At 33.6% G+C, this 72,089-nt stretch overlaps 2 long non-coding RNA genes and 1 pseudogene across 2 annotated transcripts; 1 reads left to right on the top strand and 2 right to left on the bottom strand.

The window, feature by feature from the left end:
* The first annotated feature begins 17,801 nt into the window (after positions 1–17,801).
* LOC108479530 (ABC transporter C family member 12-like) lies at positions 17,802–44,873 on the top strand (annotated as a pseudogene).
* LOC128285314 (uncharacterized) lies at positions 27,490–29,244 on the bottom strand. Its single transcript, XR_008275812.1, has 2 exons — positions 28,064–29,244; positions 27,490–27,750 (listed from the first exon to the last, which is right to left on the bottom strand). It is a non-coding gene; the product is annotated as an uncharacterized LOC128285314 (long non-coding RNA).
* On the bottom strand, positions 43,850–45,222 carry LOC128285313 (uncharacterized). The gene is made up of 3 exons (XR_008275811.1): positions 44,968–45,222; positions 44,330–44,658; positions 43,850–44,064 (listed from the first exon to the last, which is right to left on the bottom strand). It is a non-coding gene; the product is annotated as an uncharacterized LOC128285313 (long non-coding RNA).
* Between the last annotated feature and the right edge of the window lie 26,867 nt (positions 45,223–72,089).

The raw sequence follows: 72,089 nt of genomic DNA, 5'->3' as shown, positions 1-72,089 counted from the left end.
AATCTTAAACCGAGGCTACTAGTGCAAACTGACTTAGCCAAACTATCTGCAATTGAGTTCTCTTCTCTATGCAAATGCTGAATCTTCCACTGCTTAAACATATTCAAGACTTGAAGTATTCTCTTGATTAGGGTAGAATTAGAGTTTCTAGAAAAGTCATCTTGAATAATGTTAGCGGCCTCAATACTGTCAGTTTGGATTGAGACCCTATCGAATCGTCTTTCCAAAAGAAAAATTAACCCATCCAAGATCCCCTAAAGCTTAGCCTCCTTCATTGTGCAATTGCCCAAAAATCGGCAGAACCCAATGATCCACCCACCATTATGATCACATATATAACCTCCAACTACTGCAAAATCTTCATCACGACTAATGGAACCATCTATTCTCAAACAAACCCAACTACTAGCAAAAGGTGAAGAGTGGAGATAACTGTAAGGCTTATGAAGTGCAGTTTTGGAGATTAAAATGTATTGTTTTTCCCAACTAAATGAAAATTTAATAATCTCATAATTACTCCAAGAAATGCCTTGAAAGGTAAGCAAGTTTCGGTTCTTCCAAATACACTAAGCAATCTCCACCCTATCCAAAGAAATGTTGAGATGATTCTAAAGGTTTTCTGTCATCCAAATAGAAAGGGAACTTGTAACACCCCTAACCCGAATCTGTCGTTGGAACAGGGTTACAAAACATTATCAGAGTTTACAGAAAAATAGATAAAAATTTCAAACATTTCACATCATATAATATTCATATCATAAACCAACCGAAAACAAACATATTGTCCCTTATATAAGCCTTCGAGGCCCAAAATAGGCATTAGAAACAAGTCGGGACTAAATCGGATACTAAATTTTTTTTTTTTTGGAAAACATTGAAATTTTTCAAAGTTGCAGGAGACACATGGCCAAGAGATACGCCTGTGTCTCAGGCCATGTGGGCATTTGAAATAGGGACACACGGCCGTGTCCCAGCCCATGTCCATGCTCGTGTAACTCTTTTACTTGGGTCACACGGCCAAGTCACACGCCCATGTGCTAGGCGATGTTAAGCATACTGACTTGCGCAATTTTAAAGATACAGGGGATACACGGGCCATGTCACCTAGCCATGTGTCACACACGGCTAAGACACACGCTCGTGTCTCTGCCAGTGTAGACAAAAATAGGCTATTTCTAGGCCACATTTCTCACCCAATTTTGTACCAACCTAAGCACAAAAATTTGCATATCAACAAGCCATAACAAGGCATTCAAATCAAGCTAAAATCAAGTCTTAAACATGTATTATCATAATATACAACCAATATGCCCTTAGGCACCTCAAATGACAAATTAATAACATGTCAACCAAATATCCATATTTACCTAGATAACCAAATGCATATATGCATAATTATGCCAAATATACCATTTCAAACCAATAATCAATATACCTATAATTTTTCCATCATTCAACCATCTCAAACACACATTAAATATGTTAAGGCCACATATATAAAAACATCAAACACAAGCCATTCAAATGGCTTGTCTTAACAAAACATTTATATACAACATTGGCCAAAATATCTTAAACATGCCATTGTAACCAAAATTAATTTACTGAAAGTACCAAAAGAGCCAATGGATCTGACCAGCTTCCAACCCAAATGAGCTTCTGAATTACAATAAAACATGGAAAATAACACAGAGTAAGCACTTAAGCTTAGTAAGTTCGTATAATACAGAATTTAACTTACCATATGTCCACAAAATAGGTAAGTAAACATATCATATCTCAATCAATTTGGCCAAAAGCCTAAACACATGATCACCAACATATTAGCCATGAAAATCACATATAAAATCCAACACATATGGTTGAATTCATCAAATAATCATATTTCATGTATATACCGGTAATAGTTCATATCAAACTCATATGATTTCATAACAGAATTGTACCGTTGAACCATTTAGAATATCGTTAGATACATGGGTAGTACACACGAGGTGTACTGAACTATAATCTGTCAATTCATATTCATATATGCTCATACGAGCTGTAAACATGAAGCTCCTCTGAGTTGAATAACAGGAAGCTCATACGTGCTAAATAACTGGAAGCTCATGGAGCTATATAACGGGAAGCTCATACGAGCTGTGGTGTGTCCTCAACACATGCAAGACCCTAGCCAAATCGATAACCCTAATGACATGTCATTTGTATCCTATGAATTTCATAATGTTTATACGAGACTCGATAATGGTCGAATATACAACCGATATTTATTCATGGCAATTGTACAGTTCAAAAACAATAATTCAATTTAACACATATTAATGTACAATTTAATTATATGAACATACCTCGACGAGTTTATGTAGATATGGAGGTGACTAATCCGATATTTTTCCTTTGGCTTGATCTAACTCCATACTAGGTCTAACCGAATCTATACGAATGAATTTAACTCAATTCAATATAGTTCATATTCAATTTAGTCCAACGCATATTTTTGGCAAAATTACTATTTTCCTCTATACTTTTAATTTATTACAATTTAGTCCCTAGTCTCGAAAAATGACTTTCATGCAATTTAATCCTTACTCAACCCTAGTCAATTTATATATATTAATAGTAACCCACATAACTCACAATTTCTCAAATTTACCATAAATTTATCATCTTTTTCAATTTAATCCCTAATTAATAATTTCATCAAAATTCTCTTTACAAAAGTTGTTTATCTAACAACAACCTTTCATTTTCTATCATAAAGCTTCAAAATTCAAGCATACTCATCAATGAAAAAACCCTAATACTTTATCAATTTTACAAATTAATCCCCGAGCTAGCTAGATTAAGCTATTGCGATCTTAGAAACATAGAAATCATCAAAAACGGGACAAGAATACATACCTAATTAAGCAAAACAAGCTCGCTAATATCTCAAGCTTCCATGGCTAGGTTTTCTCTTCTTCTTCTTTTTTTTTTTTTTTAATTTGGTGGTAGATGATGATAATAGATTTTTATTTTATTTTATTTTATTTAATATCACTTTAATTGATAATTTCTAAAATTAACCTTAATGTTTCATGAAATTTCCAATAATGACTATTCATGCTTAACCCCTAAGCATTTTAATGGTCTATTTACTATATAAGGACCTCCAATTTAAAATTCTATAGCTATTTAATATCTTTAGCTATTAAAACTCAACTTTTGAACTTAATGCAATTTAGTCATTTTCATCAAATTAGGTATGTAAATGGTAAAATTTCTAAACGAAATTTTTATATTGTATTTCTATCATATTGTAGAACATAAAATAATAATAATAAAAATAAAATTTTCCAACTTCAGATTTGTGGTCCCAAAACCACTGTTCGGATTTTACAGAACTGGTGTAAAACCTAGAGAGTCTATCTTCTAGAATGAGTTTATCCCAAATAGTTCTAGCAACAAAGCAATATCTAAGTACATGCAACACATCTTTATAATCCTACCCACAAAACCCACAAGCGCAGCTACTCTCAATGCCTCGCCTTACCCTTTCAGCATTCGTAAGTAGGTGTTGCTTAAAGGTGAGCCATAAAAAGAAACGAATCCATTGAGGGCCTTTAAATTTCCAAGGTATCTCCCAAATATGATCTTTCGAATTCAATTTATCTTCTCAAATATTCCCATAAACACTTTTAAGAGAAAAAGAACCAGTCGAAGTAGCTCCCTAAGTTATTTTATCAAGACTCGAAGAGGGGTGTGGTGGTGGAACACCTGTAATTTTGTTAATGATCTCTTCTGAGACCCACAAGCTGAAAAGGTCCAAATTCCATGATCTGTCACCTGCAACCATACTACTAAGAGGACAATCCATATTAAGGTTAGAAAGAGATGGAACCTATACAAATAAGAGACCATAGTTTGAAATCCAAGGGTCGCGCCAACATTGAATACTATTTCCATCTCTGATAGACCGTAAAATGTTTTTGCGAATAAGGGGCCATACCTTAGAAATGAATTTCCATAAAAAAAAGTAGCTTCCCTGTGCTAAATTCTTAGGCAATCTGCTAGAAGCCTTGTACTTTGACCGAAGGACCCGAACCCAAAGGGCATCACCGTTTAATACAACATTGAAACCAACCTTCATCATAAAAGAGGTATTGTGATCTTTCAAATACCTTAGGCCAGGACCACCATGAGTTTTCGGTTAACACACCAAATCCCAACTTACCAGTGCAATCTTTGCACTCCCACTAGAATATCCCCAAATGAATATTTGTACAATGCGCTCAATCTCTTCATATAGGCCTTTGGGGTCGATCATCATCTGCATAAAATAGCTTGTAATTGAAAGCAAAATCGATTGAGCTAAGGTCACCCTTCCTGCTAAAAAGAGTTGTTTTACATCCTAGCTAGATAATTTACTATACACCTTATCAACCAAAAAGCGTAACGTATTTTTGGTAACCTTCTTATGGAAAAAGCATACCCAGATATGTTCTCAAGTTACTCACCTCCTGAAAACCAAAAAATCTACTGATACTCCTTCCTACTGCCATCAACCCCTCTAGAGAAAGAAATATTCGTTTTCCTCATATTAATCTTGTGTCATGAGTAACCACAGAACTAATCAAGAATGTCTTTTATTAACCGAGCTTGATGTTCCTCAGCTTGGCTAAAAAGAATCAAGTCATTTGTGAAAAATAGGTATGATAGCGGTGGACCATTACGAGCCAATCGAATAGGGGACCAGTTACCGACATCAATAGTAGCACAGATTCTATGGCCCAACCACTCCATGCACAAGTTAAACAAATAATGAGATAAAAGACATCCCTGGCGAACGTCCCTAACTGGCCAAAATTTAGGAGTTGGAATCCCATTCCACAAAACCTGCATAGTAGAGCTAGAAATTGTAGACATAATAACATTCTGAATGAAATTAGGAATATTTGCAGCTTGAAGTGACGTATCAATAAAATCCCATTGTACCCGATCATAAGCTTTCTCTAGATTAATTTTTATGGCCATCCATCTCTTATTCCTCTGCGTGCTCCTCATAGAGTGTATAACCTCTTGTACAATGATGATGTTATCTGTGATGTCCCGTCCTGCTACAAAACCAGTTTGTTCGGGAGCTATAATTCTCGAAAAGATCACCTTAAACTGATTTGCAATGACCTTCATAACAAGTTTGTAAAAGACAGAACATAAACTAATAGGTCGAAAGTGAGCAAAGCCCTCCGGATTTTGAATTTTAGGGATAAGCACGATAAATGAGTTATTCAATTTCGAATCAATGCTTTCGCAATCAAAGACAACAATAAGAGTTGTACTTTATTCCTTAAATAAATGTTATAAATGTGGTAACTTTTTTTAAGGTAATGTAAATGAATAAATATTATGAATGTGGATTTTATTCATAACAGAATTTTTAAAATTTTTTGTTGCACTGTCATAGTCAAAGTAAATTAATTAATTATCAGATGTATCTCGATATGCAATGGCTTGAGATGTTAAATAATTGATTTAAAACCAATAGGAAGTGAAGATACAACATGTCAACAAGAAAGGTAATAGGGTTGCAATTACTTTGGCTAAACAAGCCCTTATATAGGAGCTAGGTTTTTACAAATTCTTGCAGTCACCTAGTCATGTTTTGAAGTTGATTCATAATGATTTAGAGGGATTGACTAGGACTGAATGAGATGTTTGTAATAGTTTCTACTACCTTTATTTACCCCTAAAAAAAGTAAATTGATTAAAATATTTTCGCAGAATGTAATAATGGCGTAACATTTCACAATAAAAAATGATATTAAATCTTGATAATTTTCTTTAATATCGAGTAAAAAAGGGTAAACTACAAAAATAGTCACTTTTGTTTGCCTCAGATTACATTTTAGTCATTTATGTTTAAAATCTTACATTTTAGTCACTTACGTTATCATTTTGTTACAAAGTGGTCACTCTACCGTTAAGCTCCATTACCTAACGGTGGTCCTACATGGCAATCCAAATAGGTTTTAACTACCAACTTGGATGTCCTATGTGGTAGTCCAGATTAAATTTATTTAATTAAAAACCTATTTTCATCCCAACAATTGGACATCCAAGTTGGCATTTAAAACTTATTTGGACTGCCACGTAGGACTATCATTAGGGAGGTAACAGAGTTTAAAGGTAGAGTGACCATTTCGTAACAAAATAATAACATAAGTGACTAAAACGTAACATTTCAAACATAATTGACTAAAATGTAATATGAGGCAAAAAGTGACTTTTTTAATAATTTACCCAGTAAAGAATGTATAACTTTTTGGACTTACTAAAGTTGCTTAAATTTCTATGAGTTAAAAAAAAAGCATTTACAAGTATAATTTATGAGTTTATTAAAATTGATTTATTAGAAAACTACCTAAGTAATTAATAAGGTTTTTTAAAGAATAATCAAAATGGAAATATAATTTCTTTAAAAAATTAATAGGAACATTAGTTGTAACATATTTAAAAGAAACTAATCAACAAAATATATTGGTTAATATCTCTTTTATTCCTATAGGATTGGTTAACATTTATTTTTTGTATTGTAGTTGTAATTTTTCACTTTTATCTTCTTCTTCTTTTTCTTCTTTTGTAAATAAATAAGCTAATTACAACTAGCCATGATTAAACTTGTAGTGGTCACCAATGCTTTCTTGTAACACACCCCTAGCAATCTGATTAGGAGGATACTAATAAATTTTCAGACCAACAGAATCATTCTTTCTTAACTCTACCAAAGAATCTGCAATCATATTCACTGGTCGTGGAGTGTATGATGCCTTTATGTGCCAATCCCTTGTTAGTTGTTCTCTGATAATTCGCACTAAGTTTGATCCAACCTCCTCAAATTGACCACAAATTGTACTCACTGCAACTAAATTGCCACTCTCCACTAACAATTGTTTTATTCCTCTCCTCCATGCTATATCCAATCCATCCATAATAGCACAAAGTTCTGCTTCAACTACAGAACAAATGTAATAATCCGTTTTTAGTCAAATCGGAACAATGGTTTCGAGACTATAAATATGAGGTCAAAATATTTATTTTATTATTATTTTAATGTCTACAGCATGATAGTATGATTGTGTGAAAATTTCGTTAAGAAATTTTATCGTTTAAATGCTTAATTTGATAAAAAGGACTAAATCGCGTAAAGTGTAAAACTTATGTTCTATTAGCTAAAGGTGTCTAATAGCTATAGAACTTTAAAATGAAGGTCCTTATATGGTAAATAGCCCAATAACATGAAAATGGATGATAGTGGCTTGGTAATTTTGAAATTTGTGATGTTTTTAAAGGTTAATTTTGGTATTTAGTAATTAAAACTAAAATAAATAAAACAAAATCACATTTTAGTGTTCATCTTCTTCCTTAGCTGAATTTAAAAAGAGGAGTATCCATTCTTAGGGTTTTTCATTCGGGCAGGCTTCTATTGCTCATTTAGGTATGGTTTTTGTCTCTTTTTAATGATTTTTATATTTTTAAGATCGTTGCAGCTTAATCTAACTAGCCCAAGGACTAATTTACAAATTTTTTAAAGGTTTAGGGTTTTTCCATTGATGAATATAGGTGTATTTTGACGTTTGATGATAGAAAATGTATGCTTATTGTTAGATAAACAACATTTGTAAAGTGATTTTTAGTAAAATTGTCAATTAGGGATTAAATTATGAAAGGTGTAAATTTTGTGGTTAAATTGTGAAATAAATAAAAAAAATATGGGCTGCTATGGTAATAAGTGAAATTCGGCTAGCATGGGTAGGGACCTAATTGTATGAATTTGTGTTTTTATAAGATAAGGACTAAATTGTAAAAATGTTGAAATATTAGGGGCAAAAGTGTAAAGTTGCCATAATACGCATTTTGGGCTAAATTGAATAGAATGATAATTAAATAAGCTAATTTTGATTACATATAGATCAAGAAAAGCGAAGTTCGGATTTAGATCGGGGGGAAAACAAAGTTCTAGATTAATCGACTCATTTCATCGTTTTTGCATTTGAGGTAAGTTCGTATGTTAATAAGCATTAATATAATTGTGTTTTAAATGCTTTATTATTGAATTATTTGTGAATACGAACTTGCGATATGTTCGACGATGATTCAACTATGAGAAATCCCGGTTGAACCTTAGGAATAGATTAGGATACAAATGACATGTCATTAGGGCTTATGTGATTCTGGTGGTTGAGTTATCTGGCATGTGTTGCGGATTCTCGTCAGCTTGTGTGAGCAGCACCGTATAACTACGTTATGACCGTCAGCTTGTGTGAGTAGACCCGTTGATAGCTCAAGAGTGAGCATTATATGTGATATGAGATTGAGATAACTTCGACTATGTATTGACACTTAGGGAGCGAGATTCTCGAGTATCCGATAGTATTTCGAATGGTTCAACGGGTATATCAAAGATATGGATGAGTATGAGATTAGTACGAGATCGTATAGGTATGTACATGAACCGTGTAAGCTTTGAATCGAAGAAAATTGTGAATTTCAAATCTAACCTTATAAATGATCATGTGATAGGTTTGTGGATTAATATGAGTTGTATATTGTTATAGGTTTGTGGATTAATATGAGTTGTATATTATTATATTCAATTGTTTGAATTGTGTATTTATGGAAAATTGAGTTTATTATTATACGAACTTACTAAGCTTTATAGCTTACTCTATTTATTTTTTCGTGTTTTATAGTGAATATTGAAGCTAGCTCGGATTTGGGAGTCGTCGGATATTTCATCACACTATCAAGCTATCACTTTGGTACTTTTGAACTTATGTTTTGGTTCTATGGCATGTATAGGAATTATGGTCATTTTGGTTTATGGTTTGGTAATGAATTTAGCCATTTGAATTGGCTTGTAAATGTTAAACTGTATATATATTTGGTGATGTATATATATGTGCAAATGGCCTTTGTTATGCATTTGGTAATTGATATATAAATGCTTGTGGTGAATGGTTGTTTGTGAATTGGTAATTTGAGTATTGTCGTAACCATTTTTTTATCGAGTTTTGGAAAATGGGAATCGATGTTAAAAAATAAAAACGGGAGTCGCCACCAATCTTTTTAACAAAAACGGGAATCGATGTTAAAAAACAAAAACGAGAGTCGCCACCAATCTTTTTAGGTGTGATTGGATCACCTTTAAAACATTTTGTTTTAAAATCATTAGTTTTGGTCCACAAAATAAAAGAACGGGTTCGGGAGTCGGTTACGTACGAGGAAGGATTAGCACCCTCGTAACGCCCAAAAATTGGTACCTAATTGATTATCAAATGTCTTTAATGTCGGAAATTTAAAAATTTAAGATGTAATCCTCTTTAAAATATTTTAAGTTTGAAAATTGGGATTCACTCGCGTCAAAGTATTGACATTAAGTTAAACCTTTTTTGAAATTCCTATATCGAAACAGCAAAACGCTATATCTAATAAGTTAGGACATATTGCTTCGAAATTCCAAGATAGTGGCTCGCATTTAGAAAAACCTTTAAAAAAAACTTAGAAGGGTACTTAATTATTCGAATTCGACGAGAAAAGTGGCAACCCAATAAGTTAGGGCACTACTTTCTCGAAATTTCCAAACACCAAGTATTGCCTTTATATTTTTTGAAATCCTTGAAGTCCCATTTTTAAAACCGATGCATGAAGGAGTTCATTAACATGATAAAACATAACATACAAGATAGTGCCGTAACCATTTTTTTGAAAACGGGATCGACTTTGGTTTTGAAAGTGAAAATTAAAACGGGAACGGATTTGAAATACGATCATTTCTATTAATATCGATTTTAAAATTTTTGAATTAGCTCAAAACAATTTGTTTAAAGATTTCCTTATCTCGAGATATCGGAGTATCATATCCCATAAGTTAGGATATAATACCATGAATTCCCGAGCACAAGGTCGTCTTTTAATTTAAATGAGAGTTTCGTGTGTTTTAAAACTCGAAAAGGATATTTAGCTTTTTAGGTTTCAAGAAAATCGAAACCCAGTAAGTCAGGGCACGATTCCTCGAATTTCCTAAAATACGAAATACTGCTTCATTTAAAAAATATATTTTTTAGTAATGGCGGATACAACATTTGAAGGCATACACTTATTTTGTTTGAAATACAATAAAGGCGATCTGAATTGGATAAATATGTTAGGGTTTACTGCACAATATGATTTGAGCCAAGTAAAACAAAAGTGTGAAATAGAGCATGGGATAATCGAACACGAATTAGATACAATGAATGTCACGATATGAAGATAAATAATTTCTAGTACATGTAATGGCCATATTCACACAAGGTACATCATTTTAGATATTAACACTAACAATTAAAGACAAATGAATTTAATAATAATTTAAAAGGTGCAAAGCAAATAAAAATGAATAAGATGTACAACAATTCTAAAATGGTAATGAGGTTAAAATAATGTGAAAAAGGAGATTTGAGATTAATAATATGTAAAATAATTTAAAATAGAGGATATATATCTATATATAAAGTATTAAAATAGGTAACATACATATATAATAATATTATATAAAAAACTGAAATGAACAATAATAAAACAATTTAAAACAAATAAGAGAGTTTAAAATAAGTTGTGTGAGTTTAAAATAAGTTGTGTAAGACAAATTTAAATAAGAATAAGACAAGTTCAAAATAATATATAAAGAAATTTAAAATAAATATTAAGAGGCTCAAAATAATAATATGTAAAAGAAATTTAAAATAAATAATGTATAAGAAATTTTAAAGTAAATAACATATAAAATAATTTAAACCAAGTAATACATATAAAACTTTAAAATAGATAATATACACAAAGATTTAAAATAAATCATATAAAAAATTAAAATGAATAATATGTAAAACAATTTTGAAAATATGTAATATATAAGAAATATGTAAAACAATTTAATATAAGTAATATATATGAAATCTTAAGGTAAATAATGATAAAAGGTTTGCAATAAATAAAAGAATTTGAAATCGTTTACATATAAAATAGTTTAACGAAATAATACATAAAACTTAAAATATATATATATGGGTGATTTAACATAAACATTGTATAAAACATTTAGAATAAATGAGATGAAAAAGGAAATTTGAGATAAAACAATGTATAAAGACCATTTAAGTAAAAGTATGTGTAAAGACCAAAATAAATAATGTATATAATAACTTAAAATAAACAACATATATATAAATTAAAATGGGCAATAGTTTAAAATACACAATATGTGGAAACACTTAAAATGAATATTAGTAGAATGATTTAAGATTACTAATAAAACAATCCAATGATGCATAGAATATTTAATGATGAATTTCAAGTGACAGTGAATGAATTTTAAAATAAATAATGTAACAAAAGAAAGTTAAAATCAACAATATACAAAACATTTGAAAGAAAGAATGATATATACATATGCAGAACCTTAAAAAGTAGATAATATGTATATATATATATATATAAAGTATGAAACGATGTATATAAAAAAAATAAAGCAAATGATAATAACAAAACATTTTAGAATAAATAGGGTTTAAAATAAAGTATGTAAAATAATTTTAAAATAGACAATATAGATAGGTCAACTACTTTTAAAATATATATATATATATATATATATATATATATATAAAAGTTTAAAATAAGAGGAGCCTTTTTTTAAAAAGAATGATATACAAAACCGGTTATTAAATTTTTCTTTAAAAGTAAAAATAAAATAAAATGTATAAAACAATCGAAATAAACTATATAAATGATGTGTAAAAATATCGAAGTATATAATCTATAATATAACTAAATAATTTAGTACACATAATGTATAACAAACAATTTAAAATGGATAATAATACAATTTTAAATAATTAGTAAATTAAAACAAGTTAAAATGAATCATGTACATAAATAATCCAATTGCAAACAGTATGCAAAATATTTGGAATAGCACATAATAGAACATTTTAAAATAAATAAACAATAAAAGAAATAAAAAGGATTCAGGATGTGATTGAAAATGGGCCAGAATTCAGGGTATCAATTGCAAATGAAAAGAGAAGGCCATTAGGGGGCTAATTCGAAACACGCTTACACTCGCGGGGACTAAATGGGACAATATCCCAAACCTAAGCGTGTGTGTACAACCCCTTGCAGGTCAGACGACCAATTTAAAAATGAGCAATATTCGATGGCCAAATTAAGAGAAAAGGAGAAGATAAAATAGGGCTTGATCGAAGGACGCTAAAAGGTGGAGGGACTTCATGTGCAGATATCCCAATAATTGAGGATGCACAAATCTACACCCCACCAAACGCGTCATTTTTTTCATTTGTTTAAGAAACAAAGCCCCTTTTTTTACTTCACTTCAGCCATTTTTTTAAACAAAACCAAAAGCTCCTCTCTTTTTCTTTCTATTTCTCTGCTAGGGTTCATAAAACCCATCATTGCCGCCACCATGGACCGCCGTTCCACCACCTCATTTGGTGCCGACGATGCGTCAAAAGGAGCCCCTTTTTTAGCCCCCGTTTGGAGCATCCTTGAAGGCTACAAAACCAAGAACCGAAGGTGCCGAAAGGGGGATATTTCCAGCCCTTCTTGGACCCAATTTCAACGACGGCGACGGAGGGGAGGGCTCCGACGACGTGGCTGCGGGGTGTCTCCGGTAAGTGTTTTCTTTTTATTAGTTTAAGTTAAAAAGCAAGAATAAAATAGAAAAATAAAATGAGAAACGAAACTTTGAAAGTAAAAAAAACTCAACCTTTTCAAACTTTTGCTCTGTTTCTTTGATTAATTGTGTGTAAAAACTTGCAAAAAAGGAAGCCCCCCTTTCAAAATACAAATCGTTCTCCCTTTTTCAAGATTTCTCCCTTCGGTTTATAACCGATTACAATAACAATAAAAAATGCTCTCATTCCTCTGTTGTGGCTGCTGTTTTTTGTTGTTTGTGTTTGCAGGGTATGGGCATGTCAAACGCATGGAGGGAGCATATGCCAGTGGTGGTGCGCGAGGCGGCCATTGGTTGGCCGAGTGTGCTGCTGAAGCTTGAGGGCTGCTGCTGTTTTCTCTTCTCTGCAGGGGGTTAGGATTTGGGCTTTAGGGTTTGTATTTAATTGGGTTTGATCTTTTAGTTTGGGCCGGGCATAATTGGGCCTGTACAAATATCATATAGTTGATAATTGAGAATTGGTATGCTTGTGATTTAGGTAAAGTGATGTATAAATGAAAGTGCATAAATGGAGTTAACTAGCTAAGTAAATTGAGAATGTGAATTTGGTATAAAATTGAATAGCCTAATATGGTGCTTGTGTGCCTTGTTGTTTTTGGTATGGAAATGGTATGAATTATGTTTGGTAAGGTTGGTTGAATGCCTATTTATGCCATATTATGTGCCATTTGGATTGTATAGGTGTATGAAATTTTGGGTGAGAAAGATGGCTTGGTAAATAGCCTATTTTTGTCCACACGGGCAGAGACATGGGCATGTGTCTCAGCCGTGTGTGACACATGGTCAGATGACATGGCCGTGTGTCCCCTGGTGTTTAATTAGAAATCAAGTCAGTATGCTCCACATGGCCCAGCACACGATCATAAGTCAGTATACCCTACAGGTTTGGCACGGTCTAGTACATGACCTGGCACACGAGCGTGTGAGGCCATTTCGAAGGGCACACGGGCTGGTCACACGGGCGTGTGGTTGGCCGTGTGACCCAAGTCAAAGAGTTACACGGGGTCGGACACGGGCTAGGACACGGCCATGTGATTTCATTTCGAATGTCCACACGGCCTGTGACACGGGCGTGTCTCACACAGCTGGGCCACACGGGTGTGCGTCTCTTGTATTTTGAAAAATTTTCGAAGTTTCCTGAAAATTTCTTGAGTTATTGGTTTAGTCCTGAACCACTTCTAAAACATGTTTTGGGTCTTTTAGGCTCGTATTAGGGACTTGATGAATGATTGTGAATGACTTGTATTTGAATTTGATAATTGTATGAGAAATGTATGTTTGATTGTATAATAAGTCCAGTAATACTCTGTAACCCTATTCTAGCGACGGATATAGGTAAAGGGTATTACAACAAATACCAATATTTCTACTATACTCAGTAATTCATTCACCTTTATCTTTTAAAAATTCTACTTGAACTATAAAACAAATATCAATATTTCTACAACTACCAATATTTTTACTTTTACCTTTTAAAAGTTGGGTGTCAAGTTAATCTAATTAATTTCAATATTTTGTGAAAGTCACACAAAAGAAAGTTTAAAAAATCAAAGTAATAAAAATTGGAAATATAAATAAATAAATAAAAACTAGTTAAACGTAATAACAAAAATTAAAATATATATGTGTGAATTAGCTATTGAGAAAACTTACTTTGAACTTTTGAATCTTCATGGGATCAAAATTCTTCTTGGTGGAAGAATTGTAAATTGAGATAAAATAGAGAACGGTTTTATGTAGATAAATTTGGAAAAAGTTGTTGCCAAAGATTAAAATTTAGTAAATGATATTAAAGAATTGTAATTTTTAATTTGTGTGCTAATTTTAGAAATATCTGTACATAATTACTTGTGTTAAGAAAAATTTTAATTCCTCATTATTATTATCATATAGTTTTTATTGTTGTTTCAATTTAATCCCTAAAATTTATTTGATTCTATTAAATTAACTCATATAAAATTTAGATATTCAAGTTAGATATGGTGTAATGTGCCTACATAGATAGAATAAGGGATACAAAAAGTGTGATAATATCAATAGAATAGTGTATGATATTCGTGCTCAACTACAAATATTAGAAAAACTTAGCCAATATTCATAATAATATGGATGAGAGGAATCAGAAATTGGATTTCCAAGATAACAATAACATAACCAACTAGAAATTTTCTGTGTCATCTTATAGTCTCCAAAACCGCTATTATGATGTTGACATGTACTAAATGACAAAATCAACATATTTCTTTGGAAACTTCCTTTGCGTGCATGTCTCCCTGGTTTTTGCTGGTCCATGCCCTGGTTAATGGGTTCTGGTTGATCTTCTCCTGGAATTATTGAGGTAGTAGGCAACTCCTCGTGGGGCTCGATCATAACAATACTTCCCCTTTCGGAAAGAACCTTGTACTTAAGGTTCCAGTCAGGGAAACACTTTAGGATGTGGTCCTTAGCTTCCCAAGTAGCTGCTATAGGGGGAAGACCATCCCACTAAATAAGTAACTGATCAATCAAATAGCCTGAACAGTCGATGACTCTTTTATCCAGAATCGCTACAAGTTTCAAGATCATTGTGTTGGTATCGTCCACAGATGCAGTGGGGTGACCTGGTGTTCCAGGTTGCCGATGCATTTCCGAAAGAGGGACACATGGAAAACAGGGTAAATGCTGGCTGTGGTGGGTAAATCCAACTTGTAAGCCTCTTGCCCCACACGGTGTAGGACCTTGAAGGGATCAAAGAATCTCCTACCAAGTTTGTGATGTCGCTGGAGGCGCACTGAGTTTTTACGAAAGGGTTGGAGTTTGACATAAACCTAATCTCCTTCCGGGAAAACCACCTCACGGCGGTGTGTGTCAGCCGCACGTTTCATTTGAGCCTATGCTTTGACAGATTCTGCTGAAGAAGAGTGAGGACAACATCTCTGTCGAGCATAAATTCCTCAACTAAAGGACTACCAGCAGTCCCTTTAATGTATCTGGAAATCGTTGGAATTTTGAGGAAGGATAACAAAAGTGAAATTGTGAGAAAATATGTAATTTTTACATTCACAAGGGTTAAATTGTTAAACTTAATAAAATATATGGATGAAATAATGTAAGTGAAATATGTAGAAATTTGATATTTGAAACAAGATTTTAAGATAAATTATGTGATTAAAGTGTAACAATAAAGAAAATTGATTTAATATGATTAATTAGTAAATATTGAACTTTTATGACAACAAGGGAATAAATTTAAAAGCTATGAAAGTTTATAAAAAAATATTTGAAAAGTGAAAATTGTAATAGAGAATGTAACATCCCAGTGCTTTGATCTAATGTTCTGACCCGGTATGAAGATTTTACCGTGAACAAAACATTATCAATTTGAAAAATATCTTATAGAACAAAAATTGATAAAATATTTTACGAAAATAAGAAAATAATTTTATGTTCACTGAAAAACTTTTACATAAAACAAATATAAAAAAGACAAAATATTTTTCATAAAAACTTTTACAATCTCCCTTGCATTTTAACAAACACATTCACAACATTACTTTTAATCTTCCCAATATTTTTAAAAGCAAAAGGTTTTTTTCTAGGTTTTATTGAATGTCATTACTGCTCCATGTATAAATTTAATTGTATATCAATAAAAATATATTAAATTATTTTATAATATAATCCTTATACTTTTTATTTTGAAAATAATTTTATAAAACAAATGCTGATTATTTGTGTACTGATCCCTTCAAATTGTATTTTGTCTTAATTCTAAATTTTAACAACACAACACACTTATTATTTAACTTTTAAATAATTGTATTATGATTTTTAAAATGAAAATTTATATTATAAAATAATGAGAAAGACTTATAATTTTATAAAAGGGATTACTATTTAAAAAAATATTGTATGACAATTTTTAAAGGCTTATCGAACACATGTAAATATATTTGTTTTCTCTCTAATGAAAAATGTAAGTTTAATATGTTTGAAGTAAAAGAGGAATGTTATGCTAAATAACTATAAATTTCAAAATAATAAATAAAAATAGATGCTATTATATCAAGGTGTTTATTTATTGAAAATTGTGATATATGAATTCTTTTTATATGTGTTTGCTATTTGTAATTTATCGTCTTGCCCTTAACATCTTTATTCTTTTATATAATTTAAAAATATTAAAATATAATAAAATATTAAATAAAAATATTATACTATTTAATCTTATATTTTAAAATAATGAAATAAATGTATTACTGTTTAAAAATAATATATTAATATTATTACAATTTTAAAAAATATAATTTTATATTAATATTAATAAGTATAATTTTAATATTAACATAATAAAATATTTATATTAATATTTATATAATTTTACATATTAAAATATATAAAACAATAAAATATTACTGTTTAAAAATGTTTAAAAATATAATTTTATACTAATATTTATATATTTTATAATTAAAATTAAATAATTTTTAAAAACAATTTAATTTTAATATAGATCAAGTTTGGTTGACTTGAAGACAAAAATCTTTATCCAAACCTGACCCAAGATGGGTTGAACGGACTTATTCGGAGGGGTCACTTGACCCATAAACACTATACTTGTAATATGTGATTATTGGTTGAAGATAAAATTGAAACAAAAATAATTAAAGTTGAATAAAAGATAAGTAATGCTTAAGACATATATCTGGATTCAAGTGAAAGCTTAAGTAAAAAAGTCACCTAACCTTGTTATTTATAAAGGCTATCAAATGCCTTGTCATTTGAAAGTCATGTGATAGTTACGTAATAAATAAGGTCTCAACCTATCACGCCGGTTTCAAACAAATTAAACAAGAAAAAAGTTGAAATGATTATTATTAAGAGGGAAGTGAACTTCTTTTTAAAATTTTTTGAAATATTATCTATTCGGAACTAATAAATTCATTAAAAAATTAATATTATTCCCAAATCGAGTAAGTTTTATCTTCCAACTCTTTCAAGCGTCAGATTATATATGATACATAGACTTCTAAACCTTTTACCCTTAAATAACATTTAAAGACTCACCACTTGTATTAATTTTATAATGTATGAGTTATATTAAAAAAAGACCGAACGTTTACAAAGTAATGGTGAGTCTTGGAGCATTAATTTTTTTAATGTATGATTGTCGCTACATCTATTTTTGCCTTTGTCTTGTCTCTTTGTCAGCATCATCCCTATCCCCTACGTTTTATTTTTTAAAATAATCCAAGCCACCCTCTTCCTTATTCTCTGATTTATTGTCAAACTATGTATATACATGATTAATCATGCATCCCAATTACCGTAACCCAGAATCCTAGGTTCCTTAAAACTCTCATAGCTTTACTACTCAAAGCCTTTCAACTACCACAACACTGTCCTGTCCTACAATTACAGGTATCCATCTTTGTTGCTCTCGTTATTGTTCAGATTGATTGCAGGAAGAGGGAACTTGAATCACAATTCTGAGCTTTGGGATTTCATATTGCTTAGAACTGCAACAAGTTTAATCGTTTAAAGTGCCACTGAGACTTTTGTTGACGTACATTTTTTTTTTTTGGTCTGAATGGGGACGATTATTGAAAACTTAAAACTTGAATCTTTAATCACATTAATAACATAGATTGAAATGGTCATGTCTTCCTTTATTCCAAATGTGGTTTTAGTTGAAAAGTAACCTTATGTGGTTTTATTATGTTGGAATCTTGGTTGGATTTTTTCTTTCTTTCCTTGTATTATTCGTGTTGAGGTGTCTACAGTTCTCATTTACTATAAATTTTTTAAATTTTTAAGCACGAGTGCCGTTTTCTTTTCTTCAATGCAGACACGACGTTTTATTAAGTCATTAATCATGCATAAAATTTCCTGCTACATTTCAAATCACGTGAAGCAGAAGATGAGTTCAACAAATAGCTAATCGGTTTTGTCTTTCGGAGTGGTGGTTAGTGATGGCGTTTGAACCATTGGTTTGGTATTGTCAACCAAAGCAAAATGAAGCTTGGACAAAACTAGTTGATGGTGCTTTTGGTGCATACACACTTTGTGCTATCGACTCTGGTGTGTTATTCATTTCTCACTTGGTTCTTCTGGGCCTGTGCTGTTATCGTATATGGCTGATTAAGAAGAATTCCAAAGTCCAAAGGTTTTCTTTGAGTTCAGAATACTATTGCTATATACTTGGTTTTTTGGCTGGTTATTGTACCGTTGAGCCAATACTAAGGTTGTTGATGCGTAGTTCGATCTTTAATTTAAACGGAACCACTGGCCTTGCTCCCTATGAGGTAAGTTTCTGTATTTTAAGTTTAATTGTTGGACTATATTATAGCTTTAAAAACAGACCAGTTCTTTTTTTTGCTGAGTTTATTTGCTTATTTCATCCAATTTATTTACTCTATTTGGTCATGGTCAGGAGTGACCATATGTTCTTACCATTTTGTTATTTGCTATTGCAATATAGCAGCTTGCTAAAAGTTTTGTATGTTTTACAATTTACGCTCTTGCAGGTAACCTCTTTGATCATTGAGGCTACAACTTGGTGCTCTGTGCTTATTATGATAGGACTGGAAACAAAAAGTTACATCCGTGAGTTTCGTTGGTATGTGCGTTTTGGAGTTGTTTATGTTCTGGTTGGGGATGCTGTGCTTCTCAATCTCATTCTGCCAGTGAAGGATCTGCACAATAGGTTAGATCCCTCCCATTCCTCATTTTAAGTTCATTTACCATAAGCGGCTTTAAAAAAAAGAAATTCCATAAGCATTTTTCTTTTCTTTTTCTCGAAAATGGGGGGGGGGGGGGGTTTGTAATATGAGCAAAAAGCGTTTTTATATGATCTATAATCCTTTTCTCTTATACATGCTCTTTTTAAGTCTCATCCTATGAATTTTTCAGTTCATAAATCTCTAAGCAAAAATACCTTTCTGGTTTTGGAATAGTAATATATTAGGGGGAAGGTCATTTATCTTTTCTTTTTTCTTCTTTCATTCTCACATGCCAGTATTTCTAGAAGACCCACCATCAGCAGTAATGATTCTTTTAGCTTCTAAAATTATGTAGAAATTTGACCACAGGAAACTATTTTGGATCATATAGAAACTTTCATACTTTAGAGAACAGTTAATTAGTTGGAGATATGGACTGATATCGTTCAAAGGAAAAGACTTTTTTCAAGCATATATTTTTTATTTCTTTAATATAGTCCGTTAAACTGTGTAAACAGAACACATCATTGATAAGGTTATTTGCTCATGCAGCTACGCATTGTATTTGACCATCAGCACAGTATTCTGTCAGGTTTGTTCTGTGTATTTGCCTTTTATCATATTCGTTTTTTTCTAGTATCTCTATAGAATTAGTCTTTACCTGCTTTTATGTTTGCCTTGGTGCCATAATACCTTTTCCAGTTTTACGAACCTCTTGAAGTCTGGCTAAAAGCTGTGTCACTAGCAAGTTGTGCAGTACAAAAACTTAACGAAAACTAAAGAGAGACAATAGCTCTCTCTGTCTCTCTCTCTAGAAATATTGAAATCACCTCTTTTTCCAAGCATTCATCACTTGGGCTGCTAATGTCTCATTTTAGGTTGACATGAATTAGTGTCATTTTAATTATTCTGGATTTGAATTAATCAAGTTCAAGCTTTTGGTCAAATTTTAATACTTGGTAGGGTGGCCTAAATTTAAACCCTTTGGGACAGAAATTTGGACAATTTCTTTGACAATGAGTTCTAATGATTTTTGTCTTCAAGTCTTTATGGCAGTTTGGTTCATTTGTGCTTATTTTCTGGTGTAGGTTTTTTTTGGGATTCTTCTACTTGTTTATTTTCCTAATCTCCATCTCTCCCCTGGGTATCTTTTGATTGAAAGTGATTCTCTTGATGATGAAAAATATGAACCACTTTCTGGAGGAGAGCAAATATGCCCTGAGAGGCATGCCAGCATTATTTCAAGTAAGTACTCTGACTGACAGCTTATGATAACAGAAGTTCAAAAAGTACAAATGCTGCAGGTTTGCTAATTATTTTTAGAAAAGCATCATTTTGATAGAACTATAATTATGTAATTGCTGGGCTAGACTGTAAACAAGTACAGATGTTATATTAATATGTGCAAGTACTGGGATTGGGATGTTCTACATTGTGAATATATATTTATAATTATGTATGTATGTGTATGAATGTATGCATTTCCTTTATCCGAGTAAGTCCTCTGACTGTTTGATCATGATACAAGTTCAAAAAGTTCAATTGGTTGCAGGTTTGCTGGTTATTTGTAGAAAATAACCATTATGATCGAACTATAACTAGGTAATGATTTGGCTAGTCTGTCAATTTGATAATGATATGTGCATGTCTTGGATGTTCTTGTGCAAAGAATCTATATACTCTTTATCAGAAGTCTGGCATCCTTGGTCCATGTTGCTTGGAACTCGAGAGAATTGTCGAACATGACTACGTGTTCATCAGTTGCATTTGATTTCCCCCTCCCCCCCCCCCCCCCCCAATAATATTTGGAAGGTTTAGAGCTTGATTCCCCATACACATGTCCACCGTAAGGTTTCCGGGAAAAGTAAATAGCCAAAACAACATAGTCCTTTTATATATATAGACAGTTGGGTCTGTCCTACAGATATTAAATGTTTTCTTTGATTTTTGCAAATATAAATTTTGCACAAATCATAGAAAAGTGATGCTTGACTACGAACTTGTGAGCTTCTAGTTGAAAGTTATCTGCAATATGATATGACAGGAATTTTTTTCGGATGGATTACTCCGCTCATGCAGCAAGGTTATAAAAGACCTATCACTGAGAAGGATGTTTGGAAGTTGGATACATGGGATCAGACCGAAATACTGATTCATAAGTTAGCATTCTGCTACTTCCCTTGCATTTGCTTCCACATGATAATGCATACAATCACTCAAAGATAGCGATTTTTACCTCTACAGATTCCATAGATGTTGGGAAAAAGAAGCTAAAAGATCTAAGCCATGGCTCTTGAGAGCACTGAATAGTAGCTTGGGAGGAAGGTTAGTTAACTATGTTGTTACATTTTTCCCTTCCTTTATAATAGTGGAAATGACTCTGTCAAGTCTAGATGTCATCTTGCCTTACCTATATTAACTATTTCTCTATAAGTGAATATGCAGGTTTTGGTTTGGGGGTGTTTTCAAGGTAATGAGCACACCATTCTTATTTCTCACGGAAATTAATTTGATTATTAATAATTAAGTTATTTGAATTAAGAGAACAGGATCATTTTTAGGTGATAAATGTATTTTGTTTTGTGAGCTCGAAATTGTTAGTAGTTATAATTTATTTTATTCATGGTAGGTGTTTTTCTTCATTTATCTACGCCATCTACTGTATTGAAGAATTTTGCATCCTTTACCATATGTGTTGTAGTTTAGATGCTCCGTCAGCTACTATTTGAAACGGTAATAAATTAAGTTTTGCAATCCTCAGCCTGTTCATGAGCTTGCCCATGCTAATCTCGACCTGTAATAAGTCTTAGCCATTTTGGCCACGCATATTTTCTATAGATAAAGTGTAGAGTTTTGCTACTAGAAAGTCATATTGGAGACTTAGCATTTCATGATAATATGACTAAATTTTCTAAAGAATTTGTAACAAACTTTTGAATGTTGGCTTATGAATTCCTATTTGAACATTTCAGATTGGATATGACGTTTGTAAATTTGCGGGGCCTATGTTGTTGAACCATCTCTTACAGGTTTATGTTTATTTTCCTATTTCCTGGTTAAGGCCTAATTATAGAAATGACTTCTTGTATCTCTTTGTTTATTCTGCTATAGAAGAGAAATGTTGATTTCAGATTCAATAACCCTATTATTCTACTGATGATGTATGTATATGAAGAAATTATAGAAATTTTAAGTAATAAGTAACACAATTATTTTTCTCTGGCCAAAGTAATACTGTGGTAGACAATCTTTAATTTTTCGTCATTTAGTGATGATTCTACTTTGTCATTCTATGCTCTGTGTTAAATTTATAATTCTCTTATTATGGTCTGCAGTCTATGCAACAAGGTGACCCAGAATGGGTTGGTTACATCTACGCCTTCTTGATGTTTCTTGGAGTGGTATGGTCCCAATTTTGTGTTTCCATATCTGGATTTCCATTTTTAGTATAAACCCTGGTTCTCCCAGTTTAGAGTTTTCTTTTGTACAAATTATTTCGTAGCACAGCATTGTATATGTTTTTTGCAACAAACCTGAATATTGTGGTGTGTTTAACTGAAGGGTTTTATTCATGCTTTCTCTTATTTCTTATGTAAAATGAATAGTTGTGTTGTTATCATTGTCCTTGTCCATATGTTTGTTTCTCTTCAACAAAAGAAGGCTATTGCTTATATTAGCTATTCATGAAGTTCAAAGAAATGGTACCTTGGGGAGCTGCTGCTGCTTTTCTGATAATGTGACTTATTCCGACTCATTTCAGTTATGTGCTGTACTGCTTGAGGGTCAGTACATGCAGAATGTTTGGCGTGTTGGTTTTCGTCTATGCTCTACTCTGGTAATATAGTTCCTTCCTCCTAAAATAGACACAAACATGCACATGGAGCCTCTTTTTCTTTTCGAGTAGAGCAAAGTTGCTTTAGTTGGAGCTGAGTTATCCATTTCAATTTGGTGACTTAATTGTGGTTTACTGTTTCTTCCATAGGTGGCAGCTATATTTCACAAATCTTTGAGATTGACTCATGAGTCTCGCAAGAATTTCCCTTCTGGAAAGATAACAAATATGATTACAGCAGATGCTACTGCACTTCAGGTATGGTCCTTGTCTGATTGTTGTGAAAATGCAAGTGCTAATTGATTTCAAAAATGGTGTATTATGTGTTTACAATTGGAGTCCATAAAGACAAAGCACAGTATATTTTAGAAAACTTTTACTATATATCCTGTTATATTTAAAACTTTGCCTTATGTTGGTACTTCAAGATGATGATCCTTTGACAGTATCAAGATGAATACAAAAATTGCACTTGAGCCAATGTTCATTGTACAATGTCGCCATTGATATAATTAATATAAACCGTCAACTGAAATTTGAGATTTTGAAACATCTAGGGAATATATTGGCCATTTTGGTTTCAAAAATAGAAAGTTTTAAGTGTAGATTTATTATCTTTAAACTAGAGATGTTCATAGGCCAGGTTAGGTTTGAGCTAGGCTTAAGCACGAATTAACACATTTTATATTTGCTCAAGCTTATCTCTGTTCGAAATATGAGTCTAAAATTTTAATTAAGTCCACCTATATTTCTAAATGGCAACTAAGTCTATTTTAAGCTCATCCATATTATTTTTAATTTTTTTTAAAAAATTATGTTTCTTTAATTTAATGTATTTAATAATTTAATATACTTTTTATTTTTAAAATTTTATATATAGGCAACTTAACATTTTCTAATTTACATTATAGTATTATATATTACTATAAATCTAACTTTTTGTGTTATAAATTACATAATATATAAAAATAACATAACGTAATATATTAAAAACTAAAAAAAGGGCGAACTATATTTTAAATGAGACTAATTATTTTGCCTAAACTCATTTTTAGGTCTAAAATTTTTGCCTAAACCGTCCTAAATTTTAGATGGATAGGTTGGTCCTTGAACATGTATAGTTTAAACTAAGTTAACCTTTTCTTTTAATATTGTTAAAACAATATTCATGTTTCTATCACAACTTGTAAATAACTTGTAATAGAAACAAGATAGGAAATAAGAAAAGAATATTATTTCTTATATCTTTATAATTGTGATATAACACCTGTATACAGGTTATAACAGTCCAACAATCTAGTAGTAATTTAATCATTTCTTAATCAATACAAGTTAATTATTCTATAATTACAATAATCTTATAGCTAGTGTATCTTAAATTAATCTACTTTCCTTTTTAACACTCCCCCTCAAGCTGGTTTAAAAATTAACACTCCCCCTCAAGCTGGTTTAAAAATTATCTTCCATTGCCAGCTTGCCAATTAAGTGATCAAATTGCTTCTTGTGCAGTCCCTTTGTTAAGTATGTCTGCAACCTGTTCAGTCGTTGGTACATATGACATACAAATCAGTCTCTTTTCAAGTTTTTCTTTGATAAAATGCTTATCAATTTCTACATGTTTCGTTCAATCATGAAGAACAGGGTTGTGAGCAATTGCAATTGCAGCCTTGTTATAGCAAAAGACTTTTATGGGTAAAGAATATGAAATTCTTAAATCTTCCATTAGCCTTTTAATCCACAAAACTTCACAAATACCATGGGCAACTGCTCTAAATTCAGCTTCGGCACTACTTCTAGTTACCACATTTTTCTTTTTACTTCTCCAAGTGATTAAATTTCCTCCAATGAAAGTACAATAACTTGATGTAAACTTTCGATCAATAGTGCTTCCAGCCCAATCAGCATCAGTGTAGACTTCGACCAACAAATGTTCATGCCTTTTAAACAACAACCCTTTACCAGGAGTCCCCTTTAGATATCTTAGAATTATGTATATAACTTCAAAATGATCTTGTCTTGGTGAATGCATATAAACTTACTTTACTTACAACAAATGTAATATCTAGACGTGTATGGGATAAGTAAAGTAACCTCCCAATGAGTCTTTCAAACTTATCAACATTCACCACATTTTCACCTTCAGCATGCTCCAATTTCAGGTTGGGTTCAAATCGGGTTTCAGCTGCTTTACATCCAAGCAAACCCGTCTCCTTAAGCAAGTCCAGAATATATTTGCGTTGAGAAACAAAAATACCTTCTTTAGATAGATAGAACTCCATCCCAAGGAAATATTTGATTGCTCCCAAATCTTTTATCTCAAATTGTTTAGCCAATTATTTCTTTAACTTCTCTAGTTCAATATGATCATCACCTGTCAAGATTATGTTATCCGCATACACGATCAAAATAGCTATTTTTTCTATATCTGAATGCTTGTAAAACATGGTATGATCTGCTTGACTTTGACAATAACCAAGAGCTTTTACCGTCCTTCCAAACCGTTCAAAGTAGACTCTAGGTGACTGTCTGAGCCCATATAAAGACTTTCTTAACCTACAGACTTTATTTTCTCCTGACCCTTTATCAAAACCCAGAGGTAAACTCGTGTAAACTTCTTCCTCTAAATCCCTATTTAGAAAAGCATTCTTAATATCCAACTGGTGTAAGGACCAATTTTGATTCACAGCCAAGGACTATAAAACTCGAATTGAATTGAGTTTCGCAACAGGAGCAAAAGTTTCTTGATGATCAATGCCAAAGGTTTGAGTGAACCCTTTAGGAACGTAGAATACCGATTAGCATTGCATTTCACGTAGAATACCGATTTACATCCCACAATTTGTTTATCTTTGGTTTGGTTTACTATCTCCTAAGTATCATTCTTCTTCAAAGCATTCATTTCCCTCATAACTACCAACTTCGAATTCGAATCATCTAAAGCCTCCTTAATAGTTCTTGGAATAAACACGTTAGACAATTTCCTAACAAATGCTCTATGACGAGTTGAAAGCCTATGGTAAGATAAATAATTACTAACAGGATGTTGGGTACATGTTCGAGTTCCCTTTTTAAGGGCTATAGGGATGTTAAGCTAAAAAGGTTTGTTGGAAAGAGATGAATTGGAATTGGAGACAGAAACAGAAAAAGGTAGAGAAGTCAAAATAGGATCGAGATTACCAGAATCAGGTGTAGAACTTTCCCCCAAGGATTTTGAATGGTTTTGTGGTAGAGTGATCAACAACTCATTAACCTTTTTTTTAGTCTTTTTCCGTGAATAAACCAAGAGCTCAGGTTCAGGACTGATTTTGTCCTTTTGTAGTATTTCTCCCTTTGTTCGTGACTCATGTAATAGATTGGGATGTTCCTTATACCTATCATCTTGAATTACTTTTTCTACAAATAGTGATAAATCATTAAAAACAGGGTTTGGCAATAGTATAGAATTTTCCCAAAAATTTTTCACTTCTCTTTCTTGTTGCCCCTGAAAATTTTTTGTAGGAAAATAAGGTTGGTTTTAAAAAAATGTGACATCCATGCTTACAAAGAAAATTTTAGTTACTGGATTGTAACACTTATAACCTTTCTTGTTTGGAACATATAAATGAAAACACATTTTTCTGCTCTCGGATCAAGTTTAGAGCAAAACATGTTAGGTATGTGAACAAAAACTATGCACCCAAAAATTTTTAATGACAAATCTAAATAGATTTTACACTCAGAAAAAAAACTTTTAAAATGATCTACATGTGTTACATATTTCAAAACACGAGTAGGCAGCCTATTGATAAGATATGATGCAGTCAAAAAAGCTTCTCTCCACAAATAATTTGGATTTTGTTGAAGAGTATCATGACAAGTAAACTGATATAAAATGCCTTTTTCTTTTAAAAAAGTTCAAAAAAAATCATTGAAATATTCAGGTCCATTATCAGAACGTAGAATGTTGATTTTAGACTGAAATTGGTTTTCAACCATTCTATAAAATTCTTGAAACACATTCGTTACTTCGGATTTTTCATGCATCAAATAGACCTAACATAGACGAGTATGATCATCAATAAAAGTTATAAAACATTTTTTTCCAGACGTGGAGGTAACATTAGAAGGTCCCCACACATCACTATGAATTAGGTAAAACGGTTTTGATGCACAAAATGGTTTTGTAAGAAAAGCCGCACAATGAATTTTAGATAAAACACAACTCTCACATTAAAAAGAAGAACCATTCAAAATTTTAAACATATCTGGAAACAAGTATTTTAGATAAGAAAAAATAGGATTTCCTAATCTATGATGCCAAAGCATAATTTGGTCACGAATAGAACTTGAACTAATACCACTCAAGCCTTGAATTGTTTTATTCGCAAAACAATAATCATCAAAATAATATAGGTCGTCGATCATCCTAACACTGCCAATCATCCTCCCCGAGTTTCGGTCCCGAACTTCACAATGAGAATCAAAGAAAACAACATAACAATTAGAATTTTTAGTTAATTTGCTTACTGATAATAGGTTGCAGGAAAAATTAGGAACATTCAAAACAGATTCAAGATGTATATCCTTTGAAATTTTTATCTTTCCTTTTCCTGCAATAGACGAAAATTTACCGTCTGCAACTCTTAACTTTTTCTTTCATAGAACAAGGTAAATAGGTATCAAACAAGTGTGATAGAGAGGTCATGTCATCAGCAGCTCCTGAATCAATGATCCATGGCAAAGAATTTTGACTACAAGATAAAGCATTAGAGTTGATACCTGTTTGAGCAAAAGCAGCACTAGGAATACTAGATGAGGAATTGGATTTTAGCAGTTTTAGAAGTTGATCTAGGTGCTCCCTATTGAACGGACCTGTCTCAGCTTCACTTGTAGAGGAAAAAGCACTATTAGGCTTATCGCTTGATCTTTTACCCTTCCAAGTTGTTGGATTGCCATGAATTTTCAAGCAAGTTTCTTGAGTATGGTGTGGTTTTTTGCAGAAATCACACCACACTTGAGAGTTTTGTCCTTGCTGCCTCAGCTAGGCTTTATTGGCATCAGAAGTCATTAGGGCTGAACTCTCAAGTGGTACAACAGTCTCCCTTTTTCCAAGCATCCCATTTCTGCAACTTTCTTCTCTTCTAACTTATGCAAATACTTCACCAATGGGAGGTAGAGGCTGTCGACCTATATTTCTCCCCCTTACTTCATCAAATTCAACATTTAATCCAGCAAGAAATTTGTAAATGCGATTATCTTTTGCCATCTTTTTATAGTTTAAGCAATTTTATGGAGACCTCCATTCATAATCATTAAACAAATCCAAATCTTACCATAACCATTTCAATGAATTGAAATACTTGGTGACATTGTCCTCTCCTTGACGAATTTCCCAAATCAGAATATATTTGATTAACATTATCCCAGAGTTCTTTGGTTGTAGAATAGCACATATAGTTGGAACTAATATCTTCCTCCATGGAATTTTCAGCCTACCAAAGAGCATAAGAGGGGTCCTCCTTTGCCGGTGCTTCCTTATCTCCTGTCAAGTAGCCAATCTTTCCTCGCCCCCAAATATACATTCGGACGGATTGAGACCAATGCAAAAAATTATCACCATTTAATTTGATATTGGTGATAATGCGATTCAGAGTTGGAAACAAGATTTCCAATAGATTTTGGTTGGGCAAATGAGAAAGTAGAGTTTGATGAAGTTTCTGACATGGCTAAGAACTAATGAAAATATTTTTAGGGTTTCTATAAGAGTTAAAGGAAAAAAATTCCAGCCCTAATACCAAATAGAAACTAGATAGAAAATAAGAAAAAATATTATTTCTTATATCTTTATAATTGTGATACAACACTTATATATAGGTAATAGCAGCCCAACAATCTAGTAATAATTTAATAATTTCCTAATCTACACAAGTTAATTATTCTATAATTGCAATAATCTTACCTAGCATATCTTAAATTAATCTACTTTCCTTTTTAACACTTGTTGACTTAACAAGAACATAACATGGAAGGACATCTGTACTCTTGTGATCCTCGAACAAAATGTGCTTTAACATTTGCAAGTTGCAATTAATCTTGTATTTTGCATCCATCTTTTCTTCATTTTGTTTATCCTTCCCATGTTGGTTAGAGAGTTTATCTGAACTATTGTTGATACTAGTTTACTTTGTTTAGCAAATATGCCAACAACTTCACGAGTTGTGGTCAGCTCCGTTTCGTATCATTATTTCCGTGGTTCTTCTTTATCAGCAACTAGGTGTTGCTTCACTTCTTGGAACGGTAATTCTAGTTCTCATGGTTCCACTGCAGGTACAAATCTTTATTGCCTTCCTTTTTTAATATTTTATTGAAAATCTTTGTTTTTAATTGTGTCCTACCATTTCCAATTCTTTAGTGAGGATTTACTTGATGAAATTGATGCCAGCCATTGTAATCATTTTCTGCCTTCTTCCCATATTTAAGGCTGTAGTTAAACTCCCTTTCTCTGGAGTTACAGAGCAGTGATCTCCTTAATTCATTCAGACTACTTCTAGATCAGAAAGAGAAAGAAAGCAAAAAGAGCATGAGTGGATTAAATCAAATCATTGGATTAAATCTTGTCTCACAGAGAAGTCTGCCAGTCAATGCAAGCTATTGTCTTCTATTTTTGGTTTCCTGCAAGATGAAATTATTTAAACCGTCTTTGTGATGATTGATCATGCCTTAACATTATCTCTATTTATATGGGGACAGACTATTGTGATTAGCAAAATGCAAAAAATGACCAAGGAAGGACTACAGTGGACTGACAGGAGAGTCAGCCTTATGAACGAAATTTTAGCTGCTATGGACACAGTGAAGTATGGTTGAATGTAGAAAGCATTTCCCTTGGATTTTCAATATATTTTTCGCCATTTGACATTGCTTATTGGCCCTATGCTTGGAAAATTTTCAGATTTTATGCATGGGAGAAGAGCTTTCAGACAAGAGTTCACAATATACGAAATGATGAGCTGTCATGGCTTCGGAGAGCTCAGCTACTATCTGCTGTATGATATTTGAAATTCTAATCCATTTTTTCTTTGCATGTGCATGGAATGCCAAAATAGAGTATGAAGTTGCCAATTGCCATGTAAAATCAACGGGCGTACTTCCGTTTGCACCTGAAAATGTAACACCAACCATAAAATTTACAAGTATGCCTTCACAATTTGATTTGAGGGAAAATGTGATTATGGTTGTAATCATTCATAATCTCAGATTCCCCATTTTAATCCAGCTTATGGGAAAGATGGCTTACATTGTTGCTACCTTGTTTTTGATTTATGATAAGTTGTGACACATACCCGTGATCTGCTGCTACATCAGTATCTTTGCCCATTACTCATGTTGCTCTCAAAATGAACATGGTCAAGTACTCATTTCTCTGTCTAGCTGATTTATGCATGTCGCACTAGCTCTTCACACTACTAGTGATCAAGCTACATGAAGTATTGATGTGTTTTACCACAATTTGAGTTTATTTCTATTTTTATTTATTTTCCATTTAACTTCTCTTTCTTGCAGTTTAACAGTTTCATACTGAACAGCATACCAGTTGTTGTGACAGTAGTTTCATTTGGGGCATTCACTTTGCTTGGTGGGGATTTAACACCAGCCAGGGCATTCACATCACTTTCGCTCTTTGCAATGCTACGATTTCCTCTGAACACACTTCCTAATTTGTTAAGTCAGGTTTACACATTACCTCTGAAGAAACTTTTGCTTTGATCTACTGGCTAGACTAGAAAACCGTTTAGTCACTTAAGAGCTATTTGATAAAATCTAAAGAGTTTATGGTAATGAAAGGAAAGTAAACTTAAAGAATTTAATAATGCATGTAATTTTTTGTTGAACCTTATTTGTAATGTTATGCGGCCCTGACAAATTTCAAGGTTTACTTGTCATTAAGTTCAGTAGGATTGCTAAAAGATTCATATAGTTTCAGTTGTCTATTCGACAATCTAAAGCTTGATTTTTCAGGTCGTAAATGCAAATGTATCATTGCAACGTCTTGAGGAGCTTTTCTTAGCTGAAGAGAGAGTTCTAGCACCAAATCCACCTCTTCAGCAAGGGCTTCCAGCCATCTCAATTAAGGATGGAAACTTTTCATGGGATTCAAAGGTCACTCTAAAGTGTTATTCTTGTTTTTAGCTGTTTAATTTTTGAGTCATCTACTTTGCTAAAATGGAACTTTTGCATTTAGTATTGATGATCACTCAATATATTTAGTCTGTGTCATACTCTGCGAGAACGAAAAGATGAAATAAAGTTTTAGATATTGAGTCTGTGTCAAGGCTTCATGCTGAAGCATTATAGCTTCGGATATTACATAGGGCACGTTGCTTTTGCAACAGTAGCAATGGAAGCAACACTAAACGCTACTAGTATCCTTTACAAACATCTCTTTGTGCCCCTATGAGTTAATTTATACTAAATTACAAGTCTATAGAAATTAAGGTGATATTTTGGACTCTTCCTATTAGATCTGTCATGGGTTGAGTTACTAATCCAAGCTCAAAAGTCTGTCCAAAATTTGAAAGGGTTTAAATAAAAATATTAAACTTGAAAAATAAACTTAAACAAAAAAAACTAAACCCATTTACACATGGATTGGGCTCAGGCTTGTACATTCAAAACTTAAACTTAATTTGACCTTTTTCTAAGTTTATTGTATATTATATTATGTTATATATATGTTACATAATTTATAACACATAATAATTAAATCTATAGTAATATATAATATTTTAATATAAACATTTAAAAAATGTTAAGATTCGTACATATAAAATTTTAATCAATAAAAATATATGAAAGTATTAAATATTAAATTAAAAGTAATATGAATATTTTAAAAATTAAAAGAAAAAATAATATGGATGGGCGTCAAATAGGCTTAGGTTTGTCATTTACAAATATGAGTATGATTAAGTAAAATTTTAAGCTCATATTTCAAAATAAATTTAGGCAAGTATAAAATATATTATGCTTAAACTCGAACCGGCCCATAAATACTTCTAATTTCCATTGTATTAGATCTTTAAAAGATAGCAATCCTTAACAATGGATTTTAGGTACTATTTTGGAGGGTTACCATTGTTTTAGATTTTTAACACTGTTTGGTTAAATATAATTAAAGGAGATGAAAGGAAAGGAAAAGAAGGTAGGGGATGTTAAAAGAAAGGAAAATATATATTTAATTCTTGTTTGGATTAAGGAAAGGAATTCTAACATCTTTTGTTCGGGTAAATTGTGGAAAGGAATGGAAATTATTTCTTTCAAGAAAAATTCCAAATTTATCCTTTATATAAATAATTAATAACAAAATTAAATTAAATGTTATAAAAAATACGAATATTCTTCATAAAAGATAAAAACTACTAATAAGATTGTTAAAATTTTAAATACTAATTTAATAAATAGATACCTAATCTTCTAAATTGATTAAATACAACCTTTGCCAGGTTTAAAAAGTTCTTTTAGTTTCATCAAAAAAAAAGAGTTCTTTTAAATTTTTGCAAATATAAAATAAATTGTTAATAATAAAATATTTGAAGGACAAAATTAAATTTTACCTAATCCAAATTATTTTAGGTTTCTTTTCCCTCACTTTCCCTCAAATTGGGGATTAAAAAATAAAGGAAAACAAGGGAAGGGAAAGTGAGGGATTCCCAATATCCTTTACTTTCCGTTGCTTAATCAAAATATGTCATCCAAACAAGGGAAAGCATTATCCTTTCCCTTGATTTACTTAGCTTTCCTTTATTTTTAAGAAATCCAAACATGCTGTAAAAGAATATAACCCTTAATAATGGATTATAACTATTCTGTTTCACTGAATATGGTACTGCTGTCATATATGGAGCACCTGACTTGGCCAACTTCATCACATGGTATTTACTTAAAAGAGATTCCAGAAGTGCAGCTTATTTAAAAACTTGCGACTCTTTGATTGGTGCTTAGGATAAAGTTGACTACTATCCTAAGCACTGTAGTCTCTGTAGGTTGTGCTTTCCCAGCTTTATAATTAGGAAGTTCTTACGTACTTATCATCAACACTATTGATATTGCAATGTGCTTCTATCGTAGATAAAGACAATTTTTAGATTTTCTTTCCAGGCAGAGAAACCTACCTTATCAAATATCAATATGGAGGTGCCAGTCGGCAGCCTGGTTGCGATTGTTGGTGGAACTGGAGAAGGGAAAACATCACTTGTATCAGCAATGCTAGGGGAGATACCTGCAGATGCTAATTCAAGTGTTGTAATAAGAGGGACTGTCGCTTATGTTCCACAAGTTTCATGGATTTTTAATGCTACTGTAGGTTGCAGATTGCTTATTTTCTTCACTGATAATTCATTCCATTTCAAATTTTAGTGTTCTTTGGAAATGGAAGTTTCTACTACTAGTTGTTTCTGACCTTCAAACTTTATTTCTCAGGTTCGTAACAACATATTGTTTGGGTGTAGCTTTCAGCCTGAACGATATTGGAAGACAATTGATGTTACCGCCCTGCGGCATGATCTTGACATACTTCCTGTTAAGTGAATTTAATACATCTACTTGTCATTTCTTTTGATTATTGTGAATGTCTCCATAACTGATTAACCATCTCATACTGGGCTTCAGGATCATGATCTTACTGAGATCGGTGAAAGAGGGGTGAATATCAGTGGTGGGCAGAAGCAGAGAGTCTCCATGGCTAGAGCTGTCTACTCCAATTCGGATGTGTATATATTTGATGACCCTTTAAGTGCCCTCGATGCGCATATTGCACAGCAGGTATTCTATCTACTCTGATCAACATTTACAATTTCTGTCACATTCTACACTGATCATAGTTCATTTTGCAGTAATGTAGAACAGGAAATAGATGCTGATCAGACTAGAATGTGACAATCTATATTACTGCAAAATGAGAGAATTAGTTTTAAGGGTATGTTTAAGGGTTAATCGATGTCAAAAGGATGGAAATTTGTCAGAGCAGTTAAAGTTTGGATGAGATTTGGTGTCGGTTTAAAGTTTAGATGAAGAAATTAGAGCAAAAGTGCTGAAAAGTTCTATGATGGTAATTCTTTTTCTTATATATTGACTCCTAACCCTAATAAGAAATTATTGAACTAGTACTTCTTGTCCAGCAAGGAGGCTCTAATAAAAACATGGCTTAAATAGCTTCAGGCCATAATTAAACTGAAAAAGAAAAAAGAAGAAGAAGCAATGATCAGAATTATTCTTGGAATCTAATCTTGACTTTTCAACTTTGTCTTCTGCATGATACCAATGTCCTTCAAGGACCCCCCACAAAAAAAAAAAGAAAAAAAAAAAGAAAAGGAAATTCTCTGCAAACTCTTCTTTGGAAACTAAATTAGCTATCTCTTCCTTTTAAGAAAAACCTTTTTTCAGTTTCTATCAAGATGTATTTTCAACTTTAAGGGGTGATCATCCAACTTTGTTTGATCCCCAAGGTGAGTGCTTGAGGTTAGGCCATATTGATCTCATCTGAAGTCATTTGCAGGTTTTCAGCAGATGTATCAAGGAAGAGTTGCAAGGGAAAACCAGAATACTTGTCACAAACCAGCTACATTTTCTTCCACATGTAGACCGCATCCTCCTTGTCGCTAATGGTGTAATTAAGGAAGACGGTACATTCGAGATGATCTCCAAAAATGGAAGGTTATTCCAGAAACTGATGGAAAATGCCGGAAAAATGGAAAAACAAGAAGAAACGGATGATGGGAAAAATTTTGACCTGGAAGACTTGAAACCAAATTCAAATGAAATGGTTGTGATAAATGAGCTGCAAAAAAATGCAAATCGTGCAAAAAGAAGAAAAGGAAGGAAAGCTGTACTTGTAAAGCAAGAAGAAAGGGAAACAGGTGTTGTCAGCTGGAATGTTTTGATGAGGTAGCATGGACCAGTCTTTTATTTCATAACTGTTTCTTTTTTATTTTTTTCTGAGACATAAACTCAGTTGGGAAAAACTTCCTTTGTCAGCTTCTTTTGGTTAATGGTGTCTGTCTCTCTACAGCAATCAAAATCGAACAACAATTTCTAAGGACTTAAAAAGTTTAGTACTGGCAGAACTAGTGTATAAAAGTTGAAGCTCCTTTATATCAAGTTCACTCAAACAGTAGTACAACAGTAGTGTCTTGCAACCTACAAACGATACCTACTTTTCACTGATCATTTGCTAAAAGTTTTGCCTATTGGACTTTATGGCAGTGCTCTTTTGCTCTTCTTGAGTTTTAACTCTTCTACATTTGAACTCACATGTAAAACGCATGAACAACTTATTAATTCGTATGGAAACCCTGAAGAAATTAGAAGTTATATCAATTCAATTCAATATGAGCATAGAACTTATTTCCATTTTGCAGGTATAAGGATGCTCTAGGCGGCCTATGGGTGGTAATGATACTCTTTACATTCTACTTTTCTACTGAACTTCTTAGAATTTCAAGCAGCACTTGGTTACGCGTTTGGACAGATCAAAGTACTTCAAGTAGTTATAACCCTGGGTACTATATTGTCATATATGCTCTCGTAGGATTTATTCAGGTAGGCGTGTCTTTGTCTGTAGCTAATAGATGATTTACATTGGTTTTCATTTGTAGTTGCTGTAATGACAGATTATAATGATACCCTCTTTTACCTTCTATTTTAGTACTTATTAGAATGAGTAACATTTTAATGAATTCAGGTAGCTGTGACGCTGACAAACTCTTTTTGGTTGATCACTTCAAGTCTTCGTGCAGCTAGAAGATTACATGATATGATGCTAAACTCCATCCTAAGAGCTCCAATGTTGTTTTTCCAGACTAATCCCACCGGGCGTGTAATCAATAGGTTTTCAAGAGATCTAGGTGATATAGATCGTAATGTTGCTAATTTCATGAATATGCTTATGAATCAGTTGTGGCAGCTTCTCTCGACATTTGCACTAATAGGCATGCTGAGCATATTTTCGTTGTGGGCGATAATGCCACTTCTCATCTTGTCTTATGCAGCCTATGTATATTATCAGGTATGTCCAATAATTTTCAGTTTCTCATCTGTTTTAAGCCTTGGGTTTTTATGTTTCTTAAGCTTTGAGAATGTACAGCACATTGACTTTTCCACCATCATAGGGTGCATTCAGTTTGTGGATAATTTAGTTTCCAAGTTGGATCTAAAATAAGCAAGTATACTACCTCAGTTGCATGCACTTCAAATATTCTAATGATTATTACCTTTCATTTAGGGTGTGACTCGATGAAGAATTTAGAAGGATTTGATTTCTAATAATGTGTTCAAAATACCAAAAATGAATTTAGTTTGTTTGTTTTTTTTTTTGTGCGTTTATGTGTAAAATTAAGGAGGAGTTTTAAAATTTACTTGGATTTTGAAAAGGGAATTCAAGCAACTCAAAAATTTCATTCAAAATCTTCTTTTTCAATTCACATTACCTCACTACAAAATAAAAAAATTAAACCACAAACTCATTTTATTAATTTTAACATATATTTTATATTGTCAAAATAATATTGACATATTTTTACAATTCTAATGATATTTGTATTGCATAATTTTCCTTTGAGAATCTTTAATTATTTGATAGCATTGAACAGCATATCTTTAGAGATTACAGCTGATTTTTAGAGATTCTAATTAGAGATATTCTTTTATTAATTGATTTAATCCTTCACATATATATAATTGTACATATTTCTAAGATATGCATACTTTTAAGTGAGTTTTTCCTCAATGCGTTAGAGTATGCATCTCTAATTTCATCATGGTATCTATTTTTTATCCGATTTGTGGGATAACTTTTCTGATTTTCAAAGTTTGTTCAAAAAAATCCTAGAAACACTAAATTGGTACTTTCCACCCTAGCCTTATTTTTTTCTGTCGCTGTCCCTACCATTGGAGTCAACATCCACTGGCTGGCGAAACCCCAAAATTTAATGACTAAAAGACCCGCGCGTGGGCTTCACCTATTGCCCCCATGTTTTTTCCAACGCCATTGCTGTGCTCTCTACTCCCTTTCGATCATTCTCCTCTGATTGGTGGTGTATTTTGGCTAAGTTTTTTGTCATTATGCCTAAGGACGAGAAGCTTGTGATTCCAACCGATAATCTCTTGTTGCAAATTAGTCTTGTGAAGCTTGATGGACATAATTATCTTTCTTGCTTAAGGTCTTGCTTGTTGTTTATCAAGGCTCGTGGCTTGCAGGGAAACATCACCTGTAAAATGTCAAAACTTGAACTCACTGATTCAACTTTAGTTAGTGGGATTCATCAAACTCTCTTGTTATAGCATGACTTATCAACTCTATGCAACTCCATATTTCTAAAACTTATTTGTTGCTTGATATTGCGGAAAAGATTTGGAATGCTGTTGTTCCCACCTATTCTTACTTTGGGAATGATGCGCAAATTTCTCAATATTTCCCTGAATTAAGTGTGTTGTGGCAGGAACTTGATTATTATCAAGATTTTCAGGTGACTTGTACCAATGATGCGGAAAAATTTCAGAAGATGGTGGAAAATGAGCGTGTTTTTTATTTCTTGGCTGGGTTGAATATTGAGTATGATTAGATTCGGGTTCAAGTTATTGGCAAAACTCCGTTCCCTTCTTTCCATGAGGCATACTTATATGTATGACAAGAGGAGAGTCGTCGAGTTGTTTTGCTCTATAATCCACCTATTGAAAAAGTTGGCCTCATTGCTCACCAAGATGGTCCATCAGGTGTTAAGCCTCGGCACACTAAAGATTCATGTTGGAAGTTACATAGTCACCCTATTTGAGGTCGTGGTGGAAAACGATGGGGTAATTCTTGGTCTCAAGCAAATTTATCAGACTCTGTAATAGCAAATGGCAAGTCTACTTCATTCAACATCTCCGACGTCTCTTGTCTCAATGACTCTACCTTGATTGCTAAGTCTAATCATGTGAAACCATTTTCTATTTTAAATGCCCCATCTACTTTTGAATCTTGAATTATTGATTCTGGTGCTAATAGGCATATGATAGAGTCAAACAAAGGCTTATTTAACTATACTACTTGTCTATCTAAAGATAGTATGCGAATAACCGATGGCTCCCTTACCTCCATACTACTTGTTTGTACTCCCAATATCATTTTATCCTCTATCTTCCATGTCCCTAAATTCTTAGTTAACTTTTTATTTGTTAGTACTACCATTAAAGCCTTAAATTGTAAACTTGAATTCTTTCCCAATCACTGTGTCTTTCAGGACCTCTAGATAGGGAAGACGATTGGCAATGATAGATTGGTGATGGCTTATATCTTCTGGATTGATCGTCTAGTATGTCTCAAGCCTTATTTGGAGACAATAAAGATGTCAACTGAGAGATAATTCAGTGGCATAGGTGGTTAGGACATTCATCATTTACTATTCTTGCCAAGATGTTTCGTTCAAAGACTCAACTAGACTCTTTAGTTTGTGATTCTTGTGAGTTTACTAAGCATACAAGAAACAATTATACTTTACATAATAATAGAAATACTATTCTTTTTGAGATTATTCATTTGGATGTTTGAGGCCTTACTCAACTTCTTTATCTAGTAACCGTTGGTTTGTTACATTTCCAAAAGTGATGTTTTCTCGTGTTTCCATTCTTTTCATAAATTGATTACTACTCAGTTTGATGCTAAGGTTAAGATTTTGCGAACTGATAATGGAACCGAGTATAACTTTAATGATAATTTAGAATCATATGGGATTTTACATTAGACAAGTTGTTTAAGTACAAGTGCTCAGAATGGTGTTGCTGAAAGAAAAAATCAGTATATTTTAGAGGTTGCTAGATTACTTATGTCACTATGAACCTCCCAAAGCCGTATTGGGGGGATGTGATTTTGGTTGTTGCATATCTCATTAACCGAATGCCTTTTCGGGTCCTTGATTTTAAAATTCTCATAGAAACCTCACAGGGTAAAACGATTTATCCAATTTCACTGAAAGTTTTTGGTTGTGTTTGTTTCGTTCATCTTCAACATGGGAGCAAACTGAATCCTCGAACAATCAAATGTGTTTTCATTGGATACTCTCCCACATAGAAAGATTACAAATGTTATCACCCGTCATTTAGAAAGTATTATGTAAGTATGGATGTAACATTTTGTAAGGGTGAACTCTACTTTTCTTTATCACAACCATCTCTTTAAGGGGAGGTTATTGAAAATGAAGAGATGACACCTTATTCTGTTACTTTTCCGAGGGAGAATTTAGTTCTAGCAGAGACTTTTGTTCAAGAGAAGACTAATGAATGATTGTTGGATAGACTTGATTCAAGGACATACACTAGAAAAGGCAAGTAAGAAGATGCCATCATACAATCTACTTTATGCCCTAACTCTTTACTGTCAGGTGAGTCTTTTTCACCTGAGTTTGTTATTGATTTAGAATTACCAATAGCCCAACGAAAAGGTGTTAGAACTTACACTTTACATCGTATTTCTGACTTTGTCTCTTATGATTCTTTATCTCTATCCTATAGAACTTTTGCATTGTCTTTGTTCTCTACGTCTATTCCACAGGATTGGAAAGAAGCTATCACTAATCCAAGATGAAAGAAGGCTATGATTGAAGAAATGAGGGGTTTGGCAAAAAATGAGACATGAGAACTGGTTAATCCTCTTGAGGGGCAAAAAATGGTTGATTGCAAATGGGTGTTTACTATCAAGTATAGTGCTGATAGTTCAATTGAAAGACTCAAAGCCAGATTAGTAGTGTAAGGATTCACCAGACATATGGAGTGAATTATCAAGAAAAATTTGCTCTAGTTGCTAAGTTGAACATGATTAGGATCCTTTTATCATGTGCAGCAAATCTCGATTAAGACTTACAGCAGTTTAATGTAAAGAATGCCTTCTTACATGAAGACCTGAAAGAAGAAGTGTATATGAAAGTTCCTTCAGGATTTGAGGATAAAGATACTGAAGAAAAGGTATGTAGATTGAAAAAGGCTCTATATAAACTAAAGCAATCTTTTAGAACTTGATTTAACAAATTTAGTAAGGCCATGGTATCGTTTGGCAATCGACAAATTAATGTTGATCATACATTGTTTATAAAACATCACAAGGGTAAGATTACTCTCCTTATAGTTTATGTTGTTGACATAATTATGACAGAAGATGACAGAGAAGAAATGACCCGACTTAAGAAACAATTGGCTTAGGAATTCGAAATCAAAGACTTGAGAAAATTACAATATTTCCTCGAAATAGAAGTGGCCAGATCAAAAGAGGAAATCTTTATTTCCCAAAAAAAGCATGTCTTAGATCTTCTGATAAAGACTAGCATGTTAGGTTGCAAATCAACAAAATCACCTATTGAGAGTAATCACAAGTTACCAGTAGGGATCGATGAAATAGTAGATAAAGGGAGATATCAAAGACTCGTCAGACGATTGATTTATCTCACTCATACTCGACCTGATATAGCCTATGCGGTTAGTTTGGTAAACCAATTTATGCATGATCCTCGTGAAGCTCATATGCAGGCAGTATTGCGAATTTTGTGCTATTTGAAGTCTGCACCAGGCAAAGGTATTTTCTTCTCCAAAAATAGTTATCTCAAGACAAAAGTATTTACAGATGTAGATTGGGTGGGCTCTTTTTATGACATAAAGTCTACAAGGGGTTATTGTACTCTTGTGGGAGGAAACTTAGTCACTTTGAGGAGCAAGAAACAAAATGTTATGGCTCGATTAAGTGCAATGGCTGAATATAGGGCCATGCTCAAGGTGTTTGTAAGCTTTTATGATTGTAAAATGTATTGGAAAAGCTAAAGTTGTTGAATGAAAATGGATCAACCTTGTATTGTGACAACAAAGGGCCATCAACATAGCTTAAAATCCAGTGCAACTCGATAGAACCAAGCACATCAAAACAGGGCAAAGCTAGGGCGCTGGCATGGGCCTCGGCCCCCTAAAATGTAAAATTACATTTTTGGCCCTTGAAATTTTTTGAAAATTTTAAATTAGTACTGGTAAAATTACACTTTGGCTCCCCCTAAAATTATAAAAAATTTGATTTAATCCTTTACAAATTATAAAAATATAAACTATAAAAAATTAAAATTTCATCCACTCCCTAAAAAAATTTTTGTGCCTTCACTCCTGCATCAAAATATATTGTCATTTTATCAAGAAAAAAGTAGCCTGTGGTGCCTTAAGTCTATCTTATCTAGCATCCCAAAAATAGATAGCTGATGTTTTATTAAAAGGCTTAACTGTAAGATTTATCATAATCTTCTTTACAAGTTGGGCATGCGAGACATCTATGCACCAACTTGAGGGGAAATGTTGAGAATATTTGATTATTTGATAGCATTTAATATCATATCTTTAGAGATTATAGTTGATTTTTAGAGATTCTTATTAGAAATGTTCTTTCCTTAATTGATTCAATGCTTCATGTATATATAGTTGTACATATTTCTAATAAATACATATTTTTGAGTAAGTTTTTCCTCAATACATTAGAGTATTCATCTCTAATTTATCATTATCCATACATATATGTATTTTTTAATACCACTAATTTTCTTTATAATTATTTTTTAATCATGAAATTCCAAAACTTAAATTTTCTTTAAATTATTTATCAAAACAAAATATTTATAAATATTAGCATTTTGAAATGATGTATTTAAAATACTTTAATTTCAAATTTGTTCGAAATCTTAAAGTTCTCTATCCAAATGTACTCTTGGACAAGTCTCAATGATCATTTGCAATGGCAGAGCACATCTCGTGAAGTGAAACGCTTGGATTCGATTACCAGATCGCCTATTTATGAACAATTTGGAGAAGCTTTGAATGGTCTGACATCCATTCGTGCGTACAAAGCTTATGAACGGGTTGCTAATGTTAATGGGAAATCCATGGATAACAATATCAGATTCACCCTTGCAAATACAAGTTCAAATCGTTGGCGCACAATAAGGTTAGAAACGTTAGGAGGCCTTATGATTTGGTTGACAGCAACCTTTGCAGTTCTGCAAAATGGAAGAGCTGAAAACCAGGCAGCATTTGCGTCCACGATGGGTCTACTTCTAAGCTATTCTTTAAATATCACTAGTTTATTGAGTGGTGTTTTAAGACAAGCAAGTCGAGCTGAGAATAGCTTAAATGCTGTGGAACGTGTGGGTTCATATATCAATTTGCCTTCAGAGGCTCCAGATGTAACCGAGAGTCACCGTCCTCCACCTGGTTGGCCTTCATCTGGTTCAATTCAGTTTGAGGATGTTGTCCTGCGGTATAGACCTGAACTTCCCCCAGTCTTATGTGGATTGTCCTTTACTACTTCTCCAAGTGAAAAGATAGGGATAGTTGGAAGAACTGGTGCAGGAAAATCCAGCATGCTGAATGCACTATTTCGGATTGTAGAACTGGAAAAAGGAAGAATCTTGGTCGATGGTTGTGATATCTCGAGATTTGGACTCTCAGCTTTGCGAAAGGCTCTTAGTATTATACCACAATCACCGGTTCTTTTTTCGGGTACTCACTTTAACTTTAGATTATACTAGGTGAAGTGCTTGGCTTAATCTTTAAAATACTTCAAGTTTTCTGAAATAATTTTCTGTCAAAGTTTGATCAATGCATTCACTTTTCTCTGTTGGAATAATAATACCTTCAGGTAGGGAGAAACATTCCAAAGTGAGAATTTAAAATGTTTCTGCGTATTTCCTCAGTATTTTCTAATACAAATCTCGTAAGATTGAAATTTCTCATTTTCGTAGTCATCTTTAATTCATCCAGGAACTGTTCGATTAAACCTTGATCCATTCAATGAGCACAATGATGCTGACCTTTGGGAGGCTTTAGAAAGGGCGCATTTGAAGGATGTAATCAGGAGGAACTCTTTTGGTCTGGATGCTGAGGTATTCAAATAGAAAATGAAACGGTCTATAATTGTAAATCTAGAAAGCTAGTTTTAGTGATTACGACTGCCAAAATAATAATTGTGATGTATGTTGGTTGAACTCTCTCCCACAGCTAACTGCTAATCTAAAAAACTAGTTTTGGTGCTTAGGGCTGCCAAAATAATTATAGTGATGCGAGTATGTTTGTTGAGCTATCTCTCGGTTAAAACTTAAAACAAATAAAAATGAGTAAAATGGTCTAATAACAGCCTTAAATTATCATAGACGTCTTGTTATTTAAGGCATCTTTTCTTTGTCGTTTATTGTATAAAATATGAGCATGTAGCTATGCTCATGGAAGTTGGAGTATAATCAAGTGTTCAGGTAAAAAGTCATCACTCCGTGCCTGTTAAATTGGTCATTGTGTCTAAAGTAAGATTACATTTAACGTTTGTAACCATTTATATTGGAAAAAGTTTTTTATATATCGTTTGAAACAAGAGAAAGGGAAGTGTTGATGAAATAATTCTGCTCCATCCTTGTTCAAGGTCTTAGAGAGTGGGGAGAATTTCAGTGTTGGGCAGAGGCAATTATTGTGTCTTGCTCGAGCATTGCTGCGAAGGTCCAAGATTCTTGTTCTTGATGAAGCAACAGCAGCAGTGGATGTTAAGACTGATGCTTTTATCCAGAAAACCATTCATGAAGAATTTAAATCTTGCACGATGCTAGTTATTGCTCACAGACTAAATACCATCATTGACTGCGACCAGATTCTTGTGCTTGATGCTGGTCAGGTGTGCCTTCTCACTCGTTGTTATTCTTGGATGTTTCTGGTTCTTTTTCTTTCTTCGATTTTCCGTCCTGTTTAATAGACATATTCTCCTTAAGGCAAGATTGACTGTTTTCCAGGAATGGCTTGGTAAAGTCTAGCTTAAATATACAAGGACTTTTTGTATGCTATGATTAAGTCTTCTTTGGATTGGGAAATTACTGGTGACCAGATAACTTCTGATTCTGTTCTTTCAGGTTCTAGAGTACAGTACTCCAGAGGAACTGCTAGCTAATGAAGAAAGCGCATTCTCTAAAATGGTTCAAAGTACAGGGCCTGCAAATGCTGAATACTTACTAGGCTTAGTTTTCGGGGTGAGAAGAATAGGTTGATTGGAGAACATGCCACACGGTTAGATGGTCGGATGAGATGGCAGGCATCTGATGTGGATGTTTTTATTGGAAAACAATATTGTACGGGCTTAAATTTGCCCGATTCCCATGACTCAAAACCAAAAAACAAAATTTCAAACCAAAATAAACAGCCCAATAACAAATACAGCCCAAACTATCAATTTAATGCAAAAAAATATCAGCAGAACCCTAGGAATGTTCAGCCACCGCCCCGTGCCTCTTCGTCTGCTCGCACGCTGCTCCATCAATCGCCCTCCACGCGTCGTCTGACATCTGAAACAAGCACAATAGCAGAGAAAGAAGCATGCGAGCGCAGAGAAATAAAGAGCAGAAAACAAAAAAAAACTAAAAGGAAATCAATTGTAAATGGCTTTAAAAGCCCAGATCTACTCTCCTGTAAGTTTTTACATACATTTTACAAGCAAAAAAACTAATCAAAAAAATAGAATACTCGTTTCAAAGGTGATTTTTTTTTTATTTTGTAAAAATTTCTGTCTCTTTATCTTGTTTTTACTTTGGTTCCTCTTAGTTTTTTTATTTTATTTTATTTCACTTACGAAAATAAAGGGAAATAAAACTTACCGGAAAACCCCCATGGTCAGTCTTCGGAGACTTCTTTCTCCATCGGAGTTGAACCCAAAAGGGGAGGTTGGGAAGTCCCTTTATTTTCGGGCACTCGACCGAGGGATTTGAAACCTTCAAAGGCACCACGAACAGAGGCTTGGTAGCCTATTTCGCTTGTCGTCGGCCACTGATTGTAATGGTGGTGTGACAAACCACCGAGGCGCGACGAGGGGTTCAGGACCCTAGCCGAACGAAAGAGAAAAGGCGGGGAGGCTTAGTTCTTTTAAAAATAAGCGCAGAATCGCCTAAAATGGAAGAAACCCTTTTGTTTTCTTTAAGCGGTGAAACGACGCATAAAGGGGGGACATTTTCAAAGCCGAATGGGGTATTTGCTACTCAGTCCCTCTGTTGTCTTGCGTGTTTCAGTCATCCTTTTGGCACTTTTCTACATTTAAAATTATCCCATAAGTTTGCATGATTGTTGCTTTGGTCTCCTGTTTAAAATCTTTTATTTCTTTTATTTTGAGTTTTTTTCTTTGCCTTATTTAAATTGTTTTACATATTATTATTATTTAGTATATTATTTATTATAGGCTTATATATATACATCCATACATATTACCTTTTAAGTTTTATAGGTTACTTTATTTCCATTAGAATAAAAACGTTTATGTTTTATATATATCATTTTATTATATTTTATTTTAAATTTCTTTCATATTATATTCAAAATTTTTATTATTCATTTGAAAGTTTTTAAAAATCATTCGTTTAAAACTTTTTATATCTTATATATTATATAGTTTAGATTTATTTAAGTATTATTTAAAAATCATTTTATTACTTATTTTAAATTGTTTATATATTTTGAACCCTATTTACTTATTTTGAAATGTCTTGCTATTATTATTTACTTTAATTTTCCATACATTGTTTTAGACTGTTATATATATATATATATATATATATATATATATATATATATATATTATCTATTTTAAAAGTTCTTCATATGTATATATCATTCTTTCTTTCAAAAAAAAAAACGTTTTGCATATTGTTGATTTTAACCTTTTACATTATTTATTTTAAATTCATTCATGGTCATTTAAAATTCATCTTGCAATTGTTATTTTAGTTTGATTTTAACTATTTATTTATTATATTTTTTAATTGTATTATTTAATTCATTTGTTTTTATTATTAATGATTAGTTTTTAAAGAGTGCACATTGTGAGATTATTGCTATTGCATGTACGTTAATTTGCTTACTCGTGTTCATATTATTTGCCATGCGCTTGTGGAATATTTTATACATGTATCATTGTTCCATGTCGCACTATACTTTTATTTCATATCATCGGCCCATGAATCAAGTCTTTTTATATTTATCCAATAAATCATTGTATCTTGACCCACACAAATAAAGTACGTCATTTAAGTATCGTATTCACTATTATTCAAAAAATAAAAATTTTAAAATAAGGCAATGTTTCGCGTTTTGGAACATCAAGAAGTTGTGCCCTAACTTACGGGGTTTCGATTTCCTCGTTGTTTCTAAATAGCTAAATATCCTTTTCGAGTTTTAAAACACATGAAATTCTCATTTAAATTAAAAGACGACCTTGTGCTCGAGAATTCATGGTATTGTGTCCTAACTTACGGGATGTGGTACTCCAATATCTCGAGATAAGGAAATCTTTAAACAATCGATTTAAGCTAATTCGAGAATTTTAAAATCATTTATTAATAGAAAAGATCATATTTCAAACCCATTCCCGATTTTCAATTTTCGACATTAAGACACTAACTAATCAATTCGGTACCAATTTTTGGGCGTGTCGGGGGTGCTAATCCTTCCTCGCACGTAACCGACTCCCGAACTTATTCTCTCGAGTTTCGTAGATTAAAAATACCGTTTTAGTAAACTAAAAATTGTTTTATTAAAACAAAGGTGATCCGATCACACCTAATAAAGATCGGTGGCGACTCCAGTTTTAATTTTCGCTTTCAAACCAAGTCGATTCCCGTTTTCAAAAAAATGGTTTCGACAGCTTGGTGACTCCACTGGGGAATCGAGAGTCGAGCCTTAAATTGATTATTTATTGTTTTTCGTCAAAAATTGAAAATCAGTTTTTTGCATTACATGTTGTCTGTTACTTTCGTGGCTTTCTTCATAATATGCTGTTTTAAGTAGTTTAAATATTTGATGTATCTTTGCATATCGCATTGCATTACCGGTCAACTTCACCCTCTTAAGTGGAAGTGAGAAACTACTCCTTCGTGAGGTCTTCACCTCCGTATAGGATAGTGGATCGCTTTCGGGATACATCCGTACCTGCGTCTTCGTGAGGTTTTCATCTCCGTATAGCCGTAGGGAAATGTATTCCCCTTAATCGAACTCGGTCTGTATGAACCTATAATGGGTGAAGATCGAGGAATCTGCTGGTTCAGGTACCTTTACTTTAGAACCGAACCACATGTAATGAGCCTTAAAAGCCTACCCTAGGTAGAACCACGCCGAACCCTAGTGGTTACCCTAGTAGGCGTTTATTTACTCCTTATTTGTTTTGAATTCTATTCTTTGTATATAATACTAACTTGTTGTGTTTTGATTGTTTTCGCATGGCATCTCATCATAAAAGGGTGTTGATTTACGTTCGGTTACTAAATAGAAGAGTTTAGCATGGAAAAAGGATTTCTTGATAGAGTGGAGGATAATGCGGCCGTCCAAGTGTGGTCCGAGAGAATGCAACAAGAGAAAGGAGATAGTTTGACTGAGGGATATGAATCGGAGTTGTGGGATTTCACTCGCATCAGTGTGACTCAAAATGACCTGCAAGAGTTAAGGGATATATGGAATAGTTGGAATGGAGAAGTCAAGCAACTTTTTTACTGTAACTACGGCGATTTACCCTATTTGCTCGATGTAAAGGTAGACAAGTACTTGTTCCGGGCTCTCACGCAGTTTTAGAACCCTGCTTACAGTTGCTTCACCTTCAGAGGAGTTGATTTAGTACCTACTGTGGAGGAATACATGGCGTTACTTAATTGCCCGAAGATTTAGGTTGATAGGGCCTATTCAAAACCTATCAACATCCCTTTTTGAAGAAGTTGATGAATGTAACGGGGATGAGCGAGCAATGGGTTACAGCCCGCATCAAGCAAAAAGGGGATAGTAAGTGTATTTCTTAGAGGAATTTGAGGGACTTGATTCTTGCGCACCCGGATTCGAAGAAAAGGGTTGATGTTTTTGCCTTAAGCCTCTACGGTTTGATCATCTTTCCTAAGGCGCTAGGACACATAGATGAAGCGGTCTCAGATCTATTCGATCGGCTTGATAAAAGTACTACACCTATCCCAGCAATACTAGCAGAAACTTTCAGATCCTTGAATGCATGCCGGAGAGCGGGCGAGGGAAGATTTATTGGTTGTGCTCAGCTTCTTTTGGCTTGGTTCACAGCCATTTCTAGAAGGTGGAGAAAGTCTCCTATCGGGTTTTCTCTAAGGATTATTCCCCATTAAGGGAATTAGTGGCCACACCGAGGCGGGACGACATCTCAGAAGAGAAATGGATAACTATTCTCCAGAATTTACGGGCCGAAGACGTTGAATGGAGAGCTCCGTGGTTGATTCCTGACGAGATCTTATATAGGTGCAGTGATTTTGACTGGGTCCCTCTGGCCGGAATATGGGGAGCCGTTGGATACGCTCCACTGATGATGTTAAGGCAATATCGATCAAGGCAATTTATACCGGTGACATAGGGTTTGGCACAATGTGAGTTCTCCTATAAAGACAATAATTATAAGAAGAGGGTTCGTGATATATCAGATGCATAGAACCAAGCTCGAAGAATGAAAGGATTTACCACAGGCCCGATGACCACCCCCGGGTATGAATGGTGGTGGGGTAGGAGAGTCAATGATAACATCCCTAGGCTGAATCAAGGGAACACTCAACCGATAGAGGAGCATTTACGGGTTATCCCATCCGAGTTAGAGATCATTAAACAAGACTTTGAGAAAAGGAACTCAGAGTTGCGGAAAAAGATGGAGCAGCTAGAAGAAGAGAAAATGAAATTGGGATTAGACGTCGATATCCACAAGCTAGAGGTTGAGAAGTTAAGGAAAGGAAAGAACAAGGCCGAGGAAGGTTTGGATAGTTTGAAAACCAGTTATAAGAAACTGCGTATGTCAATAAGAACTGCCAGTTTAGGTAAAACGTCGGAGTAATGGCGTCAAGAGATCAAAGAGGAAAAGACTAGAGCCGACCATTAGGAGAAAAGGTTTCAAGATGCCCGAATACGAGAGGACACTCTGAAAAGAATTTGTTAGAAAGCCAAAACGAAAAGGAGAAGTTACGTGCTCGGGTGGTTGAATTGGAAAGATCACTTCATCAACATCGTAGCTGTAATTCGGTAATTGAGCTGAAGGCTAGTCTAAGCAGGATCGAAGAGTTGAAAGGGAAGGTAGAAGAACTCGAGACTGCACTACGAGATAGTAAAATTCGAGTGGAACTTCTTGAGGCAAACAACGACCATTGCAGGGAACAGCTTCACCACTCTCAGAACCAGATTAGAGATAGAGACTATGTCATGGGCGAAGCTGTGGCTCAAGTTCGAAAGGTAGCCGATCACTTGCAAACCTTGGCAGTCCAAGCTGATGTATTAAGCTTAAAGTACGAGTCAGAATTAGATCGAGGCCGAAACCTAGCTTGGCTCCTTAGAAAAATTAAGGCTTTGGGCATTAGGGCAAAGTCGTATATGTAATTATCCGTTCTATGTAAAGAAATTTTTCTTCTAGTGAAGTTCTTCTAATGAAATTGAATTGGAATCAACACCTCTTTTTGCATTCATTCATTTGCATTACATTTCATCATGTGCATTAAATTCCTCGAAAAGACCCCGATTAAACAAAATTATTTCAGTTAATCTGGAAACCAACGAGAATCAACCAACCGAACACAGCTACTATACCCGCCGTAAAACCAAAGCAATGGATCAGAGATTAGAAAGAATAGAACAAATACAAAGGGAAATGCAAGAGCAATTACAAGCACAGATGCAAGAGCAACTGGCTAAGATACAACAAGATATGAAGGAAAAAATGGAAGAATCCTAAAATAATCTGATAGGCCAGTTGGCACAGTTGCTGGCTAGAGAACGCGAGAAAGGGAAGAGCACCATGGGGAACGATAATGAAGACCCTATCTATCCTCCAGACTTTGCTCCGGTAAACACCCAACCACAACCGGAGGTGCATCCACGAACGGTATCCGTCACTATTAGGCCCCAACAATACCAGGCCAATGCCTCGACACCAATAAACATTCCTATAGGATCAGGCTCTAATCCCGGGGATAATCCAATTAATATATTTATCCCGGACCTTGATGACATGGCAGAAATGGAGAAAGGAAAAGTAGACATGGCAAAACAACTCGATGATCGGTGCAAATGGCTTGAGGAAAAATTCAAGCAATGGAGACTGCTGATTACCGTGGTGGGATCGATGCTAAGGACTTAAGCTTGGTCCCAGATCTGGTGCTCCCACCAAAATTTAAAACCCCGGAGTTCGAAAAGTATAACAAGACGAGTTGCCCTGAAGCTCATATTACGATGTTCTATCGAAGGATGACAGGGTATGTTAACAATGATCAGCTATTGATCCACTGTTTCCAGGACAGTCTGATCGGATCTGTGGCCAAGTGGTATAACTAGCTCAGTTGTGCCCAAATTGGTTCGTGGAAGGACTTGGCTCAAGCTTTCATGAAACGATACGGTCACGTGACGGATATAGCACATGACAGAATTACCCTACAAAACATGAAAAAGAAGCCGAGTGAGAGCTTCAGACAGTATGCACAACGGTAGAGGGAAATAGCGATGCAAGTCCAGCCACCCCTTTTGGAGAATGAAACGACCATGCTATTTATCAACACTCTAAAGACCCCATTCATTAACCACATGTTAGGAAGTGCTACTAAAAGCTTCTCGGACATAGTAATGTCCAGGGAGATGATAGAAAACGCGGTAAGATGTGAGAAGATTGAAGCGGGAGAAAATGCCAAGAGAACGGCTCCAAGAAGGAAAGAAAACTAGGTGAACAATGCGAGCGCATATCATAAGGGTTATTCCAAGCCAGTCACAGTAAACCAGCTGAGGGCAGTGACTACTAGCTATCAGGGCTCCGCGAGTCAAGATTCCAACCCAAGGCTTAACACGAAAAGAGTCCAGTTCACGCCAATCCCAATGACGTATAGGGAGCTTTACCAAAATCTGTTTGATGCGCATGTAGTGTCTCCCTTTTACCTAAAACCCATGCAACCTTCATTCCCAAAGTGGTATGATGCAAACGCGCAATGCGAATACCATGCAGGAATTGCGGGGCATACAATTGAGAACTGCACGACCTTCAAAATATTAGTCGAAAGGTTCATAAAGATGGGCATTGTGAAGTTCGATAATCCCACAAAACCTAATGTGGCGGGAAATCTGTTACCCAGTCATTCAGACAATGGCGTAAACGCGATAAATGAAAGAGGAGGGAGGAGAACTAAGACGGACGTATCAGAGGTAAAGACCCCGTTGAGATAGGTTTGGAAGAAAATGGTGGAAGAATGTTTACTTATACAAGGTTTAGAGGATAAGCCTGAAGGAGGGAAGTACTATTGTGAATTCCACGACGAGGAAGGGCATGAGATCCAAAAGTGCAATGAATTCAGGGCTCTGGTACAGAGTTTGATAGAAAATAAAGAGATCGAATTATTTGAGTACACCGAGGGCTCGAAGGGAGAAGATGTGTGCACGTTAGAGCAAGGGCCAACAAACAATGTCCGAATGGTCAATCACCCGGTCGTAATTATATCCCGACCAAGAGTTAATGAAGTCGGAGTACCAATTACGCTAAAGGTCATAATTCAAAAGCCCGTTGCTTTCCCTTATAAGGATAGTAAAAGGGTTCCTTGGAATTACGACTGCAATGTAACGATCCCGGGAGGGGAGAATCCAGTTGGCACTTCGGAGAAAGGTTAAGACGAGGGTTTCTATACACGCAACGGAAGGCGTTATACTCTGAACACAAAGGCAGAATCAGCTAAAGGAAAATCTGTGGTCGTTGAACAAGAAAAAGAAAAGACGACCAGACCTGAATCACCCGTCAATGAGCCTGAAACTGAAAAAGAGGCTAAAGAATTCTTAAAATTCTTATAACATAGCTAGTACAGTGTTGTGGAGCAATTGCACAAACCCAGCTCGCATATCCGTACTAGCCTTAATCTTGAGTTCAGAAACTCACCGAAGTGCATTGATGAAGGTTTTAAATGAAACATATGTTGCGGATGACATCTCGTCATGCAGACTCGATCGTCAGTCAATAACATCGTAGCGGATAATTTTATTTTCTTTAATGATGATGAAATACCACCGGGAGGCATGGGATCTACAAAGGCCCTACACATTACCACTCGCTGCAAAGGATACACATTGCCGGGGGTATTGATTGATAATGGATCGGCATTGAATGTCATGCCCTTGTCCACGTTAAATAGGTTTCCAGTAGATAACTCTCACATGAAGACATGTCCAAACGTCGTGAGAGCATTCGACGGTACGGAAAGAAAAGTGATGGGAAGGATCGAGATACCTCTCTTGATTGGCCCAAATACATACGAGGTGGACTTCTTGGTAATGGACATCAAGCCATCATACAATTGCCTGTTGGGGAGACCGTGGATTCACTCGGTGAGGCGATCTTGTCATCCCTACACCAAAAGTTAAAGTTGGTAACTGAGGGTAGGTTGGTAACGATAAACGCGGAGGAAGATATTATTGCATCCGTCACCAATGACACACCGTACGTGGGTGCGGATGATGAGGTGATGGAATATTCCTTTCGATCTCTAGAATTAGTCAATGCTACATTCATTATCGAAGGAAACAAGATCTCAATGCCCAAAATATCCAAAGTTACGAGGATGGGCCTGCGATTGACGGTCGGCAAAAGAGCCCTGCCGGAAAGAGGACTTGGAAGGTGCCTCCAAGGAAGGAGTGAGATACTAATACTAAAAGAAAAACGAGACCGCTTTGGCTTAGGGTTCAAGCTAGACGCGAAGTAAAAGAAGAAGGAGTTGGAAAAAAGGCAAGAGATGATAAGAGCACGTATGCGCGGTGAGGAGGTCAAATGGGAACCAATGACCTTCCCTCATTTATCTCGAACGTTCATGTCCGGAGGAACTATCTATCCAAAACAAGAGTTGACAATGCAGAAAGTGGCAGAAGAGATGTTGGGAAGTTTGAGCATTAATGCCATATCTGAAGAAAAAGCTAAAGAAGGGGATTTATCTGGAATTTGCCCTTACATTCCTGGAAGTGTTTTGAACAATTGGACTGTGGAGGAGATCCCTGTAACTTTTAGAATTAATTCAGAGTAATGTTCAAAACAAGCTTATTGCTCTATGCCTAGGGGCAATAAGAACCCTTTTATGAAATATGCATATGTCCAAATATCGTCATTTCAATAAAAATGCATTTTTGCGTATCATATTGAGCAAATATTCTTTTATTTTTTCTACTTCATTCATAATCATACCATACAAATCAAATATTCTTAGATTCTTTTGTTCTTTAGATTTCTTTCTTCATCCATAATAGGTCTCTAGATATCAATGATATGAGCAACGTTGCTAATGACCCAGAGATTCCTTTCGAGTAAAATTTGTGTATGGAGGACACTGAGAATTTTGAAGATGATCGAAATTGCAGTCTATCTCCTAATTTGTTAAGGATGGTAGATCAAGAGGAGAAACAAATCCTACCTCATAAGGAGTCAGTGGAAATTGTTAGCTTAGGAGAAGGAAAAGAGGTGAAAATTGGAGCTAGTATCGTTGCAGAAACAAAGCAATACCTCATCGAGTTACTCCGGGAATTCAAGAATGTCTTCGCATGGTTATATTAAGACATGCCCGGATTGAATACTGATATCGTGGCACATCGACTCCCCATAAAGGAAGAATACAGGCCAGTACAACAGAAACTCCGAATGATGAGACCCGATGTTTTGTTAAAGATAAAGGAAGAGGTCAAAAAGCAATTCGACGCCGGTTTCTTACAAGTGGTCAAGTACTCAGAATGGGTAGCCAATATAGTCCCAGTTCCTAAGAAAGATAGGAAGGTACAGATGTACGTGGACTATCGGGACTTAAATAAAGCCAGCCACAAAGATAATTTTCCGTTGCCTCAGATTGATACACTAGTAGACAACACGGCAGGTTACTCACTTTTCTCCTTCATGGATGGCTTCTCGGGATATAACCAGATAAAAATGTATCCTGAAGACATGGAAAAGACAACATTTGTAACCATGTGGGGAACGTTTTGTTATAAAGTGATGCCATTCGGATTAAAGAATGCAGGAGCAACATATCAGAGAGCCATGGTAACTTTGTTTCAGGACATGATGCACAAGGAGATTGAAGTTTACGTTGACGACATGATTGCAAAATCCAAAACTGAGAAGGAGCATGTGCAAGTCCTGAGGAAACTATTCTTGAGATTAAGAAAGTTCCAACTAAAGCTCAATCCCGCAAAGTGCACCTTCGGAGTTAGGTCAGGAAAATTGTTGGGATTTGTAGTCAATGAGAGGGGAATCGAGATTGACTCAGATAAAGTCAAGGCTATACAAGAATTACCCTCGCCACGCACTCAAAAAGAAGTTTGAGGTTTCCTAGGAAGATTAAATTACATCGCCCGTTTCATCTCACAACTAACGGAGAAATGTGACTTTATATTTCGTCTCCTCAGGAAGCATAATCCAAGTGTTTGGGATGAGGAGTGCAAGAAAACTTTCGATAAAGTCAAATATTATTTGACCAGGTGCCAAGATCGATGCCACCTTGCCGGATAAACCATCGATCATCATGACTTGGCGGTGTTTGAAAACTCCATGGGATGCGTGTTGGGCCAACATGATGAGTCAGGAAGAAAAGAGAAAGCGATATACTATCTCAGCAAGAAATTCACTGAATGTGAGACAAGATATTCGTCGATTGAGAAGTTGTGTTGTGCTTTAATTTGGACAACCCGAAGACTGAGACAATACATGTTGTACCATACAACTTGGCTTATCTCGAAACTAGATCCTTTGAAGTATGTGATGGAGTCAAATGCTTTGAACGGAAGAATGGCTCGTTGGAAAATTTTACTTTCTGAGTTTGACATAGTCTACGTGAACCAAAAGGATGTAAAGGGGAGTGCAATAGCATATTTTCTGGCCAGTAGAGCTTTAGAAGATTATGAACCATTGAGCTTTGACTTCCCGAATGAAGACCTAATGTACGTTGCGACCACGGAAGAAGACTCTCAAGAAGGTCACCTGTGGAAACTGAATTTTGACGGAGCTTCAAATGCTATGGGTAACAGAATCGGGGCAGTCTTGGTATCCCCAAATGGAGATCATTATCCTTTCACCAGCAAACTGGATTTTGATTGCACAAACAATATGGCCGAATACGAAGCATGTATCATGGGAATTCGTGCAGCAATAGAACGTAAGATTAAAGTGCTAGAGGTATATGGGGATTTTGCATTAGTGATCTATCAGCTTAAAAGGGAATGGGAGACAAGAGACCCTAAGTTGATCAATTATCGAAGGTTGGTTCTTGAGTTAATCGAGGAGTTTGACGATATCACTTTCTGCTACCTTCCACGAGACGAAAACCAGATGGCTGATGCTTTGGCAACCTTAGCTTCTATGATCAAAGTAAATAAACAAGAGGATATGAAGCCTATCCAAATGAGTATTTATGAGGCTCCGGCTCATTGCTACAACATTGAAGAAGAAGAAGAGAAAGATGATCATCCTTAGTACCAGGATATTTTACGATATGTGAAGAGTCGTGAATACCCAGACCAAGCGACTGAGAATGATAAAAGGACACTAAGAAGGTTGGCTAGTGACTATATCTTGGATGGAGAGATCCTATACAAGAGAAGGAAGGATCAGGTATTCTTAAGATGTGTAGACGCTGTCGAGGCTAAGCAAATCCTAAAAGAGGTTCATGAGGGTGTCTGCGGAACACACGCTAATGGTTTCACCATGGCCAGACAGATTATGAGATTCGGATATTATTGGTCCACCATGGAAGGAGATTGCATCAACTATGCCAAGAAGTGCCATAAATGCCAAATTTATGGAGATAAAATGTATGTACCTCCTTCACCCCTTCATGTCATGACTTCTCTATGGCCTTTCTCCATGTGGGGCATGGATGTCATTGGGCCGATCTCACCAAAGGTATCTAATAGACACCGATTCATCTTTGTGGTCATAGATTACTTTACCAAGTAGGTAGAGGCTACTTCTTACGCCAACGTCACAAAATCGGCAGTTAGTAAGTTCTTAAAGAAAGAGATTATATGTCGATATGGGATGCCTGAAAGAATCATATCCGACAATGCATTGAACTTGAACAACAGCACGATAGCGAAAGTTTGTAGCCATTTCAAGATCAAACATCATAACTCGTCACCAGACGCCTAAAGATGAATGGTGCAATCAAGCGACCAATAAGAACATCAAGAAGATCATAGGAAAAATGACTGAGACCTATAAAGATTGGCACGAAAAATTACCATTTGCCCTATACGCCTACCGGACGTCAGTCAGAACCTCTACCGGGGCAACACCTTTTTCTTTAGTTTATGGAATGAAGCGGTTCTGCCTATTGAGATCGAGATTCCCTCTCTACGCGTACTTTCAGAACTAAAATTAGATGAAGCAGAATGGATCTAGTCTCGATACAACCAGTTGAACTTGATTGAAGAAAAGAGGCTAAAGGTTATCCGTCATGGTCAAATGTATCAAAAGAGAATGATGCAGGCTTATAATAAGAAGGTTCGCCCTAGAGAATTCCATGAAGGAGACCTCGTATTGAAAAAGATTCTCCCCATACAAAAGGACTTTAGAGGGAAATGGATGCCGAATTGGGAATGACCTTATGTGGTAAAGAAGGCTTTCTTTGGAGGGGCTCTGATTTTGACCGAGATGGATGGTAAAAGCCTGCCTAATCCTGTGAATTCGGATTCAGTCAAGAGGTATTTTACCTAAAAAAAAACGGAGAGGCCAAGGTGAAAACCCGTGAAAGGGCGTTTTGAGACCAGGGGGGTTTGAATTGAAAACCCAGGAATGGGCAATTCAAATTTTGATCAAACATAGGGCATGCGGCAGTTTTGTCTTCTCTGAATTAACAGGAAGGAGGGATGCTACATATTGGGGCATCAACAAAGTACTATTGGTCTTCCAAGCACATACCGAGTTCAAAAAGTCCTCAAAAAGTTTGTGCAACGAAGCTCATATTGCGATATCTGGGGACCTATTCTTATCTTATTCATTTTGTTTAGCAGAATGTGCCACCGTAATTAATTCGTAGGTTCACATTTTGTACCTTAGCAAATGTGCTATCTTAATTACTTTGTTCATCTTGAGCTTCACTCTCAATAAAATTCATCTTGTCTATTGCGATAATCTTTTTCAAGCGTCTTTCATTAAGTTGATGATCAATGGACTAATAATATTCAAAAAGAGTTCTACATATTACTCTGAAATTCTTCTAAATAATACAAGGACCTGAAACGGGACTAATTAGTTTGAATCGCCCAAATTCAAGGATTGGAAAAGTTGGGGAAAATAGCCCAAATTGCGATTATCCTTAAGGTATTCTACCAAAGATACCAGTCAAGAAAAAGATAGAATAATACGTCAATAATAAAATCTCGATGAACAACGAGTGATTAAAAAGGGGGACATTTTGCATTCATGCAAACGTCATTCATACACGTCTAGCTAGGAGCATTTGATTCATTCTGATCATGACATCCTAATCATTTGGCATAAATAGGTCCATGAAACGAATTCAACAGGTCATGTTCTCCAAATAATGGTGTAACAGATCAAAGACGAAGGGTCTTAAACCCCTAAGCAGTAGGGTAACAGACCGAATTGCAGATCTTATCTCCCTAAGCAGAAGTGAAACAGATCGAAGACGAAGAACCTTAAACCCCTAAGCAGTAGGGTAACAGGTTGAATTGCAGATCTTATCTCCCTAAGCAGTAGTGGAGCAGATCGAAGACGAAGAACCTTAAACCCCTAAGCAGTAGGGTAACAGGTTGAATTACAGATCTTATCTCCCTAAGCAGTAGGGAAACAGATCGAAGACGAAGGGCCTTAACCCCCAAAGCAGTAGGGTAACAGGCTAAATTTATAGATCTTAACCCCCTAAGCAGTAGGGAAACAGATCGAAGACGAAGGGCTTTAACCCCCTAAGCAGTAGGGTAATAGGCTAAATTTACAGATATTAACCCCCTAAGCAGTAGGGAAACATATCGAAGATGATAGGCCTTAACCCCCTAAGTAGTACGGTAACAGGCTGGAAATCAAATATCCTCTCCCTGAAATGGCGTTGGAGCGGCTAAAAGCCATAGCAGATCTCCTTGAGGTTTCAATGGAGTTGATTGAAGTCACAAGTCTTATCTCCTTGAAGTTACAGTGGAGCAGACCGAAGATAGCTAATCTTATCCTATACCTCTGAAGTTGCAGTAGGTTAGATTGAATCTTTTATAGCAAGTCTTGTCTCCCCGAAGTTGCAGCGGAGCAAACTAAAATCACAAATCCCATATCACCTTGAAGTCCCAAAGAAGCAAATTGAAACCACAAGTCCCATCTCTCCGAGATGGCGATGGAGTGGTCAAAGCAACAAAATGTAGTGGACTGGAATGAGGCTAGTTGAAGAAGAGGAGTACAAGAAGTTGGGATCCTACAAAACCAGGCAAATTTGGCCCTTTTGAAGTCTTTGCTCTATTCTCGTTACAAAACAATGAACAAAGAGGGGCAGCTGTACGGGCTTAAATTTGCCCGATGCCCATGACTCAAAACCAAAAAATAATATTTCAAACCAAAATAAACAGCCCATAACAAATACAGCCCAAACTATCAATCTAATGCAAAAAAATATCAGCAGAACCCTAGGAACGTTCAGCCACCGCCCGCGCCTCTTCGTCTACTCGCACGCTGCTCCATCAGTCGCCCTCCACGCGTCGTCTGACATCTGAAACAAGCACAATAGCAGAGAAAGAAGCATACGAGCGCAGAGAAATAAAGAGCAAAAAACAAAAAAAAAACTAAAAGGGAATCAATTATAAATGGCTTCAAAAGCCCGGATCTACTCTCCTGTAAGTTTTTACATACATTTTACAAGCAAAAAAACTAATCAAAAAAACAGAATACTCGTTTCAAAGGTGATTTTTTTTTATTTTATAAAATTTCTGTCTCTTTTTCTTGTTTTTACTTTGGTTCCTCTTAGTTTTTTTATTTTATTTTATTTCACTTACGAAAATAAAGGGAAATAAAACTTACCGGAAAACCCCCATAGTCAGTCTTCGGAGACTTCTTTTTCCATCGGAGTTGAACCCAAAAGGGGAGGTTGGGAAGTCCCTTTATTTTCGGGCACTCGACCGAGGGATTTGAGACCTTCAAAGGCACCACGAACAGAGGCTTGGTAGCCTATTTCGCTTGTCGTTGGCCACTGATTGTAATGGTGGTGTGACAAACCACCGAGGGCGGGGACGAGGGGTTCAGGACCCTAGCCGAACGGAAGAGAAAAGGGGGTAGGGAGGCTTAGTTCTTTTAAAAAATAAGCAGCAGAAATCTGCCTAAAAATGGAAGAAACCCTTTTGTTTTCTTTAAACGGTGAAACGACGCATAAAAAGGGGGGGACATTTTCAAAGCCAAATGGGGTATTTGCTACTCAGGTCCCTCTGTTGTCTTGCGTGTTTCAGTCATCCCTTTTGGCACTTTTCTACATTTAAAATTATCTCCGCAAGTTTGCATGATTGTTGCTTTGGTCCCCCTGTTTAAAATCTTTTATTTCTTTTATTTTGAGTTTTTTTTTCTTTGCCTTATTTAAATTATTTTACATATTATTATTATTTAGTATATTATTTATTATAGGCTTATATATATACATACATACATATTACCTTTTAAGTTCTATAGGTTACTTTATTTCCATTAGAATAAAAACGTTTATGTTTTATATATATCATTTTATTATATTTTATTTTAAATTTCTTTCATATTATATTCAAAATTTTTATTATTCATTTGAAAGTTTTTTAAAATCATTCGTTTAAAACTTTTTATACCTTATATATTATATAGCTTAGATTTATTTAGGTATTATTTAAAATCATTTTATTACTTATTTTAAATTGTTTATATATTTTGAACCCTATTTACTTATTTTGAAATGTCTTGCTATTATTATTTACTTTAATTTTCCATACATTGTTTTATATTGTATATATATATATATATATATATATATATATATATATATATTATCTATTTTAAAAGTTCTTCATATGTATATATCATTCTTTCTTTCAAAAAAAAAGAAAAACGTTTTGCATATTGTTGATTTTAACCTTTTACATTATTTATTTTAAATTCATTCATGGTCATTTAAAATTCATCTTGCAATTGTTATTTTAGTTTGATTTTAACTATTTATTTATTATATTTTTAATTGTATTATTTAATTCATTTGTTTTATTATTAATGATTAGTTTTTAAAGAGTGCACATTGTGAGATTATTGCTATTGCATGTACGTTAATTTGCTTACTCGTGTTCATATTATTTGCCATGCACTTGTGGAATATTTTATACATGTATCATTGTTCCATGTCGCACTATACTTTTATTTCATATCATCGGCCCATGAATCAAGTCTTTTTATATTTATCCAATAAATCATTGTATCTTGACCCACACAAATAACGTACGTCATTTAAGTATCGTATTCACTATTATTCAAAAAATAAAAATTTTAAAATAAGGCAATGTTTCGCGTTTTGAAACATCGAGAAGTTGTGTCCTAACTTACGGGGTTTCGATTTCCTCGTTGTTTCTAAATAGCTAAATATCCTTTTCGAGTTTTAAAACACATGAAATTCTCATTTAAATTAAAAGACAACCTTGAGCTCGAGAATTCATGGTATTGTGTCCTAACTTACGGGATGTGATACTCCGATATCTCGAGATAAGGAAATCTTTAAACAATCGATTTAAGCTAATTCGAGAATTTTAAAATCATTTATTAATAGAAAAGATCGTATTTCAAACCCATTCCCTATTTTTAATTTTCGACATTAAGACACTAACTAATCAATTCGGTACCAATTTTTGGGCGTATCGGGGGTGCTAATCCTTCCTCGCACGTAACCGACTCCCGAACTCATTCTCTTGAGTTTCGTAGATTAAAAATACCGTTTTAGTAAACTAAAAATTATTTTATTAAAACAAAGGTGATCCAATCACACCTAATAAAGATCGGTGGCGACTCCCGTTTTAATTTTCGCTTTCAAACCAAGTCGATTCCCGTTTTCAAAAAAATGGTTTCGACAAATATCATAGAAGGAATAAGAATTAGAGTTTTAGATTTATTTAACTTCTTTATTATATCAGGTTTATTAAGAGTTTTAGTTTTTCTTATTGTATTATTTTTTTATTTCCTTATAAACTGTATTTGTAATTAACAGCCTACAAAAAAGTTGCCAATATAAAATAAAAAGCAAGCAGTTTATTTTCATCACAAACTTAGTTTGAGAAGGAGGGTTTAGTCAAGGATAAATCTGTCTTTTGAGTAACTATAGGTTGAAGTAAGAATTCTTTCTCGTCTAGACCTGTTACTAGATCCTACGCCAAGGCATCGGAGTCGGCTATCATGGGTGACGAAAAAACTTTGACGGCTAAGCTGGAGGCATTCATGGAACAAATGGCTACAAGGCAAAAAGCATTAAAGGAGCAAATGGCGATATTATCTCTTTCAGTTCAAAAGACAACGAAAGGGAATTCAGAGAAAAATAATGAAGAACAGGGCAGCAGTGGAGGCAAGAAAAGAAATTCATATTTGCAACACGGTGGGGGCATGGTGGCACGATACTCTAAGATGGAATTTCTCACTTATGTTGGTGTTGGAGATCCTTTAGGATGGTTGAAAAGATGTGAAAATTTTTTTGGCAATCAATGGACCAACGAAAAAGACAAAGTAGGCTTAGCTTAATTCCATCTCTTAGGAGAGGCACAATTATGGTTTGATCAAATCGAAAAAGAGGAAGGAAATCTGGATTGAGAGCGCTTTAGAGAGTGTTGTCATGTCAGGTTTGAGCCACCTATAAGTAATAACTACTTGGGGGAACTTGCAAACATAAGACAAATTGGGACTGTAAAAGAACATCAACGCCAATTTCAATCACTACTGGCCAAGACTACTTATCTTAAACCTCGACAAAAAGTAAACCTTTTTACTTTCAAATTGGTAGAGGAACTTAGAATTGATATTGAGATGCAACAACCGAGAAACCTTGGAGTTGCAATTAATATGGCTCAAGCTTTGGAACGTAAACAAAAGGTCTCTTCCAAGATGTTATCTCAAACCAATCCAAACTGGCTAGCTTCCAAAACGCTGGCAGCAATTAAATTATTCCAACAACTAAAGCTTTGCAAAGGCAAGGAGACAAACAACGAAACCAATGGGGAATAACAGCAAAATAGGTTTTTCCGCACCATTTATCAAGAGATTGACACGAGCAGAAATGGCGGAAAGAAGGGCTAAGCGATTGTGTTATAATTATGACAAGTTTTACTCCATGGGACACAGATGTAAAAGGTTATTTTGGATAGAAGTACCAGATATTGAAGATGAGCAAGATGATGATAAGGTAGACGATCTTGAAATATCTTTACATGCCATTAGAGAAACTTGCAATTCATCTACCATGCAACTAACAACAAAGGTGTCAGGGAAAACAGTGTTAGTTCTCGTTGATTCTGGCAATACGCATAACTTTCTACGTGAAGGTTTAGTGCCAAGATTGAGACTAAAAGAACAAAACAAATATGGGCTGTAAGTTTGTGTGGCAAATGGAGAACGAGTTCCTAGCATAGGCGTTTGTAAATCAGTACTGTTCGTTGTGGCCAATGACAACTTTCAAGCTAATTTTTATACAATACCATTAGAAGAGTTTGATGTGATTTTGGGGGTTAAATGGTTGTGTACCCTTGGTTCGATTTTATGGGATTTCAGCTCCTTGACTGTGCAATTTACAGTAAGCAAAAAGAACTAAGGCAAGGGCAGCACCTAGAGGAAGTTCCACGACTTAGTGCACAATTTGCCCTAGCTGTTAGCCCTACTTTTTCACAGAATGACCTTAAAAGGTTTGTTATTGGAGATACAAGCAATATCGTCAGGAAAACTGAAGATGCAGCATAACTCTACAGAGTGTTCTGGAGGGAAAGCATGATGAAGTTATAGATAATATGCTTCAGCAACATCAAGTTCCCAGAGATAGATGGTGGTTAGCTCTTTACAAAATAATTGACGGTATGCATATAGTAATCTCTCATGCACGTAAACTACCCCTAAAAAGTCCACATGTTGTACAGGTTAATTTTATGAGGGATTGCCAGTGATGATTAGTTTACTTGATTATAGGATGGTAGGAGGAAACAAAAATAGTGATCAAAGCTCCATGTTGGAAAATATGGACATCACATATATAATAAGGGTAATCACATGTTATTATTTACTATCATGATAGGTTAGCCCAAATTAAAAGTGATCTAATTTGGTTAAAATTTTATTGGGCTTTAATTATTAAATAAAGTATAGGGCAAATATATATAGATACTCTAGTAATTCAATTTTAATCAAATTCTAATTAATGATGGGCTAATTAGAATTTGATTAAAATTAATATGCCAAGGTTATAAATATTAGGGCTATAGTTCCCAAATTATACATAAGATATCTTTTCTAATATCCCACCATTAGGAAAGAGAGAGCAGATATTCTCTGAATTTCTTGTGTGCTAATTTGAATGATCAAATCCCCAAGATCCGGTAAAACTTCAAGAAATTCATGGATTTAGGTATGCTTCTGCATATAGTTCTGTTATTTATTTGTTCTTGATGATTTGACATAATAGATTCTGGTTTATTAAGTTTTATTTTAGATTTATTTTATAAATAACAAGTGGCATCCGAGCTTTGTCATGTTAAATCATTGAGAATGAATTGATTCTTTATTAATTTTGGATTGATTCGTTTTTTTTTTTTAGTTTTATGGATTTGATATTTTAATTATATATTATGTTGAATCTTTGAGATTCTTGATAAATTTTGGATTTTGATTCTTTAAATAAAGTTCTAAGGTTTTATAAATATAATCTAGTTTAATATTTGCATATGCTATTCGAAAGATGAAGGTTTATTTATTTGTTTATAATCAATTGATAAAAATTGATTTGTGAGATTTCTTTCTCTTCTTTTCACACAATTATTTTGGTTAAAGTCATTATTAAATTAAAATTAACTTACAACTTTTTACAATTGAAGAATTCCAATTGCGTTGTATAATTAGTTTTGAAAGTTAATTCACTTAATAATTGAATAAATGAATGTTGATAAGATATATTTTTTCGCACTATTTGTTTTAAATTTTCTGTTTGTACTTGAATATATATGGAATCATCATCCTTTATCTTTATTTATGATGAATTATATTCACCATTGAATTCAATTCATATATACAATTGATTACTTCGGTTTCTTTTATAATTATTTTATGTAAGTTTTAGTCTTTATGAAATCGACTAAAATTAAAATTTTGGGATTATTTTTTTAAATATGATGGCTATGAATTTTCATAGGTAGTTAGCATATAAAGACTTTTATATAATTTGAGATTCTTTTTATATTTTGTGGTTATGGATTTTTTTGTATTTGTGCGTATAAAGAAGTTTTATGATAATGTCTTTAGTCATGAATATAAATTTGAATTTACATGAAATATGTAAGGCAAGCCGATATTATTTTTATATTTGTGTGTGTATATATATATTATATGCATATCAATTATTTTGAGAATTAATGTATGATTATAGTTTGTGTGAGCAGTGTTTATAACCATCATTCAATAAGATATCTTTTATAGTTTAATTAGTGAAATTAAGTTTTGATGGATATTATTGAAGTTAATTTTTTTATGGTTATATATTCAATTTTATGGGTTTGGTGCAAATTCATGTGAACTACATACATATTTAAATATTTTAGTTTTAAATTTGGTTATATAATTTTAGGTTTTGGCATCCTATGGTTCCAAATATTTGGTTAAATTATGATGATATGGTTTATTGTATGAATTGTGGGATATGTCAACTATTATGATTTTGTTTTTGAGATTTATTAGCTTGAAAATATTTTTCAAGTATTTATGTGAATATCTGTTTAATCATAAATACAACTTTAGATTTACATGGTAAATTCAGGGTAAGTTTTTCTATTTGATTATGAATACATGTATATGTGTGAACTGCTTTGGTATTTTTATCCATGCTAAAATTATAAATACATGTGCTTGTTAATTATTTGGCTTTTGAACCACTACATTATTTCTGTTTTGTTTTGATATATATGATTTTGGAAAAAAAAATAGTCAAAAAAATTAAGGTTTTCGATTTTTATTGCATTATTAAAACAACCTTATTTTGGGTTATTTGAGTCTATAAAGCAATAAAAAATAGTTTTGATATTTGACTATTGGGGAAATTTAAATTTGAATATTGGTATGTTTATATATATTTTAAAATAACTTAATTGAAGCAAAAAGTCACCAAAGTGATTTTTTTGTATAAATTATTTTATTTTAAAATATAAAAGTTTTGTATATGTAACTTAAGTTATGTTAATATTGATTGGCCCAAATGAAGGTTAATAATATTACATGTGCAATTATGGTGATAAACATGTGACGGTTATTCGGTTTTACATATGAGTAATAAATTGGCCCAAAGGAAGATTTATTATTCGACATGTTCTTATTGTCAATGTTTGATTACTCCACCAAAATATCACTTACAAGTTAATATTTTTTCCAAAGATGAAATATTAATGGAGTGTCCGATATCTTAATATGAGGTTTTTCTTTATTCAAATTATTTTAGTTTAAATTTATGGTCTTATGTGAGATTATTTTGATTTATTCAGCTATTATTATATTTGCCAACATCACTTTGTATGTTGTTTTAGGATAAATATATATAAATATATATTATTATCTTTTAATTTGATTGAAGGATGAAATTAAGGTAATTATTTTGAAACAAATAAATTCAGATTTTGGCTTTTAATTAAGGATGTCTAATATTTTAAATAAATTAGTTGAAACAAAATGCCACCAAAGTGATCTCTTTTGTGTAGATTAGTTTATTTGAAATATTAAGATGATTATATGTTTTTATGATTCATGCGTTTATTAATTGACCCAAAGGTAAGTTAATATTTAGCAGAATTACGACGACATCTGTGGTGATAAATGTGTGACAATTATAAGGTAATTTATTTGAGCAATAAGTTAGTCCAAAGATTAATTCATTGTTTGACATAATTTATTGTCAATGTTTGATTGCTACAACAAGAGAATCGCTTACTGTTAATATTACTGTCCAAAGACTTGATATTAATATTGTGTTTGGTATCTTAAGATGGGATTAGCCATTTTCCTGAATTTATTGTTTACTTATGAATATTGATGTGAGCTTATTTTTTGTTATATATTCAGTTAATTCATCTTCTACTAATATAAATTATATACTCATGCTTAATGGGACTAATTTTAAGGAATGGAAAAGGCACTTACTTATAGTGTTTGGCTGTATGGACATAGACCTTGCACTAAGGGAAGAACAACCTGCATCTCTCACTGCGGAAAACACCCCTTATGTTAAGAGGAATTTTGAGAGGTGGGATCGATTCAAATTGCATGAGTCTAATGATCATGAAGCACAACATTTTAAAAGCCTTTAAGGGCATAGAATCTAAAAAGATTACTCAGGCCAAGGTTTCTTTAAGGAAATTGAGAAACGTTTTGCTAAAAACGATAAAGTTAAAATGACATCATTTCTAACTTCTTTGATGTCTATAAAGCATAAGGGTCAAGGAAATACTGAGCGATCTAAGGGCTATGAATTTATGATCCCATAATTAGGAATATTTTTAATACGAGAATTGCAACATTCTTTTAGGATGTTGAGTTTGGAGGGAGAAATAAGGTTAGAGACATTGTTTTTAAGAAGGAATTGAATTTTAACTCAGTTCCTACTATCACTTTTGATGATGTTTAGGTTCTCATACCTATCATTGATTAAGAAGTGAATCTAAAACCTCAATAAGACAATGTTAAACAACTCCCTATTCAAGATGAGGTAATTGCTCCAGAAGAACAAACTCAACAACCTCAAGAATGAATGTTATTAAAAATGTCCACTAAGGAAAGGGTTATAATGGCTTTAGTGGAATATTTTGACATTAAGCTACATCAGATAAATATTAAGTTAATGGTTTCTCAATGGTAACATTGATCATACATTTATATGGTGCAATTAAAAAACTTTGTGTCTGATGATGCAAAGGTAATGATTTGCAGATTAAAGAACTTCATCTATGGGCTTAAGTAGACTTCTCGTCAATAATATTACAAAATTTACCAAATGATTATCTCATTTGATTTAGAGATGAATTTTGTTGATAATCATATATACCATAAGTTTAGTGGGAGTAAGGTTCTATATTTGGTTTTATATGTTAATGACACACTGCTTGTCAATAATAAGTATAGCCTCAATCAATGCCCTAAGAATGATTTTGAGATTACAAAAATGCATAAGATTTTTTACATTTTAGCAATGGAAAATCTAATGTACATTCAGGTTTATACACATTGGAATATTGTGTATATTATTGGGATGTTAGGCAGATATTTTAAACAACCCTGGTTTGGACCATTGGATAGCATCCAAAAGGGTTATAAAGTATTTTTAGAGAACAAAAGATTACAGACTCACATATCGGAGATCTAATTAGTTAGTGATCATCAAAAGGGTTACAAGATTTTGTCACTAAGGTGTAAATTGTGAAAACAAATTGCAGTATTTTATTCCAATAGCAACATGAGCACATTAAAGTTAAAAAACATAAACTTTAAGTTCCTGGTTGTTAAAGTAAAAGTTCAAAGTGGTTAGGTGCTTATAAAGCATATTAGGACAAACTCCATATTGCGGATCCGCTTACTAAGGAATTACACCTAAGGTTTTATAAGAGTACATTGCTCATATGGGTGTAATATCATTTAAAGGATATTTGGTTTTAGTAGGAGTTTGTATTTTTAAATGCTTTTATGTTATAGACACATTTTTAGTTATTTCAGTTTAAAGATAATAAGTTTATTTTCTGCAGAAATAAAGTTTATTTGGTTTATTCACACTCTGATTTTGGTAAGGTTTGATCTCACTAAGGAGGACCAGTTGGAAATAGACATGTTTAGATCATATTGCATGTGATTTCCATGCTACACATCCATACTTGATCTATGTCATTTGGTTGTGTTAATATTCGTGATCATGGATGGATTTAGTTACGATATATGTAACAAAAGTCGCCTGGGTTCTATGTTAACATAATTAATGGACGAAGTTGTTCGGAATACCTTTTGGATATGATAGTAAAATTTTGAGCTCATAAGGTTATATAATGACATGTAAAATATTATAGAGTAATTAGTATATATATGTGGTCCAAGTGGGAGATTATGGAAAATATGGACATCACATATATAATAGGGGTAATTACATGTTATTATTTACTATCATGATAGGTTAGCCCAAATTAAAAGTGATCTAATTTAGTTAAAATTTTATTGGCCTTTAATTATTAAATAAAGTATGGGTCAAATATGTGTAGATACTCTAGTTATTCGGTTCTAATCAAATTCTAATTAATGTTGGGCTAATTAGAATTTGATTAGAATTAATATGCCAAGGTTATAAATATTAGGGTTATGGTTCCCTTTTCTAATATCCCATTATTAGGAAAGAGAGAGCAAATATTCTCTGAATTTCTTATGTACTAATTTGGAAGATCAAATCCCCAAGATCAAGAAAGTTTCAAGGAATCCATGTATTCAGGTACGCTTCCGCATATAGTTCTGTTATTTATTTATTCTTGATGATTTGACATGATAGATCCTAAATTAAGTTTTATTTTAGATTTATTTTATAAATCTAACACTCCACGGTTTACATTGCGATGATTCATGAGATGATAGAAATGAGTGTTCCTAGTGATTTACATGCTCTTTGCTCTGTTGTCCTAGTAAATTATCCTATGGAAGAATGGGTTTATCAACTACAAAAATGTGAAACAATGAACTAGTTTCACCTAAAGAATTTGGCTGCTGCGTTTTACTTGGCGCTCAAAACTCTTTAAGATCAGTAATATTGACCCAGAGAATTGCAATCATTGGATGAAGATTTGAAAGTCAGCTATAAGCAAATCTTGGAATAAAATTTTGTTTCATTGTATTATCATTGTTCATCATCAATAATTGGTTCTTGTTTCAGGTCTTACTGCAATGAGCAGGCTAGCTCAAAATAACAGGCTTCTAAATTAGAGCTGGAATTTGAAGACAGATCCGTGGATTGGGACGAGATTGAAATATAATAAAGCAGATCCCTGGAATTTGAAGACTCTAGTGGACATCTACATCCTGCTGACACTGATATTAAATTGCCGGTGTCATATATGATATTCTAACACTTGTAACTAGTCAAGTCAGTCGCAAACAGTTGGCTATCATCACCAAAAAATTTTTCCAAATTTTAAGCAAAGTAATTCAATTCCTGTGAAAAAACAGTAATGGGATTTTTACACGAAAAATGCACTTGGGTTTGGGTCATTTAGGCTCAATAATAGAACAGTATTTTCTGTTGGGATAATGTCATACATACTTCTACCTCAGCACTCCCATGTATGAAGAAACTCGTCTTGCCGGAGCGATTCTGTCAATGACCATTTTCTTCATCAATGAGTATTTCCTCTGTTATTTTCATATCCTATTGGTGTGTCTTTGACCTTCTATCGTGGGTTGGTTGCTAAACTGAGTTCCTAAGTCTATGTCAAACCCTTTAAAAAAACTCCATTCTTATGGTTAAGAAAAACAAAATATATTGTTTTTGTTGAGGTTGGATGCTGTTCTTAATATTTTCTTGCCAAAAACAAGCTTTCCTTATTTTCTGTTGTTTTCTGCACAAAATAAAAATAAAATATATTTACCATTTTATCCTTATAAAGTATAAACATCTCTTTTTTATATTGACATTTATTAGGATTTTGCTTTAAATATATTTTTTATAAAATAAAATTTTTAATATTTAAGAAATTCTTATGATAAACAAAAATATATTATACAACAAAGAATAAAGAGAAAAGAACAAGAGGAAAAGAAAAGAGAAATATGAATTTTATTTATTAAGATGGATATTTATAGTACTTTTAAAATTTATATTTATAGGCATAAAGAGTTATAAATGAAATAAAATTATTATTTTTAATGGATACATCAAATTTCTTATTTTAATAGGCATCTACTTCATAATAAAAAATATTTATAGCATTCCTTTTTATTGACAAATTACAAAAATACTAACACAAAAAATAAAAAATAAAAACATGAAATTAAATTATGGTAGAATGAATTTTTGTAAATGTAAAAAGAAAAAGAAAAATAAACATAAGCAAATAACCTAAATAAAATATATTAAAAAGTTAATAACAAAAAATAATTTCTTAGGTAAATTATCTAAAAATTCATGGATGAATATTTTACTAGTCTAAACATATAGAAAAGATTTAAACAAACAAACAATATTTCTCAAAATATATTAACTCTTAAATTTTTAAAAGTCATTTTGTCCAAACATCATTATCAAGAGTAGTTCTTTATGGCATTGCATTAGAACTCAAAAAAAAATGTTCTCACCCTTTTTTGATATAGATTTAGAAATTATCAAGAGTAGTTCTTTATGGCATTGCATTGGAACTCAAAAAAAAAAAAAAAACTCTCACCCTTTTTTGGTATAGATTTGAGACATCAATTTTCAGCAATTCATTGGATACCTCAGCTTCAGAATAGCAATGTGGTTTTCCCTTTTTTTAGCAATAACAAGTTCTTTCTCAGCAATTTGTGCAATGACATTTCATTATTTCATCACTTCAGTCATATTGCTAATTGCGACTTCAATTTGCTTTTCAAATAAGTCTTCATACCAGCTTTTTTCATAGATGATTTTTGATTGCTTTGACAATGAAAAAATTATTTGTAATATGCCAAACTAACACCATTAGTCAATAAGACAATATTTGAGATTTGCTAAATTGAGATTCATATGAAAAAATTATTTGTAATATGCCAAACTAGCCCTAAGTTGTACAGGTTGAGGGCCGCAAGTCTAAATACCTAATTCTTGAGAATTAGGCCCTACCATATAATACAATTAATTTCCATGCTAAATGATCAATAATAATACATTTTTCTATTTTGGTCAAATTTGTACTTTAATTCTTGAATTTTTCAAAATTTATAATTTGATTCTTTCATCATATTTTCACTTCTAAAATTTTTCTCATTAATTCTCATATCCAAAATCAATTTTATTCCCATAATAATCTTTTTTCTGACTTGTTTTCTAAATTTTCTTACAAATTCACTAATTTGATATTGGAATAATGCCATGTTTCTAATAAATTTTTTTTTAATATGTTAAAACTCTTCCCTTCTAAAAAAAATTCTTTTTCAAAATTTCATTCGAATGATGACCAGATAACTCTCTTGATGCACTCATTCTTTTTCTATGATCCCTTATTACTCATTTAAGGTATTGATTCATTATCCTTTTGTTTCACTTGTGGATACACATGGTCTCATCAAATCCCAAATTCAGATCTTTCTTTAATAATCTCATATTCACATCATATTAACTCTTTTGAGGGCTCATATCAAGCAAAACACTTATCCAAAACGATCATGCTTAGCATCCTTTAGATTTTCCACTTAGCTTCATTTATAGCTCGAATTATTATGACATGGTCTTGCTACTATTTACATTTTCTCATTATATCAATCGATAATCAAATTTTCAAAAATTAAAATTTTGACTCTAAGGCCATGTAAGGAATTCTCTATTTT

Source organism: Gossypium arboreum, chromosome 12 (assembly GCF_025698485.1).
Source record: "Gossypium arboreum isolate Shixiya-1 chromosome 12, ASM2569848v2, whole genome shotgun sequence".
Taxonomy (NCBI): Eukaryota; Viridiplantae; Streptophyta; class Magnoliopsida; order Malvales; family Malvaceae; genus Gossypium; species Gossypium arboreum.
This window is presented reverse-complemented; position numbering and strand designations above follow the sequence as displayed.